The sequence below is a fragment of the Equus caballus genome, chromosome 1 (assembly GCF_041296265.1).
Source record: "Equus caballus isolate H_3958 breed thoroughbred chromosome 1, TB-T2T, whole genome shotgun sequence".
NCBI lineage: Eukaryota > Metazoa > Chordata > Mammalia > Perissodactyla > Equidae > Equus > Equus caballus.
The window spans coordinates 48,983,787-49,037,396 of NC_091684.1; the positions used below are offsets into that span (position 1 = coordinate 48,983,787).

At 36.7% G+C, this 53,610-nt stretch overlaps 1 protein-coding gene across 2 annotated transcripts; it reads left to right on the forward strand.

Annotated features, from left to right (window-relative positions):
- The first annotated feature begins 2,612 nt into the window (after positions 1-2,612).
- UBE2D1 (ubiquitin conjugating enzyme E2 D1) lies at positions 2,613-33,409 on the forward strand. 2 transcript variants are annotated; one of them, NM_001242449.2, is given in 7 exon segments: positions 2,659-2,920; positions 24,106-24,169; positions 24,263-24,294; positions 26,365-26,442; positions 27,505-27,610; positions 30,581-30,674; positions 31,385-33,409. In NM_001242449.2, coding segments are annotated over 7 exon segments (444 nt in total). In that variant the 5' UTR covers positions 2,659-2,896; the 3' UTR covers positions 31,431-33,409.
- Positions 33,410-53,610: the final 20,201 nt, after the last annotated feature.

The window sequence follows — 53,610 nt, forward strand, 5'->3', positions numbered from 1 at the left end:
AATATAAATATTAATAAATCCACCTCAGTGAATAGGTAGAGGAGGATCTCAAATCATGTATCATTTGAGTTGGGTTTTGAAGGATGTGTAGGAGTTTATCAGGTGAATGGTAGGAGGTCATTCTATGCAGAGAGAATGCATTGTGCAAAGGCACATGACATTAACTATAGTATGTTGGCTAAAGATGGAAAGGAGGAGTTTAGGGACGAATAGTGATGAGTGTTTTGCAGCAAGCTGAGGGATTTGGCTTCCAGGATGCAAACCTAGAGGTTTTTAAGCAATAGAGTGACATGATTAGTGTCTCTTAGTAGTATGTAGGGTATTCTGGAATAGGGAGAAATTGATACCAGTGTCTTGGGCTCTCAATGCCTTCTGAATGAAACTTCCCTGATCAAAGCCTCCGCTTGAGCATTTATTTTGTTATCTACCGAGTGATAATCGGTACTGAATGACCCTGGAGGTTTTTTTCTGAGCTTCCTGGCAATGAGCCACCTGCAACTAGTGCTTCCCCAAAGTGGTAGCTGCTGAGCAAGGCCTCACTTCCGACATGATATCCAAATGCTATCAACTTGGTAATGCAACTCCCCAAGGCGGCTGATGCCCAAGCCCAGACTGCTTCTCCCCTATTTACAAGGACACTACCATACTTGCCTATAAGAAAGAAGAGCAATGTGTGGGTAGGGGTCCACTTTCTGGAGCACAAAAATGGTGCATCAAGCCACCCCAAATACACCTCTCTGCAGGAGGATATAACATTGCTGGCATGTTTCAGAAGCCTCTTCCATCAAAAGTCCTTCAAACTTCCCACAGCTGATTGGACCATGGGTGGCCACCTAACCCAAGGGTAGTCAATCCATACTTCGTTCACGAGCTGACAATTTATAGCCTGGAGTAAAAAGATGAGTTGCATCAATGATATTCTTCCTTTTAGGGAGATGAAATAGGAAGTGCCAAAAGGCTTGGCCATTTAGCAGCAGGAGCAATTGCTGGAAGAGTGTCAAAAACTGGAGTAAGGGCAGTGCAAACGCCAGCCATGTACTAGAGGAGCTAAGGGAAAGCTGGATAAAGGAGGGTGGGCCAATGCACAGAGAGAAGTGAGCCCTCAGGACAAGGAAAGTAAGAGAGCAGCCACACTCCAAACCTGTCTTAGTTTTTTGCAAGGGAGGGGGGATCAGGAGGGTCTCCAAATTAAGTTTCAGATCCCATTAATTATTTCTATTATTCTTCCCTAACTGTTCCCCTGGACATTGTCTTTTAAGTTATATGAGTAGATTTTTGTTCCTTGCTCTTGTTAAGCTTTGAGAATGCTATGGTGGCTATTGTTTTTGGCTTCCTGGAAAGCTTTCCTTCACCCTCAAGTTGTAGTAACAGACTCTGATTCCTGGCCACAGGGAAGGAAGGTGGACATGTCTATAGCCTTTTGGAAATATGAGGCTAAAACTGGGGTGAAAGTTTCGGTTGGAAAGAAAGATTTTTAAAGTCATCATCATACAGATAAAAACAAGGAAATAATTTTTATAGAGCACTTTCAACGTATTTGGTACTGTGTTTGGCATGTTATATATATATATATATATACCAGTTAATTCTTACAATGATACATCCAGAGATTATTATCTCTGTGGACAGATGAGGAAACTGAGGCTTAGAGAGTTGAAGTAGCTTAGCCAGGTCACACAGTGAGTGTAAACCAGGCTGGGATTCCATCTCACGACAGTGGTCAGTCTACAAGGCCTATGCTCCTCCAGCCAAGCTGGGCGGCCTCCCAGTTCATGGGAGGGCAGAGGGTCTATCTTGCAGGAAGATATTGACGGTGAGAGATTAAGGCTTGGAATTCCGGGGCACTCCAACTCTTGAGAAGAGGAGCTAGCGAAAGAAAACGGTAAGTTAGGGAAGACCCAGCTACCATGGTGCTGTGGAAGCCAGAGGCGGTGAGCGTTTTGAAAAGCAAAAGCATGGCCAGCAATCAACTGGTTCAAAAACATCGCGGAGGATAAGGAGTGAATTGGATTCGGTAATTAGAAGCTCAAGTGTGACCTTGGTGAAAACCGATTCTGTTTGTGCTGAAAGCAGAAGCCAAGTTTTCATGAGCACACAGATGATAAGAATTGAGAGAATGAGGAGTGCGGACGGACTACGTTGTGCAGGTACTGTCAGTGGATGGAAAGGGCCGATAGTGAGGATGGAGCTCAGAATTTGGAGTTCGAAGAAGAAGCAGACGAGCGGGATTAGCAGTTGGATAGAGGAGGCGCCTTTTGAAATAGGAAGTAAGGAGGTAAGGAGTCATAATAGGTCTGAGTCTGTCCACGTGTGAGAAATTGAGGCAATTCGTATATTTCAGAAGAGTAAAATCTGTAAAGGCAAAAATAACAAGAGCAGCTGTGGCACATACTAGAAATTCCTCTAAGTGCTTCACGAGCTAATCTGTTGTCCCCATTTTACAGACTGGGAACTCCAGGTTCAGTACTTTCATTAAAAACCAATCTGCAGAGACCAACTCCAGACCCTGGCAGCTCTAAGCGCAGGCAGCCGGGGCGAGGTCCGCGCCCGGGGGCCGGCGGCCGAGCAGAGGGCTGGAACTACACTTCCCAGCATGCCAGGCGGAGCGGGGCGGGGCAGGGAGGGCGCAGGCTCCTTCCCAGAAGCAAAAGCGGAAACAAAAGAGTCTCGCCGGCGTCCCCGCCCGCACACTCGCGCACACTCGCGCTCGGGCGCACACGGAACAGTCACCGGCACCCGGAGCGAGCCAGCGAGCGGCGAGCCGGGGACCCATCGGGCTGAGCCAGCCGAGCAGCCAGCGAGCTGAGCCACCAGCCGCCGAGCCCGCGACGACCGCACGCCCCAGAGCCCGCAGCCACCTCCCCCCGGCCGGTGTCCCCGCCGCCCTCCCTGACCCATGGCGCTGAAGCGGATTCAGAAAGTGAGTGCCGGAGCCAGGCCTGGGGCGGCGGGGCGAGCTTCGGCCCCCTGCCCACGCTGACCCGGGAGGAAGTCCCGAGAGACGCGCCAGGAGGACATGGGGTGGGAGGGTGGGCCGTGTGGGGACCAGGGCCAGAGATGCCGGCCGGGCCAGCGGGCACGGGACAGGTGAGGTGGGAGCAGGGGCAGGTCCCGGGGGGCTGGAGGTGCTGGGAGGCAGGGGGCCCGCTGCGCGCTCGCGCCGGAGCTGCGCCCGGAGCCGTCGGGTGGCGATCCTCCTCCGTCTCCAGACCTGCCCGAAATCTGTGCTTCACGGGTCACAGCTGGATTTTGCCCTACACCGGGCTAGTTTTGGCCCCTGTCATGCTGTGATTTCTCCACGCCGTGTCTTAAGCCATCTTCTTTTATGTTCTTGCTTCTCCGGGCTCCCGGGGAGGGCAGGGAAGGTGTGGTGGGCCTGCAGCCTTTCTCCTCGGAGCGGTCGGGTTTGTTCTTTCTCTCCTCTGCGGTTGGCTCTTGCTCAGATGCCCGAATGGGCTGGAGAAGCTCATTTGGGACCGAGAAGCCTCCTGCTCCTTCTATTTTGGTGCCTCTGCTGCTGCCACTTCAGGTCACATAGCTGTAGTGAAAACATAGTTGCTGATACACAACAAGATGACCTCCTGGCTGTGATTCATGGTGAGTCAAGCCAAACAGGTTTTTTTCCCCCTCGTAATAAACTTATATGTAAAGTTCGAGACAACAGAAACTGCCACAAATTAAAATGTTTGATGCTTTGACACATGGGTATAGAATGAGGAAGAAATGTATGCTATATTCATTCAACAAATATTTATCCATCCCAAGTCCGTGTAAGGAGTTGTCTTCTCTTGCGTGATATTTATTGCTACTGTTTCAAATGTGAACATCTTACAGTATTGAGGTTGGGGCCTTTTCGTTCTGTTCACTTTTATTTCTTGTTGGCTTTTGGTCTGTTCACTGACAGAAGTTTTAGGTTCTACAGTTTTACTTCACGTGGAGAACTTTAAGAATTTGTTTTTTAAGTGGGGAGTGTGTTCAGCAGGTTAAGCCAACAATGGGCAGCATGTTTTGGTAAATGATTTCAGAAGAAACCTATGCGTACCAAAAATTCTTAATCAGCTTTTTCCGGCGTGAATCAGTAGAGCAGTTATAGAGATGTATACATTGTATTCTCATCACCACTGGCGGTATCTTCTGGTACAGAGGACAGCAACTTTCAGACCCAGCCAATTTCTTTTTTTTTTATTTTTGGTTCAAAAATACTAAATCTGTGGGTCAGGGTTAACTTTCTTGCCCTTTAAGGGTTCTCTCACTATAAGATACATAGCTAATAATCAGCATTTACTGGTTAATATGTTTTCTGATTTGAAGACACTGCAACTTCACGTTCTTTTCATATGGATAATCCTAACGTTGAAGCCCTAGTCAGCATCTTTGCCGTGCCTTGGATGCTTATTAATGATGATGTAATACTGGCTCACACTTGAATTAAACCCCACACATTTTCCAAGGAAGTTTTAAAATTCCATTTCCTTCTTTCCTAGTTGTGATAATTTATCACGAGACTTTGCACATACAATAGCTTTTAAATAATGTAGAATTTGTCCACAGTAAGTAGATATTCAAAGAAAATGAACACTTTGTAAATACCATACTGGGCAATTGTCAATCACCATGCTGAGCCAATGTATTTGGCTTATATTTATAATTATAATGTGGCATATGCCTAAACCATATTTTTAGTAGCTATTAGTTATTATTAGTTTATAACAGAGTTGTCTGATTAAAAAAATCACCTGCATAGAATTTATGTCAGACTTGTAACAGATTGGTATTTGGGAGAAGAAGTTGGGGATCCCATAACATGACATCTCTGTGTGTCAATCTTTGTCTTTCCTTTTCTGTTATCAGAAAAGTTGACCTGCAAAAATCTTCTTTCTGTTAATCCCAGGTTCAAACCATTCCCTCAAACTTTAGAGAGTATCATTTGTTTGATTCCCCACTTTTCCTCCTTCTTTACCCACCTCCTTGATTAGAAGCCAGTTCCAGGTAAGGTGTGCTATTTGCTATATGAGTAGTTACAAAGCCCTCTTTGAAATCATCAGTATACAAATTCTTATTTGAGTCTTGCATGCTCTAACAAAAGAAAATGCATATTAACTTTTGGCCTGCCTTTTTAAGTGTGTTAACACTGTCAGATACCTTCCAGGTCATTGGGTTGTGACTTTCCTGTACCTAAAGTGGCAGGCTTTAGAACTGTGTGGAACCTCAAAGAACTCTGCAGTAGAGGAGTGGGAACAGGGCAGAGCTTCTGGGGTAGTGTCTCAGAATCTCCTGTGGGACATTTTCAGACTGTCCCCATAGCTGTAAATGGAGAGATGTTGAATCTCTCACATGGCCTGAAGTGAAAAGAAGGTTGAGACCACTGGTGTTCTGGTCTACTCTCCTTGTTATTCAAAGTAGGAATGTGAGGCCTGGAGTGGAGGAGTGCTTTGTCCAAGTTAATCTCTTAAGAAGTGATTTGGCATGTTTGAGAATGTTAAAAGTTCATGACTTCACGTTTCTTCATATGAAAAGATTAAAGATGTTTAAATTATAATTATGTATAATGTATATACAAGGCATGTGGATATCAATGCTTAAAATATATTTTTATACGAGAGTGTGCTAAATGATTTAATACTCAAATTTAGACATCCAGTGCCAGTTTTGCATTTCAGCTCATAAATTTACAGACCTGTGCCCTATTTTTAGATGCAGTGGAAGATGTTATCACAGTCACCTAAATCACTAAAGAAAGGGAAAAAGTTTGAAAAAAGATGACTAAAACATGTCTGAAAAAAGAGGGCAGGTTTTTAGCTGAGCATTTACTATCTGCTAGAATTAATTTCTGAGTGGTTCTCTTATCAATACTATTTTCAGCTCTCAAACTTTTTTTGGAAATCAATTTTAAAATTGTGAATGTTATATCACAATACTGAATGTTTTGAAAACCAGAAGGAAAAAAAAGGGAAATCCTAATACAGTCATTGTCATCTTCTTAGTATATTTCCTTCTAGATTTTTTTTACTTGATAAGGAAATTGAAGTAATGATCATCGTACTAACATGATGTGATATGATAGGTTTGTTGCCTTTTTGGTCTATCTTTTGAAAAGTGAAACAAGAGTTTTGTTTTGCAAGTATAGCAGCACAGCTGTTCCTTAGTGTACAGTTCTGTCCCCAAAGTGGAATATATTTTTTAAATAATTTAACCTAAAATGTATATATAAACATAGATTAAAATACAACTTTATAAGTGTTTTGAGCTGCTGAATGTTTTGATTTGTATCATTAAACAGTTTATGTCAGTCTGTAAAACCTTAGGATACTTAAAAACAGAAACAACCCAGCCCTCTGTGGATGGAGCATCAACTGGGAGAAGAAGATCTGGTTTCTATTCCTGGCTCTGTGACTTACTGGCTGGGTTCCCTGTCCATACAGTGATGCCGCTGCTAAGTACAACCAGCATGTTCTAAGTGCTTGACATGTATTAGTTGATTTCATCCTTGGTGGACCCATGAGGTAGAAATGATTATTATCCCCATTTTACAGATGATGAAACTGAGGCACAGAGATGCTAAGTAACGTACTCAGAATCACATACCTAGTAAGTGGCAGTACTAGGATCCCAAACTAGGCAGTTGCCTCCAGTTTCTGTGCTCTTAACCATTTCAGTATGTAGCTTCTCTTATCCAGATGGATGTAAATCCGTTTACATCTTATATCTATTGTACTTAAATTGAAGGACATAGAGAATTAAGTGAGTTTCTGGATGTAAGTGCTTTGCAAAGTGGAAATTCTATACAAATGTAAAGTGGTGTTATAGTTAAGACCTTGGCATATTTAATCATTTTCACTGATGCATCACTCTGTGTGTTAATTATGTGTTGTAAATCTCTGCTCTAAAGTAATGTACACCGGATCGTTTAACATGGTAAATGAATAATATAACTTTGTTCATCTTTGTTACATCACTTAAAATTTTTTTTCTCCTAAAGGATTTAGAAAACTTGATTGTAATTCATAAATATTTTGTCAAGAGTATCATTTCATTATGGAGTTTTCATTTGCAAAAACTGTTTATGAATTGAATAGATGTTTAGTTCCTATAGTGACTTTGAATAGTAGTCAGCTGTTCATATTGCACAGATATGTTAGAAAGACTTTCGGATTACAAGGTTAAATCTAAGACTCCAGGTTCTTTCAATAAAGAAGGATATAACTTTTAAAAAATAAAAAGAGCAACATAGTATTTATGCTTCTTGGTAGATAAATGGTTTGCTTTGAAATGAAAGGAAGACAGTGTTCTTTTTCTAAAAAGCCACCATGTGAATTTTTCTGCTTTTAAATCTTTGTAATTAAGCTCAGTCTTCCTTCTGCTCCCAGTATCATGTATTTTTCTTTCTTCATCACAACAAAGGCATAAAAAGACAAGATAACCTATTATAGTTAAAAAGTTCGAAGGTTCCTTCTCTGTGGAAATAAATGGCATAGATCTAAATAAGGCTGTTTATGCCTATTTTAGGAAGCCAGGCATATGTATAAACCAAACCTAGCAAGATGTGGGATTGTCTCCAGTAAAGCAGAGTAACATCCTTACTTGCTTTAGTTGCCTGAAATATACATAGAAAATATATTTAATGTGCTGCTAATCAAAATGATAAGCCTAATACTTTTCATCAAACTGAATTACAAGTTGTCTACAGTGTGTTAGCTCCCCACCCCTACCATTTTTTAACAGTGGACGAATTAATACTACATTTAATTAAAAACAGCTATTGAGGGCTGGCCCCTTGGCCCAGTGGTTAGGTTCATGCACTCCGCTTTGGCAGCCCAGGGTTTTGCCAGTTCCCATCCGGGGCGCAGACATGGCACTGCTCATTGGGCCATGCTGAGGCGGCATCCCACATGCCACAACTGAAAGGACCCACAACTAAAAATACACAACTGTGTACTGGGGAGCTTTGGGGAGAAAAAGGAAAAATAAAATCTTTAAAAAAAAAAAACGTCTATTGAGATACTTGTGCTGTCTCCTCTTACCCTTGTGAAATGCTGGAATAAAAGATAGTAGAATATAATAACCCAGATTTGCAGGGTTTGGGGATTGGAACCTCAGGCTGCCTCAGAACATCTGTCTGAAGGCAAAACAGGTTCTATTTCTGGCCTGTCTTGCTCTAGATGTCCTCTAAGAAGCTGAGGTTTTTCTGTATTTAATTTGGTTCTGGGATGTATCTGCGAAGGTTCCATTATACACATTAGACAGCAGTAAGAGGCACCTGTGTTGCAGAAGTTGTCCTTAGTGTGGGGAGGAAGCTGCTCTCCTGAAGCACGCAGTCTGGTGCTGTTCATCTTATCACCATCACGCTCTGCAGCTTCCTGTGTTGCGTCTTTCTGGATGTTTCCTCCGCTGCTCTCTATTCGTATTATCCTGTGTGTGGCTGTCCTCCTTCAGTGACACCACATTGCTTATTAGATTCCTAGCCTCCTTTCAGATTTCGGAAAGCCTTTCCAACTTTTCTAGGTGAGGTGGTTATTGCTTCTTTCACCTTTAACTTTCTTAGTAGTGAAAATAATCTGATGGTTCTCACTCCAGGCAGCCACCCTCCTTATGTGAGCAGAGTGTGGATTGCTCTAGAGGGAATCAAGCAGACCCAGTGAATGGCCTGGGCTCATTGTTCTTCTCTAAGCCAGTAAAGCTCTGGCCTGTGTTTTTGCTTCCCCACAATGTTTATGTGTTGTATTTTCATTTTCATTTAGTTGAACCTATTTTCTGATTTCCCTCTTGATTTCTTCTTGAGTTATTCTTTGTCCTTTGAGTTATTTAGAAGTATATTATTTATTTTCCAAATATTTGGGATTTAACAGATAACTTTCTGTTAGGGATTTCTAATTTAATTCCATTGTGATCAGAGACCATGTGTTATTTTTTTGACTCCTTTTAAATTTTTGAGACTGTTTTATGGCCCAGAATATGGGCTGTATTTTTTACTTGCACAATAATACCACCCTTCAGGTACTCAACATAGCTTTTGTGTGAACAGTGTTTCATGATTTCTAGACTTCACTTTGCCCATTTCTGGTGAGTGTCTGTTGAGCCTAGGTTATTTCTGTGGAATGAATGCCCAACTAAGGTTTTCACCTTCCCAGTGTCTTCTTGCACTTTTACTAGCTTCCAGAACAGGGGTGACAAAATTAGTTTAGTGGATCACAAATAGCATTTTTTAAAATGGAATAGAAAATATTGGTGCTTTGGGTGTTGTTTCATGAAACTTTTTGTTTAGGTTACGTCTGTGTGTTCCTGTGCGTGTGTGTACTAGGTTGTGATAGGTATAATGTTTTGCTTATTATGCATTGCTGTAAGGAAAGTTTAAAATCACTGTTCCATAGCATAAGGTCCTTAGGTAAAATCAATAAGGTGAAAAATACAAGCCGTATGTTCATACATATACATATATATGTGTATGTGTATACCGAGAGAGCAGACATACATACACACATACACATATATAGCTACACATACATATAATGTAAAATGTTCTAGCCTTGGAAACATTTCTATTTGATACAAACTGTCAATGCTGATTGTTTTCTACTACAAGTAGCAGCATTTTCTACTACGAGTAGCAGCATTTTGTAGTCAGTGATGTACAGCTACAGTATTCAGATACTAAGAGAGATTAATTTATTATGCAAATACTTATTAAGTGCCTGCTATATGCCAGTTGTTAGGGATAGAACTGTAAGGAATGATACTTAATAATAAATATTTGGTAAATACTGGTATGCTTGTGTTTTAAATAGGTTTTAAGAAATAGGCTGCTAGGTTTTTTTCTTTTGTCTTTTTTTTTTCTCCTCCCCCCCTTCCCTAGCACCATCTTTCTTGGTTACTCTGAAGTAAATAGTACCTTTTGATAACGTAGCATTCAAAATGCTCTATGTTGCATGTTCTATTATGTGTCAAAATGCTATTATGTATTTTGAAAAGTTGTATGTAATTTTCTATCCTGTTTTTCTTGCCTCTCAGAATGTCTTTGAACATGAACACTCTCCTCAAAGCTCATGAAGTAGGATTCATTCTCAACTTTTTGTAAGATATAAGGCTCCTGGGAAAAATAAAAAGAATTTCTTTTCATTCCTTCACTTGTCACACTTTTGTTTCTCTTGAGCATGGCTGCAAATGTGCAAATGGCCTTAATTCAGTACTGGAGCATTTTTGGGTCCAATGTTGATTGAGAATAATGTGCTCTAGTTTTTACAGCCTTGAGGTGAGTATTGTTTGGGGGTGGGAAGAGTGCTGGAGTGGAAGTCGGATAGTCTAAGCCTTTGTTGTACCTTTGGCTTTGCGACCTTGGCCAAGAAACTCAGTCTTTATTTTTTTTATCTAGAGATTTAATCGGTTGAACTAGATAATTTCTATGGTCCTTTATGATTTATAATTTTAGGCACACCTAAATGATATTATTAGTGTGTTCAGCAAACAGCAGAAATGGTCACAGAAATAGATGTTGAGCAGTGGCACTGTGCTCTGCTGCTGTGTGAAACTAGAGTTAAAATTCTGTTTGCTTTGAATTGTCAGAATTGACATAAATGTTAGCATCTTAATGTATAATATAAGATTAGTGAGTCTCTTAAGGTGTATTACTCTTTGATTAAAGAGCAACTGTTTGTGATGCAAATAAGGTATATTTCTGTTTTTGTACTGGTTAGCATAACATGCTTTTCTAATTCCATTTAGCTTCCATCTGTTTCACAGGTGTCTTTTGTACTTTGAAGATGGTTTTATTCACATATTTAGACAATTGCCTTACATGTAGTCGATTCTTTTAGATTTAAGTTAATGCATTTATGGAGCACCTTCTGTATATAAGGCATGTACGAAATGCAATAGGAGATATATAGAAAAGTAAGGTATAACCAGCGTTATCTAAGAAACTTAAAACTAGTAAGGATGAGAAAAGTACCATAACGATTGGATAGATTTAGCAAAGTGCCATAAGGAAAATAGAACGTATTTGAGCAGAAGGTCAGAGGTGGGAGAGGCCAAATTTATTTGGGGAAAGTCAGGAAAAATTCTGTGGAGAAGATGGAATTTGATATAGGTTTGGAAGAATGAGCAGGGTTTTTAAAGACAAGCCAGGTTCATAGAGGAAGCGACAGAAATGAAGGCACTAGAAAGTATGTGGCTTATTTGGGAAGGAACAGATAATCCTGCTTTTGGGAATCGTTCAGGGAATAGTAGACCATAAAAATTCACACTGTGGAGGGCCTTGAAGACCCATGCTGAGAAGTGTGTATTTAATGCAGAAGTTTGGGGAAGCCATCGAAGTAAGGAAGTAACATTCTTAATCCTAGTGCTAGGTGTGTATTCTATGCCCTCATAGAACACAAGATTCTTGACCACTTGTAGTTATAAATATGATCAATGTCATGAAAAGGAAAGGATAGAGTACTCTGGGAATATAGCAAGGATCCTTTGAAGGGTTCAAGGAAGACTTCCTTAAGGAAATGGTGTTTAAGATGAGGCATGAATGTAAAAGTAAAGTGGGTAAAGTGAATGAGTGAGAGTGTGTATGTGTGTGTGTGTGGTTGGGGGAGGTGATTAGGAGTCTTCTGTCTAAAAGGAAATAATGTTCGAAACTAGAAGCAAGATAGCATTTTGGGGAATTGAAAATCATTATGACTGTTGCAGAAAGCATTGGGGGAAAGTGGTTGCAGATATGAGGAGTCAGGTCCTGGAAGGTCTGGTAAGCCATTTTAAGAATTTATAAATCTTATATTAAAGCTAATGAAAAACATTGAAAAGGTTTGATATAGAACTTTAAGAAGATGATTTTGACAGCAGTGTGTCAGTAAAGAAATAGAAGGACAACCAGGTCAGTTAAGAGATCGTTGCACTTGTTCAAGTGAGATCTTGGGAGGGTCTGAGCTAAGTTAGTAGCAGAGGACATTTGGAAAGAGGAATATGTGAGAAAAATTTGTATTTGTACCACCCAACCTTTTTGGGTTGGTCTGACCCACCAAAGCCTACGCCTCTATGGCCCTTCAAGTCAGGTCTCAAAGGCTCAGTAGTCTAGGCAATCTCTTCAGTCTCCTCCTCCTGCTACCCAGTCTGTTCCAGTTCTTTGATAGTGTCTCCCTAGTTCAAACCTTTGGTTTCTTATCCTGAAATGTCTCTGCTCTAGCTTTTCTCACTCTTCCGCACTTTGGACCTCTGGTTTTCTATATGATGGGCCTACTTCTGGGATGCTTTCAGTGGGAGGGATCTGGACTGAAGGAGAATCTAAACAACTTGGTACTGATTAATGTGAGGGAGTGGGGGGTGGGGTGGGATATGAAGGGAAGAAGGAATCAGATGGTGATTCCAAGGTTTAGATTTTGGGTTACTGGAATAAGTTCATTTTTACCATAATACTACATAAAGTAGGCTTAAATACCATTTTTACTGGGAGTACCTTGGATTTGTATGAGATGCAATTTTATTTATATAATTCCTATGATGGAAATATTATATTAAAAAGGGAGGTAATGGAGAGTCTTCTTTTAAAAGGTAGCAATGTTTTAAACCAGAGGCAAGATAGTATCTTGGGAAATTGAAAGTCATTATGGCTGCTGTAGGATCACTGGGGGAAAGTGGTTGCAGATCTGAGGCATTAGGTAGATAATGTCCCTAATCCTGACCGCAAATGCTTATTCTAAATTGTACTCTTTTTGTTCCAATTCAGTAAATACTGCTTTGATGCGGCAAAGTCAATAGCATCATTGCTTTCTTCATCTTCTTCCTTTTGTGTGAAAATTACTATTATTTTTATTAGCCTTTGCCGGAGAAACCTGATCCAAAGAGACAGAAAAGCAGCCAGGACCAGTTTGTTGAAGGGAGTTTGGTTCTTATAACTTAATTAATTGAATGTCATCAGCATTTTGAAGTCTTCAGGAAGAATCTATGTGGTTTAAAATAAAGACGTTCTTTAATTCAAAGGCTTAAACAAGTTCTCTATTCAGAGACATTTCTGACAATTGTTTGACATCTCTCTGTTGAAATAGCTCTAGTCAACTGGATAAGGAGATCAGAGCCTGAACTGTAAGCCCATGAAATGTTTATTTACAGACAAACCAAATATAGCTCATATATCCCTTTAGAGACGACATCAAAAACGCAATCCAGTAAGAATCACTGTCTTGTTTTAGGAGTTTTGAGATAAAGATGGCTGTGTCACATTAATTAATTGCCTGTTGAGCCAGGATTTTTGAAATAATGCTTTCACATGCTTTGGATTCAGTAATTTAGATTTTGAACTGTAAATCAGTCCCTATGCACGAGCTGTTTAATGTCCTTTACACACACCCAGTGGGGTATATAGTATATCTATTATGGAGATTTAGACCTTCTGAATATTGAGGCTAGAGAACAACAAAGCATTTTCAGTCTGGTCAGCATAATTTTTTAGAGAATATTTACTGCATGGTGTCATATTAAGTCTGATGGTAAATAAGGCAGCTCTGACTTGTTAGCTTTCATTCTCCACTGTTCAGATTGGACTGTTACCCTTCTGGGAGCTGAGAGATTAATGCAGGCCTCTCTTCTCTTACATTCCCTTCTTTGTTTCCTTTTATTTGTTTACTCTCTTTGAATTAGGCTGCCTCATCTACTTTTAGATTTTAAGTCCCCTAGAGGCAGGGACTGTGTCTAGGTTGGTTTTATGGAGAACACTCAGCGTATTGTGGGGGTGTTATAAACATACCATCTGTGCCAATTTAAAATTCAGTTCAGACCTCTCAGTACTTTTCTTTGTGTCTGGTTGCTTATGGAAATCTGAACTAGAATAGAGGTGCTTAGCCACGTAAGGCTATATAAATCCATTAGGTACACATTTTTGTGGACTCCTACTGCTTTTATATCCAGTCATAATATAGGGACAATATCTTGTAATCTGCCTTTTATTACTATATTTTATATTTTTATTTTGAAATTTAGATACCCTAATTAGTTTTTATTTGAATGTTAATCACATCAGAATAGAAAATTGCTTCATTGGCACAGACTGCCTAAGTCTAGGGCATACTTTCACCAGTTTGATGGTATTTATTGCTTGATCTGTGTTTAGGTATAAGGTTGTTTATTTTAAGCTTACTTTGTCTCAAAGAAGAAGAAAATTGGATCAGCTATGTATTTCAATTTTTGATTTGGAAAGTCACTGGAAATTGAAAGATATACACACACATACGATATATATGTATACACATGGTGTTTACTATAATGAGTTCTTTTTATATATGGATTTATAACTAGTCTTATTATTTGACAGCTATCTTTTGCATTATATGATTTCTCTACATTTCTCTTGGTATATACCGGGCAGTAGGGTTGCTGGGTCGTTCAGTATTCCTGTGTTCACCTTTAGCGGTTACTGGTCAGTCTTTTTGTTTTCCACCAGCGGAGTAGGAGAGTTCCGGTTGCTTCACATCTTTGTCAACACTTGTGCTTTCTTCTGGCTTTTTCATTTTAACCATTCTGTTGGGCGTGTAGTGGCATCGCTTTTTGGGTTTAAGTTGCGCTTGCCTGATGACTAATGAAGCTGAAGCCCTTCCCATGTGTGTATTGGCTATTTGGATAGCCTCTCGTCTAGTACCTTTTCAAGTCTGCCTTTTGAAAATTGATCTGGAGGAGTATTTCTTACATATTCTGGATGTGAGTCTTTTGGCAGATATATGTATTACAAGTATCTTCTCCTATTTGATGGCTTGCCTTTCACACTTTTAATGTGGCTTTTGATCAACAGATGTTCTTGATTTTAATCGAGTCCAAATTTTCCGTTTTTTCCTCTTATGGTTAGTGCTCTTTGTGTCCTGTTTAAAAAATCTCTGCCTCCCCCAAGTGTCATGAAGACATTTTATGTTTTCTTTTAAGAGTGTTATTATTTTGCCTTTCACATTTAAACTATGATCGATTTAGCATTGATTTTTGTGTGTGGTTCAAAGTGGGAGAAGTCAAGTTTTATTTTTTTTCCATATGGATACCTACTTAACATCATCTATTGAAGAAATTTTTCCTTTCTCTACTAGAATGTTGCTGTCTTTACTTTTAATTTTTAAATTCCAAGTTTGCCATTGTTTGCTTTCAGCATATTGGTGGAAGAAAGTTAAAATAAGTGCTCATGGTTCCACTCAGATATCAAACACCATCGCTTTTGCTTCTACATCAGAAGTGTTATTTGTTTATCCAAAACAGCAATAATATCCTGAGTTTCAAGGATATGTTGTCCATTTCTTTTGCGTGCAGCTTTCTATAATGAAGCTTTGTAGAGCCTCAGGTGCGTACCGCTCACATTGAAGTCTGTGTGAATTGCACCCCTGGAGTTGGTGTGCCTGGAATGCATCACAAAATGCAGCAGCTGAATGCTATTTGTAATTACTGGCAAATAAAAATAAATTATTAACTTTTTTGTGCTCCAGAAGCCCACCTTTTAATAAATAAGGGTTATTTATATTTAAGTACAGTATTGTAGTGTGCCACAAGTTTAAAGAGGTGGAGTAGGAAGTAAACTCTGAGGCAGTCCATGTGGCTTTTCAGAATTTATTAGATCTTATAACCTTACTTTTTAAGGTTTCACATTTCAGTGTTTATTTTTGATTTAGAAGGTAGTTTGTGTCAATCAAGATATTTTATATGAGTTCCTTACTAGATCACACTTCTGGCCTAGGAGAAACTTACTTTCTAGGACTCCCTGGAGTGTTCTAAACTTTGACTAACACATTCAGAAGGTGACCCTTGAGACTTAGAGCTACTCTTATGTGTACTTTCTTGGAGTTTCAGCCACTTTTAAGTTTCTAAGAATCCAGAGGACCTTTTTCTATACCTTTTAAACAACATCTTGCGAAGTTATTTTTTTTTCCACAAATCAGTTCTCCTTGAATGTCATGCCCTAATTTAATCATCAGCAAATGTGCCTGACCAGTGACTTGTGAGGATTTTTATTAGCATCATAATCTGACACCATTAAAGTAAATCTTTAAAATGTTGGGAGAGTAGAGTTGGAATGAGAATATAAAATCAGAGTCATGAGCCCTGTTAGAAAAGATGTGGAAGTGCTTAATGAACTTCTGCTATAATTAGTCCAGCTGGTTAAATTGAGCATGGAACAAATAAAAAAAAACACCTCTGTCCATGCCGCAAACTGCAACTCTGTCTATGGGCAGCTCTGTCACCAAGCATTGCCAGTGGTTGGAAGATGACTTATTTCGAGACTGGGTCAGCTCAGCACAAAGCCCTGACTCCTCTTGGAAAAGCAACCGAAAGCTATATCCTGAAAGTAGGTCAGCAGCATCCTAAGTAAACAATAAGGATGGAATATTTAGAGTCTTGAGGTCTTCTAAACCAGGAAAACCAAAACAAAAATTTCTAACAAGAATTTTGTGTGGCCTTGGACACAGCTAGAATATCATACATTCTGTAAATTGAAAATAGTTGTGGCAGTGGCATGTGCTTTTAATGCCTTAATGATTAATATTCTTTTGAGATTCATTTTTAGGTGTTGTTATATGTTGTTTAAAAGGCCACTGCAGTGTTTTTAAGTGACCTGCATTATTTTCTCTGAACATCTGTTATTATGATATTCTTTTTATTGTATGTAATCTACATATCTACATAAGGGAGTCATTGATTCTGATTCTGTTGCCAAATCTAATCATTTGTGTTACTAAAAGATAATAGTATTTGAGATGTTTATGTTCTGCTGACACGTTATTCCTTAAATTTTATTGCTTCACTCAAATAATATCAAACACTTAATATGAAAGGTATTGTGCAAGTGTTGTGAAGGAATCCGTGAATAAAATGCATAAAGCCCTGGTTTTAAAAAATACATTCTGGTAGAAGAGGAAAGGGAGGGAGGAAATTAATATTTATTAAGCATCTGTTATATATACCAGCTATTAACCCAGGTACTTTACTTATGTGTTTTCATTTAATTCTCCATATAGGCCTTCAGTGTTAACTAGTGATATCCCTAAATGAAGAACTTCAGACTCAAAGAGGTTAAGTAAGTTGCCCAGGGTCACACAGCTGGTAAGGGTCAGTAGCAAGGCCAGATTTGATCCAGGTCTGACTCCAAAACTCATGTTTTTTTAAAGTGGCCATTAAAAAGACAGCCACTGTTAAGAAGAATGGGTAAAATTTGAGCATGGGGAGATAAAAGGAAGGTTATTTTAGGAGAAGGAAAATTAGGAAGGCCAGAAAATTTATCCATATACAGGGAATATCAGAGTAGTGAGGCTAGACCCATGATTCTCAAATTTGTTGGTCTCAGGATTGCTTTTTTTAAAATATTGAGGGCCCCAAAGAACTTTTGTTTATGTGGGTTTTATCTATTAATATTTACCATTTGAGAAACTAAAACGGGAAATTAAAAATTTAGTAAGTAATTCAAATTTAATAATTTTGAAATAACAATAATCCCATTGCATATTCACATAAATAACATTTTTTTGACATAACATTTTATTGGTTTCATGTGTGTATATGCTGTTTTTTTCTATTTTATTTTTTATTGAGATTATGATAGTTTACAGCCTTGTGAAATTTCAATTGTATGTTATTAGTGTCAGTCATATTGTAGGTGCACCACTTCACCCTTTGTGCTCACCCTGCACCACCCCCCCTTCCCCTGGTAACCACTAATCTGTTCTCTTTGTCCATGTGTTTATCTTCCACATATGAGTAGAGTCATACAGAGATTGTCTTTCTCTATCTGGCTTATTTCACTTAACATAATACCCTCAAGGTCCATCCATGTTATTGTGAATGGGGCGCTTTAATCCTTTTTTATGGCTAAGTAGTATTCCATTGTATATTTATACCATATCTTCTTTCTCCAATCATCAGTTGCTGGGCACTTAGGTTGCTTCCATGTCTTGGCTATTGTGAATAATGCTGCAATGAACATAGGACTGCACGGGTCTCTTTGAATTGCCGATTTCAAGTTCTTTGGATAGATACCCAGTAGTGGGATGGCTGGGTCATACGGTATTTCTGTTTTTAATTTTATGAGAAATCTCCATACTGTTTTCCACAGTGGCTGCACCAGTTTGCATTCCCCACATAAATAACATTTTTATTAAAAATAACTATATTTTCCAAAACAAAAAGTTCGAGTGGCTTTGTTTGTACATGTTCAGATCTCATGATAGTCAGGCTTATAGATGACAGTTGAATTCTCACATCTGCCTATGTGTTCAGTCTGTTAGACTATCACATGTCATTAAACTGGAAAACTGTACTGTATACTCATGAGATATTGAGAGTGAAAAAGGCAAATAACATCTGAGTTTTATTATGAAGTTAATTTTGACCTCACAGACCTGAAAGTGTTTTAGAAAACCCAAGGGTATTCTTTGGAGAATTACTAGGCAAGGTTATAAAGGGAAACTCAATTGAAAGTAGATAGTGAAAAGACCTTCATTGGTTGAGTTTGGTATTTAATAAGCGATGGGGAGCCACTGAAATTTTCTGAGGAGAAGAATGAAGTAAACATAGCTATGTTAGAAGATGATTATGCAAGTAATGCATAGAGTATTGGGAAGCAATTATAGTTGAACTGTAATTGATTGTTGAGGTAGCTGTGGTAAGCAATGTAATGGGCATTGAGGTAGAATATATTGTACTCTTCATCTGACGATATATGAAGGACGAGACAAAAACAGAAGCGTCAAAACACTGCTGAGAGTTTGAGCCTGGTGACTGGGAGACTAATATTACATTAACAGATAAAGGGAACACAGAAAAGAAGTAAGCTTGGGAAAGAAAATAGTGAATTAAGTTTTGGAATAAATAAAATAAAAAGGTTTATATTACTTTTTTATTTTGAAATAATTTTAGTTTTGCAGAAAAGTTGCAAAAGTAATACAGAAAGTTCACATATAACCTTCACCTAATTTCCCCTAATAGTTACAGCTTACATAACCATAGTACAGTTATCAAACTGAGGAAAGTAACATTGGTACAATACCATAAACTTAACAGACCTGATTCAGATTTCACCAGTTTTTCCACTGTCTTTTTCCTGTTCAGTCATCCAATCTGGGATCCCACACTGAGTTTAGTAGTTGTGTCTCCTCAGAATATTTATCCTCTAATCCGTGACAATTCCTCAGTCTTTCCTTGTCTTATGAAAATTTTTTAGTGAAAAGAAAAGATGCTTATAATATATGTAGTAGAAAAAAAGTCATTTCATTTATTTTAAAACACATAAAAACCTGAATAAAAATCATTATTTCCTCTTTAAAAGTTACAGAAGTACTGTGAAAAACTGAAACAATGTAAAAGCTAAAAATAAAAAGTGACAACCCACTCCCAGAGGTGACTACTGCTAATACTTTGTGTATTCTTTTATTTATTTTCTATGCATGTATATAGTATGTGTATATACTATAGAATCTAATAGGCATATTCTTCTGCAACTTCTATTTTTCACTTGAAAACTATATTATAGTCACACAACATCCTTTAGTATTGTGTTTATATGGATCTCTCATTCTTTTTAATGGATGCACAATATTTCATAATATGGCTGTGTCATGAAACCACATTCCGTTATTGATGGACCTTTAGGTTCTAAATTTTTTATAATTATACAGAATACTTCACTGAGCATCCTGGACATATTCGGACAATTATTACTATGAAGTGAAATTACTGGGTCAGAGACTATGCATTTTCCACTTTCACAGTTATTACCAAATTGCCTTCCAAAAGGTTCAGAGGGTTGTATCTCAGCTTACAGTCCCTCCCACAGCGAGCGACATGCTTATTTCCCACCAAAGCTGTGAATGGAAGTATTCTAATAGGTTGACGTTTTGGTTTGGGTATTGGTCTGTTGGGTATTTGACTATACATTGTTCTGTGTTTTCCCTACAAAGCACTGTTTTGCTTTTGTAACACACACACACACAGAGATATAATACTTAATTAAAAATGGGTTTAAATGCTTTGTCTTTGAGACCTTTTACTTTTAATCAGCATAGGATAAAAGCATGGCTGTGAAGAGGTCTAGGCAAGAGGCCTGAGGGGCTTATGAAACACTTTTGGAGGCTACCTATAGGGTGCAGCCGGATTTCAGGGTAGTGGTGGAGTAGGAAGAAGCGTTCAAGAAGTGAGAGGGTCATGAACTGTAGTACTTCAGAGGGCCTTCCATTTGCAGTGAGAAATGTGGAGTTAAGCCTTGGCTCTTAGAGGATTCTATGCACTTGAGCAATTTGTATAATTCAGTGTTAATTCTTACAGAGAGAGTAGAGAGAGGAGCAAAGGAAGAGATTGGTAATCCTAGCATTTCCTTTTCGAATGACATAAGAATCACGAAATTATTTTTAATGCTTCATATGTGGCTGTGATGCTAAGAGTAGATAAATAAGAATGCCAGTTATAGCAGAGAAAGCATAAATCAGATAATAAAGCGATTTCCAAAAAACTTGGAGTAAACTAAATCAAAAGGGATAATTTAATAAGTATAAGTGGCCCTTAATTTCTTGTATCTAAAAGTACACGGGCTGCTGAATAGACTAAGAGCAAAAAGGAGTTTTGGTTCCTTTGGTTGTAGTCTTCGTTTGTTTTGTATTTTCACCTCCTTAGCACATCTCAGAATTGTTCATTTTTCTTTTTTCAAATTTAAGATCTGTATTTTTGTGGGTGAGGGAAGCTGTACCTTTTGTTTTCTGTTGGCCATTCTGTCTGTACATATGCACCATAATTTTGTTTACATATTTCCAAACAAAGTAACAGAACATATTGCCAGACACATGGCTTGACAAAGGGATAGAATATTAGAAATTTAGACCCTCCTAAAAAGTCTAGGATGTGTAAGTCTCTTCACCAAAACATTAGTGTCATTATTAGTAGTAAGTAATGATCAACGTGACTGTTAAGAATGTTTGCACCGTCAGCTGCCTCTTTCCTATAATAAGTGAGCTTTAAATAGACAACTTAAGAACCTGGCCTTTGCGGGAGTTCACTTGTTAGATTTACTCTCTCTGCTCCTTAGCTCTAACTTCTCCTAACAGAGGAGGTAGAATCAGGGCACAAAAATATGAAAACAAGATAACCTCTATTTTTCTATAATATTTTAAAAGGATTTGAAGAACAGTCTCACATTTGAAATTTGAAGATGATCCAAGGCTATTCCAAGTAAAATATGGCTTCGGGTTTTTAAACAAAATAAATTTGTATGTGTTTATGTATATGTGTGATTTATTCACATACACATTATCTCTGTGTAAAATATATACATGTAAAAATCATTAACATTTTGTTTAACCACAGAGACTGTCATTTTCTAATTAACTAGTTTTCTAGCTATAATAAGGGCAAAGAAGTCCCATTTACACTAATGTTTAGAAAACTCAACATGTTGAATTTTTTCAGAAGCAGTCTCTTAAAAGCCCAAATTAGAAAACTGTTAAATAAAGCACAGTCCTAAAATGAGGCTGTGACTTGGGAACTGCTCTTCCCCCAGTCTCTCAAACTGTTTAAATAATTGTATTCTACTGCTAGAGAATTGGATGTTTGTTATGAATTCCATATTATCTTAACACTGGTGTGAATGCTTACAGTGTGCCGGAGACTGCTGTACACTTCACATGTATCATTTCACTTGTTCATCATAGAAGCTATGGATGAAAGTGGTAATACCTAAAGAAAACTAAGGAGGCCAGCCCCGTGGCCAAGTGGTTAAGTTTGTGCGCTCCACTTCGGTGGCCCAGGGTTTCACCGGTTTGGATCCTGGGCGCAGACATGGCACCGCTCATCAGGGCATGTTGAGGCGCATCCCACTGCCACAACGAGAAGGACCCACAACTAGAATATATACAACTATGCACTGGGGGGCTTTGGGAAGAAGAAGGAAAAATAAAAATTAAAAAAATCTTTAAAGTGCTTTACAAAAAAAAAAGAAAAGTAAGGTTTGGAGAGGAAAAAAAATGATTTGCCTAAGATCATGTGGCAAATGAGGGTGGCACGTGGACTTGAACTTCGAAGCTTTGCTTTTTAACCGCTGTCACTAAGTCTAAGACTGAAATCTCCCTCCTAATTGCTTAACTATCCCAGGAGCAAAGAAGCTGCTAACTCTCTTAATTCTCGTCAGGAAGAGAAGCACAGCACTAGCTGTGAAAAAAACAGCAGCGAAAACAAAAATGAAAGCACCAAGGTGTACTGGAAAAGACTGGAAGGCTTGGAAGAGGAGACCTGAGTTTGCACTTGGCTCAGTTACTAAGCTCATATATCATTTTCTTAGGGAGGCCTTTCCCTGGCGTGTCCTCTTCCTTGTTTGTCTCTTTTAGAACGCTGAACTCATTGCTATAATTACCGTACTGCAATGACGCTAAGGTGCACATCTTTGTCATTTTAACATTTCTAAAATCTGGATTCATCTTATAATTGATGGTGTCTTAAAATTAATTGGCAGCATTTCTCCTTAATTTTACCATTGATGGCATCTTAGATTCGATGAAATGCATTATTTGTTTACGTTTGTTCCCATGAAAATGTTTACATCGTTCCCACGCTTTTAAGTACCAGGTATATACACTGATTTTCCGATTTCTAGTCCTCTTTTAAGTTCTAAACCTGTTTGTTGAACTAAATTTTTCTTTGATATCACAGAGATCACAGATTCAATATGTATACTTTCCCAATCAATTTGTCTTCTGGTGTTCCGCCATTTCAGTAAATGGCATCCACATTTATACATTTAGCTGTGGAGCTAAAAAGCTAGGAGTTCGACTGCCAAGGTTTGAATCCCAGTTCCACCCGATACTAGTTATGTAAGCACACAGTGAAGCCTGTCACCTTTATTCTTTGTCTGTAATAGGGAGCATAAAAACACCTACCTCTGAGGATTATTAGGACCATAAAACATTGAGTAACTGTTAGCTGCCACTAATCTGCGCCATACTTATCTGTGACCTTTCTCCTTACTCTGTGCGTATAATTCCTCATCTAATCCTGTGATAGGGGCCGGCCCAGTGGCGCAGTGGTTAATTGTGCACGTTCCACTTCGGTGGCACAGGGTTCGCCAATTGGGATCCCGAGTGTGGGCATGGCACCGCTTGGCAAGCCATGCTGTGGTAGACGTCCCAGATATACAGTAGAGGAAGATGGGCACAGATGTTAGCTCAGGGCCAGTCTTCCTCAGCAAAAAGAGGAGGATTAGCAGCAGTTAGCTCAGGACTAATCTTCCTCAAAAGAAAAAAAAAATCCTGTGATAAGTTGGCCCTTCAAAGTATCTCAGATCCATCCACTTTTATCTCATTGCCATTTCTCCAGTCCAAGCCCCTGTTTTACTTGACTGTAGTAACTAATCTTGTAGCTTCTCCTCTTTCTCATCTCTAATCCATTCAATACATAGACCAGAGCCATCTTTTAAATCAGATCATGCCACTTCTTAAAACTTCTCCCAATGCACTTGCTATAAAACTCCAAATCCTTAATATGGTGTATATTGTTTTCATTTTTCTGCCTGGACTCCGCCTACTCATGCCAACCTCATCTTATGCCACTCTGCCTTACAGTGTCACTCATTTTTCCCAAACTGCCTTCCACTCATCCTTTAGATTTCAGCTTAAATGTCTCTTCCTCAAAGACAATCCCTGATCTTCCAAACTAAATTCGGTCCTTCAGTCCTAATATGTAGTCCTTTATATTGAGTTTATATACCTTTCATATTTGAGCTTCCTTCCCAGGTGAGAGTAAGGAAGCTAAGTAATTTCCCCAAGGTCCTAGAGCTAGATATGGTAGAGTTGGGCTGCCATGGCAGGACTAGCCAGCTCTAAAGCTGTGTCATTGCCATGATCCTTCCTTTGCTTCCTTGAGAGCAGAAAACAGTGTATGAATCAGTGTGCTGGGCTTCAAAATATGGCCTGACTGCTCTCCTTTCTTTCCATTTAACCTTCAGGTTGTTCCTTAAATATCCCGCTCTCCGTGACTTAATTCCGTATTCTTCTACCAATCAGTGATGAGTGCATTCTATGTCTTCATATTTTGAATAGAACTGTCTAAAGTGATTTTAAGGTGAAGTTACTAGTTTATGTCTTCATGGATTATCATAAAGAGTTAACCTGAAGTACTTTTGCTTTGCTTCAGGAGTTAAGTGACCTGCAGCGTGACCCGCCTGCTCACTGTTCAGCTGGACCTGTGGGAGATGACTGTAAGCTTTGCTCTGTTGCTAGGATTTTGCTGCCATTAATGATAGAGGTTTGAACATTTGTTAATGACTCCAAAACTCCTTTGTTTGTTTCAGTGTTCCACTGGCAAGCAACTATTATGGGGCCTGTAAGTATGATTCGTATATATGCAATTAATCCCCTCAGCCATGCTTCATTTTTGCCATTTCACCTTTGATCAGATGTTTGTAGCTAAGGTTGAATTTTCTTATACTCTGAATCACTCAGGAAGCAAAATATGATTAAAGGATTTATGATGATTTTCTAGAGCACTAGTGGCAAATACTTGCTAGGATCACCGTGATGTTTTCCTTTGCCAGATCCTTGATCATTACACACAGTAGTGGATCACCCACAATTTGCAGCCAGGCTGTGTGTTTAATTTTTTTTTAAACACAAAAAGTCAGTTGTTCAGAGCTAAGCATAGTGATTCTCACAGCAACAGTTTCAGTAGGTTAGAAATAAGTCTAATTAACCCAATAATGGAATTTCTACAAGTAACGAGCACCAATTTGCAGTAAGTTTCATTGCTGTTCCTGTGTGTGAGAGAGAGAACTGATAAAATACTGCAGTGGGTCTGTCTTTGCCACCTCATGAATTTGCTGCGTTTAGTTTTGTTGCATTGTCCTGAACTCAAAATTACCTGCTGTTTTATATCTGGCTTCTCTTAACACTTATTATTACCTTTGTTAAGATTATTTCTTTCTACACCTGAGAAGCACTTATGACTTGAAACAGGCTTTTCTTTCTATGAGCAAAAACCTAATTGCATAAGTGAGCACTGAGCTAAATCTACTTTCCGAGTGAGAGAATATACTGAACATCATTCTCTCCTTCCTCCCCTGAAAGAGCTTTATCTAGTAAGCCATAGAGTTTTTAATCATATTGCCTTGTGTTTAACTGAAAAAAAATAGCAGCAACAACAATTGTTGAATTTTCAGACCAGGGGTCCTGGGCAAGTGTCTCAAATTACTAAATTGTTATGTTAGTTTTTTAAAGGGTAAAATTCAACATATTTATTTGAATAACAGTTTTCAATAAGAATCTAATTATTTGTTTTTCATTGCTTACTAAAAACGTTCAAAATACTATCATTTAAAGGCTCATCCTTACCATTTGAATTATAGCTCTTCAGAAATATTTCTTCTGTGAATCACATGTAGCAAATGATTACAATTATGTTACTCATACCCCTTTTATTTTAGTAATGTAAACATGCCACTTATAATATCACTTGAATATCTAAGCAGACCATATCTGTTGATTGTAATTTACTTACATTTTCTACATTCCTTATAATTTTTGATGAACTAGACTTAAACAGTATATATAGTAAGAATAATTATACAGCACAGTCCTCTAATGTGTATGCAGAAACTTGAGGAAGTAATTACTTGACAGTCTTGTTGTTATTACCAAAATGTTAATATAACATGATAAATTTAATTATAAAGGAATTAAAGTAGAATTTTGGGTATTTTTGCTACTTTTTTCTCTTTTTTTATAGTTTTTTTTTTCCTTGCTTGTAACAGATATTTTCTAATTACCGTAAAGAAACATGGCCAAATTTAAATTCCTCTTGTCAAGTTGAATCCTAATTTGATAATTCTATGAATATTGAATTTATCTAGTTTTGTTTTGGGCCTTTTTGCATTTTCCACATTATTTTCTAAACCATTACTAAGTGAAGAATTGAGGTCTAAATTGTGTGACAGTGTCACTTAGCCTTTCTGTTTCATAGCTTGGTCTTTTCCATTCACCTCAGTCTTGACTCTTAAAGGGCCACCAGAACTTAAGTTTTATAGATAAGAAGGTAAATACTAGCCCCAACCCTTTTTTCTGTACTAATTACTGCTGTAGAAAATTGTTTTTTTCTCACAACAGTCTTGTGTGTGTACTGGTCTTTAAAAATCTATACTCCTAAACAGATTTGTTTGGGCAAGTCACACCACTGTGTATGTCCTATTTTTGTGTTATTTTAAATTTTGTGATGTTGACATGATTATTGGAAAGTCCTCCTTCATACCTGCGAAGGGAAACCTGTTTTCAAGGTAAATGGTTTGGGCTTATGACAAAATGATGACACTTTTTTCAAACTGATATATTTAGGGAGAAATCATTGTAGGTTACTAGGTAAATACAGTAATCAAACACTGATGCAAATGTTTTGTAATTTCAGCCTGATAGCGCGTATCAAGGTGGAGTCTTCTTTCTCACCGTGCATTTCCCAACAGACTATCCTTTTAAACCACCAAAGGTATTTTTGTTTTTATGATTGATGTGATTCCTTTGTCAGGGATTTTAGTCTCTATCCAGAGATATTTTCGTGATGTCAAAGACCGTGGGTATGTTAGTGTGTTCAGACTGTTCCGTAAAACCACTGAATTTGTAATATGCTTTCTTTCTCAAATATTTTTATGTTTGTAAAACAAAAGACAGTATCTGTTATGCTATAAATTAGTTTCCTTACCTTTCTTTCCCTCCTCATTAGATATGTGTAGTTTAGAAGGTTTTGTATGGTCAGGGATCAGACTTTTCAGTTCAGGGGATTATCTTTCCAAAGTTGACCCTTGTTTCTCAATTTTTAAGTATTCAGCAAACGTTTATTGAGCACCTGCTGTGTTCTGTTACACTGGGGAATACAAGCGTAAATATGACACAGTCCCTTCATTTAGTGTGGTAGGAACGATACAAGCATGTTCTTATTAAATTAAATTTAGATTAGCTCTAAAGAGGAGACCAACAAATGATGCGAATATCAAGGAGGGAGAAAATCGTTAACAAATTCTGTCACTCAAGAAATAATTATTTCAGATTTTGAAAAGCATCTGATTGTATATATGAAACAATACAACAACAAGTCTTGTGCAAGATTAGGATTCTTGGTGGATTTCTGAGGACAAATGACAAGCTGAGGCCCCTCAACTTTCCTCTGGAACAGGCTCAGCATCCCATTTTTAGATCCAAGTGTCACTTCCAGGTATCACTGATAATCAAATTAAGAAAAGGATTACGTTGAGGGATGATGAAAGCCGTGGTTAATTACTTCAGGTGCTACTCAACCAGTCATACCAGCTATTAAATTTATTACACTCTCCAAAATACTACTCAGTTCCTTAGGGGGGAAAGCAGGAAACAGACTTTATTTGCTTTCACATTCCCAGTAGCTAAAACTACATGTGCACAAAGTGGAAGTTCATTCAATTTCTGTTGAATATATTTCTAAGGTCACATGAAATTGAGTGCATTTTACCCTAAAGCAAGTCTGTTCTGTTTTGTTCATAGTTCATGGACTGTCTTATTTTTGTTTTGTGTTTAGATTGCTTTCACAACAAAAATTTACCATCCAAACATAAACAGTAATGGAAGTATTTGTCTTGATATCCTGAGGTCACAGTGGTCGCCAGCTCTGACTGTATCAAAAGGTAACTCATTTATCGGATTTATAACAGTTGGTAGCAGTGAGATAGGAAAAATACAACAGAAATATCTAGGGACCAAAGTTTTAAAAAACCAGTCTACTGTGTTTTCTTCTGCTTTGATTTTGCTTTGCTTTCATAGCTCTTACATTATTTTTTCGCTTTTAGCAGTTAGCTTGTGGGGTTGATGGGCAAATCTAAATGATGAAATGAGAGGAATTTTAAATGTTAGAGCTAGAAATTTGGGGATAAGCCTGTTGATGTTTTACCCCTTTGATTTTGTCTTTGTCTTTAAAGAGAGAGAAAGAACTAAAAATAAGATTTTAGGACCAGTTGTCCTATTCATTGTATGGAATTACTGACATAATGAGTAAAGTTTTACGTCTCTCTTAGTTCAGCTAAGAAGAAATACCAGATTAGGCTGATAAAGTAAATGACTTCAAGTGAAAGGCATGTTTCACACTTTAGAATAATGCAGTACATATAGCATGTTAGTCTAAACTTTGAGTGATAATAGCATCGTTGTAATGATTGATACATAATCCATGTGGATTCTCAACTTTCACAGGTGTACAGCATTGTTCTTTCTAAATTATCAGATGTGTACATAGGCCACCTGAAGCCATTTTTGTTTCATTAGCCAGTACTTTTTGCTCTGCCAGCCCTCTTAACTCATGTCCTGCTTCTCTGACAGAAGAGAACTTGACAGTTGGAAAATGCTCTTTTGAGTTAGAAGCATCTGCCCCTGAAGTAACTTGGTAGTTTTCTCGTTTTATAAAATTTAAGAAAATTGTTTCTCTTTAAGGATTCAGGGGAGGAATCCATGGTCATTTAAAAGAAAATTAAATAAATGTTACCTGAATATATAACTTGTTTCTAAAGTGATAAGATTTGTAGGAAGCAGGGTCCACAGCCATAATTATTTCAAGTGTTAGATAAGTAATAGCCCCTCAGTTCAGTTAGTTAGTTATGAATGGCAGTTTTTCTGATCTAAAATGTTTGTATAAAACGTTCATGGAGATTCTAGTGTCTTTTTAAAAATCTTTCACATATTATACCTGTTATGCCCTAGATGCAGCAAATATGCTGTGTCAAAGGGTTATACAAATTAATACACTCTTTCCTGGAATGGTATCACAAAATGAAATTCATTTGGCATAAGCAGTTAAGCACTTACATATGCTATAAAAGCAACGGCAGACTGCCAGATGTTGAGCACTCATCTTCTGACATTGGTAACTGTTTATAAAGAATAATTAGTATCATTGGCTTCTGGAAACTGTCCTTTAAGAGCAGTTTCAAACAGCCTCAGTTTCCCCATATGTAAAATGAGGATTATAACAGTATTACCATATAGGATCACTGTGCACCTGGCACATAGTAAGCACTCGAATGTTAACTATTATTACCTTTTTCCAGTCTTAAAATGTTTGATTTTTGTGCGTAATAGTGAGATCCGGGCCCATGGCTCTTGGCAGCAGGAGTGGGGAGATGAGGAACTTCATTCTCACTTATTTTATAGATAGCTTATACTTTGCTCATTTGTTTGTACATTTTTCACTTTTCTGTACTTTAAATGTCTTATTTTGATTTTTATCGTAAGTTTAGTCTGGAAACCTCCTGGAGAGATTAGCTCAGATAGTCTACCCTGTTGGTTTAATATACAAGGCTTGAAATTTCTTTGGGCAGATGGAAGATGAAGAAAATGTTAGTTTCTTCATTAGCTCTTAGCACCCCCTTCCCATGTCATTTAAGAATAAACTCTGCTTTATAAGTTCATCTTTGATTTGTAAGAGTAGGAAAAGAGAAAGGAACATAGTAGAGGAGGGTGGAGGTGAAATGTAATTTCAAAGACTCCACGTACCCCTGTAGAAGTGGTGGCATGCATTTGAAGCAGACATAAGGAACCAGAGTCCTTGTTCCCTCCTCTTTCAGATACTTAGATTTTTTTTTTTAAGCATAACTGTTTGCATTAGTATTTTGATGAAATTTGGCAAGAAACAACTACGTTTTCACTTATATTTTAAAATATACAGGTTATGTAATGCTAACTGTTCACATTATTTTATCTTAAAATGCGTAAGATACAAATAATGTACTTGGAATAAAAGATTCATTGGAGGGGCTGGCCCCGTGGCCGAGTGGTTAAGTCTGTGCACTCCGCTGCAGGCGGCCCAGTGTTTCGTTGGTTCGGATCCTGGGTGCGGACATGGCACTGCTCATCGAACCACACTGAGGCAGCGTCCCACATGCTACAGCTAGAAGGACCCACAGCGAAGAATATACAACTATGTACTGGGGGGCTTTGGGAAGAAAAAGGAAAAAATAAAATCTTTAAAAAAAATTAAAAAAAAAGATTCATTGGAAAAATCTCAGAAATCTTCCTTCTTTGTAGACAATCTGTAGCACTAAGCCAAAGTGAAAAAGTGCGTAAACATGATGTCCAAAATGGTTGGGACTGTTAACTGTAATTTGATTGCCTTACCTTGAATTGATTCAAGCATAGATTTTCTGCATTAAAATAGAATACAAAATGGACAGTTTTCTCATTAAAGTAGAAAATTATGTCTAAGAGACATCTAAAGTTAGGACGCTATTCTAAACATTTTTGGTTATGTACCATTTGGGGTGTGTATATTTTACCTAAAGATATTTTTCTAGAAAACTCTTGAGTTTAAAGGTTGTTAATAGCTGCTTTGGAAGTTCACATTTTTTAAATACATAGAAATTCAAATAGAATTTAAAACTTCAAAAGGTATATTAATTTTGTATTATATATATTGTATGGTAATTTCATGATTTTAAAAATTAAAAATATTCGCTATCAACCAAAGTTAGTCTCAAAGGTAATTTAATGTGTTCCTTTTATTTTGTTTTCCTTATAAGTTCCTTGTTTTCAGTAAAATCATTTTCACATATGTAATTGTATAAAGTAGAAAGACCATTATCTAATATGATGTTCTCTTTTAAATCTAGTTTTATTGTCCATATGTTCTCTACTTTGTGATCCTAATCCAGATGACCCCTTAGTACCAGATATTGCACAAATCTATAAATCAGACAAAGAAAAGTAAGTTTTTACTTATATTAGTTTCTGTTTGAGTGCATTTCTATGTAGTCTGCCAAAACAGAAGTATTATCAATATATTTAAGTACAATTATATTAAGTTTATGTTTCCAGTGGAGTAAACCTTTCTACCTAAACTCTTATTAGTCTTTTTGCAAAAAATCTTGGTCCTTCCCGTATACTGTTTAATCCTTTACTATCCAATAGTACGTCTTCTGCATTTGGACAGTATGTCGTGTTTTTTGATAGGAAAGAACTATATATAATTCTAAGTAGTAAAGATAGTTAATTTGATAATTGTAAAGTATTGAATCTTCTCCCAGGAAGTGGTTAGCCCTAAACTGCCCCCCCACCCCCCCTAAACTGACCTAATTTTAAAGCTGCTTCATCTTGCTTGCACCATCGATTCATTTGCAATTTGTGGATAATGCCCATTCAGGGTTGGCTTTTAGAGATTTCTATTAGAAATTGCTTTCTTCATTTTGTTGTTTATAATTTAGGTTTTCATATAGGTTATAGAGAAATCCATCAGTTAAAAAATCACTTAGGTTTTCTGTTTTATTTATGCATGACCCTCAGTCACATTTACCCAATAATTGGTATATGTATGATTATTGCAGTTAAGCATAAGAAGTTATAGCATTTTATATAGATAGATCTTCTGAAAGATTCAATTTGTATGTTTTTACTATCTCCCTTTTGTATGCCTACAGATACAACAGACACGCAAGAGAATGGACTCAGAAATATGCAATGTAGAATCAAAAAGTTTTCGTATATACCAGAGTACTGTAAAATCTAGGTTTTTTCCAACATTAGCAGTAAATTGAGCACTGTTTACTGTTTCATTGTACCATGAAATCCTTTGATTTTTACCCATTTTAAATGTATTTCTGAAGCAAGACAAAACAAACTTCCAAAAATATCCTTAAGACTGTGATGAGAGCATTTATCATTTTGTATGCATTGAGAAAGACATTTATTATGGTTTTTAAGATACTTGGACATCTGCATCTTCAGCTTACAAGATCTACAGTGCATCTGAAAAGCAACCAAATTATTTTTTGCTGAAACTAGATGTTTTTACATGAGAAATACTGTATGTGTTGTCTAAGATGTTGTCAGTTTTATAAATCTGTATTCAGATTTCATTCTTTGTTAGCTCACTTTATAATTTGTATTTTTTTACTGTATAGACTAAATATATTCTATTTACATGTATGTCAACTCATTACTTTTTCCTGTGAACAGTATTGAAAAAACCCCCAACACCTGATAATTAAATGAATTAACTGTCTGTCTGCCTTGTCTTAGGGTGTTCTGTAGATCGATTGCCGATTTCTTAAACCTGAAATGATCTTTACACTGTAATTCTCAGTATACTGATTATGAAGAAACACTTGTTTTGATTTTGTTATACTTGACTTAACTTTATTGCAATGTGAATTAATTGCACTGCTAAGTAGGAAGATGTGTAACTTTTATTTGTTGCTATTCACATTTGAATTTTTTTCTGTATAGGCAATATTATATTGACACCTTTTACAGATCTTAATGTAGCTTTTTCCATATAAATAAAATGCTTTTTCTACTATTTGTCTTGATTACTTAAAAAGATAAAAATTTACTTTACCTATAAGTAAGGATGAAAACTCGATGTAAAAGTTTGCATGAAAATTAATTCCAAATTGTGAGAATGAGATCTGTTATATTTGACATTAATCACCATTAATTTTACAGATTTTATTGCTTTAGGTTTGTGTCTGTTTACTAAATTGTCAATCTAAAGGATGATAAACATTGGTCCCTTGTTATAGAAAATAATTTAGAGTAAGTTGGGGTTTGTATTGTGTCTAAAATAAATTATTTACTAAAGTACCAAGATAAGTATAAGGCAGTTGTCACCCACACTGAAGAAGTCTTTATAGATCTGAAGAATAATTAGGTTAATTCATTAAAATGCCCCTCTAAATGTAACTCACATTGTATTTCTTAACATTTTAAAATCTAGAATTTCTAAAATAGAATTTTAGTGCCATCACAGTGTAAAAGAAGACATCCATTTTTTACTATGGAAGTTATTAAGAAAATTCTAAAGTGATCCTTTCCTCTGTTTTTATAAATTACCAGTTAAAAGTGATTTAAATACCAGGTTACTTTGCAGATTTTAAAGAAAGCTAGGAAGTTTTAATGTTTTAAGTTGGAAAAAATACATCTCTAATTATTAGCATGCTTACCAAATGAGTGAGTGTCATTTTTAAGAAGAGTTGTAGCTCTTCTGATTATCACAGTAGCTGTATAAGTGTGCAAGAATCTGTGATGGGTGTAGTCATTAGCAAAGCATTTAAATCACTTAAGTATTTTGCCATGGTTCATTATTATTAAAGCACAAAATAACCCATTGTTAGAAAACGTGTTTTTATTAATGAATGTAAAATAATTAAATGAATTGTGAAATGGATGTTTAAGAAGATATAGTTTTAAAAACTAACTATATTAAGTGATGTCTTGAAACAGCCATATCATGAAAAACACTACTTCACTAGCTATATTATTATGAGCTGCTTTCGCCCAGAATTGAACACTCAACATCGTTAGATTTAAGTATTTAGTATATTTTGATACTAAAGGGTTTTGTTTCATTAATATCTTTCACTTTTTTAAACTTTCATTTGTGTGGCATTTATTTTTGGAAGTGTCTTTTTTTTTTGTTTATTAAAGTTTTTGAAACTTGCCTACTTCTTGTTTTCCTTTGCTTACATCTGAATTGTACAACCAGACTCCTGAGGAGTGAGCACAAGTTCTCGTAATTAATTAAAAAATCTTAAGAGTTCAACAGTGGCGTAATAATCAGTCAGATCACCATTTGGGGTATTTTTTTTTTTTTTTTTTTTGCTTAATTCTAACAAAGGGTACCTCAGTTACCTTTTATAACTGTAAGTCTGAAGCCAGGGGTCTTCCTCTGTAGATTAACATTTAATGTGAGGACCTCCTTGGAGTGAGGTGAATGGGTCTTTTGGAGATTTAGATCCTGCCTCTTGGAATCCTGGATGCTTTGAGACGTAGCTGGAAATCGTGCTCAAATTGGATTCTGGACACTTGTAACTTCCCTTACAATAAATTAGTAGTACAGGTTTTAAAGGCAAGCTGGCCCTCATCCCCCAACTATCTTGAAAGCATATGATTCCTGAACTGCAGGCTTTACGCTTGCCTCAGTAAACCATGTGTAATTATTCATTTTTGCTTTAGGTTATTCCCCCCACCTGTGAACTCTGTCAGGGAAAATTAAAAATTTACTTTGTGAATCAACTACTTATCAATTTCAAAGAATCAAAAAGTACTAGGTGAGAAACAAACACAGAGCATAAGGGCAACTCTAAGAGTTAATATTCAAAAGTAACTTTTTGACCTAATAAAAACAGTAGCACATATAGTTTTTCATTTCTCTTATTTAATCACAATGATCAGTTTATCTTTGTACATACTCAGTCATTGATGTTCCACAGGATCCTGCTCTCTTACAGTTCTGTATTTTTAAGATGGAAAGATTGGGGAAATTAATTTTCCTCTTGGATTAAAAGAGGTTCTTGGTCATGAAGCTATTTATATCATGTCTATTTATTGGTAGTCATTTTGAACTGGGCTCAAAGTCTAGCCCAGGCAATGATGTTTTAAAATTTGACTTTTGCAGTAGAGTTATTAGTTCTGTTGCTCATTCTTATTAGGACCAGGCATGGAAAATGTGATTAATGCTTTAGCCATGGCCATATAAATAGAGCTTCAGTGTATTCAAATTGTTGAATTTGCTCTGGTAAGATACAACAGAGTACTGCTTATCTTTCCAGTCTGTTTAAATCTTTTGAGTGATTATTAATATAATAACAAAAAGTTCCATTCTATCACTCTATCAACTGTAAACAAAGACTTCCAAAAAGTTTTTCCTTAAACCAGAGGTTTAATTGCAATTTAATAGCTCTAAAATATAATGCAGGTTATTTGTAAAAGTTCTCATTTTTTATAGTGCCTCCCTTTTACTGTTCTAACAGTTGTACAAATAAGGCAGCAGGTGGGGATTCATCTAATGTCACTTGTAAAAATTGCCATGTAAAGAAAACTAGTCACTTCTACTCTTTTTTTGTTTTTTGGTGTTTTTTTGTACTGAGTGATGTCTGCAAACTCTTCTTAAACTGTGTGATTGATATGTTTTCACCAGGAGTTTTTTCAGTAGTGGTGATAACTGAAAATTTGTGGGCAGCTGATGTTTTTGGTGGTAGAAGTAATTTGTAATGCAGTTGTATCTTGGTGTCAACCTGATAGTGTTATCTCACTTACTGGTATTATATTACATTTAAATCTCCGCTCCCATTATCCTATTATATATAAGAATGTGGTTTTAAATTATAAATGAACTAATAGGAAGAGGTTAATATTCACCTAAAAGTATTAGCTTTTGGGGTCATTTTTGTAAAATATACAGTTCTTTAAAAATTTATTTTAACACTCTCGGGTTCTACTCTTGTAGAGAGAAGGATGTGCCTTTTTTACCTCAGGAGGAAGTTGCTTTTGTTACACTGGCACATATATAAGTTCTGAGCTATGCTTTCCCTAGATAATTTACTTGATTGTGTTAAGATCTCTTTAGTGCAAAAGATCACTATGAATTGTGTATGAAATATTTAATTGTAAACTCAATATACTTATTGTGGGGCGAGGTTGTGACACCACTTATGTTAGCATTGCTGATACACTCATTTTAGCAGGGCCACGACCACCCACGCATTCAATATGTCAATAGAAGAATTCACAAGACAGCATATGCTCATACAGCTGAGATTTATTATAGCAAAACAACAAAGATATGCAGCTGGATGAGAAAGGGGAAAAGACAGATCAGGCAGAATCTGGAGGAATCCACGTGCGGGTTTCCTATGCTCTCCGTGAAGGGGTCACGCAGAGTGCACTCTCCAACAGTGAAATGCAATGACTTGGGCACCAGTGTTTCTGCCCAGAGAAGCCTGTTTGAAACTCAAAGTCTAGGGTTTTAATTAGAGGCTAAATCACGTAGGCACCCTTTGCCCACCAAAATTCTAGTCTCTCAGAAGAAAAGCAGATGTTCATCACAAATCACACCATATATTTAAAAATTCTAGTCAGGCTAACATAGCAGACACAAGCTTATCACACTGGGCAAGTTTCAAAAGCCAAATTCCTAGATGCCAGCCGAGGGCCAAGCTGGTAAGCAAGACCTTCTAAAGAGCAGGCCTGCACCATTTGTTGCAAAGACTGTTCTTTCCCCTTGAATGGTCTTGGTACCCTTGTTGAAAACCAACTGACCATAAAGGTTTATTTCTGGACTCTCAATTCTATTCTGCTGATCTATATGCCTTATGCCAGTACCACACTATATTGATTACTGTAGGTTTGTAGTGATTTTTGAAATTGGGAAGTGTGGGTCTTCCCACTTTGTTCTCTTACAATATTGTTTTGACTATTCACGTCGCTTGTGATTCCAAATGCATTTTAGGATCACCTTTTCCATTTTTCCAGCTGAGGCATGAATTGGGATTGTATTGAACCATAGAGCAATTTTGGTAAAGTTGCTAACCTTTGTTCTGGTCATCACTGAATGACAAACGACTCTAAACTAAGTGGTGTAAAAGAACAGCCATTTTATTATGCTCATGGATCCTGTTGGGTCAGGAATTGGGATGGGGCACAGTAGAGATGGCTTGTCTATTCCGTGACACTTAGAGCCTCAGCGGGGGGGTGACTCAAATGGCTGGGAGCTGAAATCATTAGGAGGCTTCTTCACTCAGATATGGGCAGCTGTACAAATACTGTCTCCTAAAGCACTTACTAAAAGCCTTTCTATGTGGCTTGTCCTTGTAACATGGCAGCTCAGTTCCAAAAGTGAGCATCTGGAGAGGAAGTGTTCCAAGAGAACACTGGAGGAGAAAGCTTTGTGACCTTTTATGACCTAGCCTTTGAAATCATATGGTGTCAATTCTGCTGTAGTTTATTGGTTAAAGCAGTCACAAGCCCTCTCAAACTCAAGGGAAGGCAACGTAGAACCCCGCCTTTCCATGAGAAAGAAGTGGGGCTCGCCACCACATCTTCTTCCATTCCCTGAGTATGTATATCACTCAATCTATTTAGGTTGTCTTTAATTTCTGATTCTTTAATCGTTTTGTAGTTTTCTGTGTAGAGATCTTGCATAGTATTCATTGGATTTATTCCTAAGTATTTAACTTTTTAAACCTGTTATGCAAGTTCTTTTTTATCTGATTTTCTATTTGCATGTTCTTACTGTATAGAAAAACAATTTGTAGTATTCGCCTGTATCCTGCAGCCTTGTTAAATTCACTTTTGAAAAGTTTGTAGAATTTTAAGGTTTTTTGCACTTAGGTTACCTGCAAAGTGATAATTTCCTCATTTCCAATCTGTATGCTTCTTATTTCTTTGTCCTTCTTGCGTTAGCTATGACCTCCAGGATCATGTTGAATAAAAATAGTGTTAGCAAGCATCCTTTCTTAATTTCTGAGGGAAAGCTTTCATTATTTTAATATTAAATACGGTGTTTGCTTTGTACTACTAAGTTCCCTTCTATTCCTAGTTTATTTAGCATGTTTACCAACTAAGTTATATGTTGAATTTTATTGAATGCTTTTGCTATATCTATCAAGATTATTGTTGTGATTTTTATCCCTTTTCCCTGTTAATGTAGTATGAATTACATTAACTGACGTTCATGTGGGGAAATTGTCCTTACATTTCTGGACTAAAACCCACTTGAGATATATTATCCTCTTTAAAAATCATTGGAATCTATTTGATAATATTTTGTTGAGAATTTTTGCATGTATGATCATGAGAGAAGTTGGTCCATAATTTCCTTTCTTGAATATCTTTGTTAAATTTGATACTTCACATTATGCTGGCCTTATGAAAAGAGTTGGACAGTATTCCCTCTTTATCTTCTGGAAGGATTTGTGTGGTTTATGCTATTTTTTCCTTAGATATTTTAAAGAATATTCTGAAGCCATCTGGGCCTAAAGTTTTCTTTGTGGGAAGATTTTAATAACAGATTCTATCTGTTTAATGTGTGTAGGACTAGACACGTTTTCTGTTTGTTATTCTCAATTTTAAGTTGTGTTTTTCAATGAGTTTGTGCATTCTATCTAAATTGTCAGTCTAGTTGGTATAAAGTTCATGATATCCTCTTATGTAATCATATCTCTTAATTTTATATTTTCTTTTTTCTTGATTATTGTTAGGGGATTATCAATTTTATTAATCTTTCAAAGAATCAATGTTTGATTTTTAAATTTTTCTCTCATACATTTCTTTGTCATTTCATTGATTTCTACTTATTACTTCCTTTATTTCCTTAGTTTTGATTATTTTCATTTGATTTTTTTTAGCTTCTTGAGATTAAAATATAATTTAATCCTGTCTTCTTTTCTAATATATGCATTTAAGACTATATATTTCCCCCTACCACTTTTGCTGCATCCTACAAGTTTTGAAATAGTGTGCTTTCATTATCATTCAGTTAAAAATATTTTCTAAGTCATGTTTTGATTTTTCTACTTACCCTTGAGTTATAGAAATGTAATGTCTAATTTCCAGGCAATTGGGTGTTTTTAGTTATATTTTTGCTACTGATTTCTAGTTTAATTTCTCCATGGCCAGAAAATATAATCTGGATTATTTCAATTCTTTGAAATTTGTCGAAGCTTGCTTTAAATTTTGATAAATGCTCTGATTGCATTTGAAAAGAGTGTGAATCTGTTATGATTAGGTGCAGTGTTTATATATGTGCCAATTAGATCAAGTTTCTTAATTGTGTTCACAATATTTATTTGCTTGTTCTCACAGCCATTTGGGTGATGTGTTAGTTTACCCTTTATGATTGTGAAATTGTCTATTAGTTTATTTTTCTTAAAGATTATGAAGTCAAATTATTGGATACACACACACAATACACTCACATAAAATCGTGATGTCTTACTGGCAGAGCAACCCCTTTCACATTAAGAAATGGCTCTCTATCTCTATCAATGCTTTTGCCTTAAAGTCTACTTTAATGTTAATATAGCTTTCTTTTTGGCTAGTATTTGCAGTGTATGTCTTTTTCTTTCTTTAACTTTGGATCTTTCTGTGTCTTTTTTATAAATGTGTGTCTCCTGTACTCATCATATAGTTGGGTTTTATTTGATTTGGTTTGTCCAATATGACAATTCTAGTCTTTTAACTGGAGTATTTAGTCCTTTGCATTTAATAGAATTACTGATGTAGTTGGGTTTCTACATACTATGTTTCCGGGGTTTTTTTAAAACCATGTTTTACTTTTTTCCTCTATTCTTGCCTTCTTTGGGATGAATCTATTTTTGTAATAGTCCTATTTTTTTCCCTGTGATAATTTGTTAGTGAAGACATTCTTTTATGTGTGTATGATTACCCTAAATTAAAAGATCCATCTTTGTCTTATTGCAGTGTAATATAAATTATTACTTTTACCATTTTCCCGGTAATGTAAGAATCTTACACTACTTGGACTCCGTTACCCCTTTCCCACCTTTTGCATTATTATTGTCATATATTTTAATTCTAGATATATGTTAAATTCCACGAGACATTAATATTCTTATTGATATGTCATTGCCAGTATACCTACCTCCATATTTACTTTTTCCAGTGCTGTTCATTGCTTCTTGCATTTCATCCTTCCATCTGAGATCATTTGCCTTCTGACTAAAGAACGCCTTTTAGTATTCCTTTTAGCACAAATTTGCTGGTGAAAAATACTCCTTTTTTTCTGAAATGTTTTTATTTTGCTATCATTTTTATAGAATATTTTCACCAGGGATAGAATTCAGCCGTTAGCTTTATTGTTGCTGCTTTAAAAATAATACGCCTATTTTCTCTGACTGCTTTTAAGATTATCCTTTTATTTGTAGCAGTTTTACTGTGATGTTTCAAGGTGTAGTTTTCTTTGTCTTTATTCTGCTTGGGCTTCACAGAGCTTCTTGAATCTGTGGGTTGCTACATTTTCATCAGTTTTGGAAAATCTCAGCCATTGTCTCATCACATATGCATCTGTTCCATTCTATTTCTCTCCTTTAGGACTCCCATATAAAATATATTAGAACTTTTGACTGTATCTCCCATAGTTCCTAATCTATTTTCTCTGTTTTCCTTTTTTTCTTTCTTCCTTTGTGCTTCAGTTTGGAAATTTTGTATTGACCTTTTTCCCAGTTCACTAACCCCATCTTCTATGTTCAATCTGCTCTTAAACCCTTCCACTCAATTTCAGATATTGTAGTTAATTTCAGATGTATTTTTCAGTTCTAGAACTACCATTCGATTTTTTTTTCACATTTTTCAGTTTTCTGTTGAGTTCCTACGTTGTTTATTTTCTCCATGTTTTTCTATTTTTTGAAGTCCTTAATCATGGTTATTTTAAAGTCTTTCTCTGCTGACTTCAATAAACTGAATCACCTGTGGGTGTGCTTTTACTGAAAGGCAGAGATTGTGTATAAAAACTGTAGAGACTCTAGGTGATATTATCTTCCACTAGAGAGGGCTCGCCCTCCCCTCAGCTAGACAGAATAATGTGTGAAGATTATCGCTGTAAGGCAATCAGGATCTACGCTTAGTTGGGGCTTATTTGCAGTTTTATCACATTCAGTCCGTGTCTGGTTCACCCTTGTTCATAGTGCACAATCCTCTCAGTCCATCTTTGTTTGCTCAGTACAGAGAGACTGCAGGAAATTCCACTCTGCTTTTCAATATTTTTGATTCACAGTTTTAGTTTCTTGCTTCTTGGAGCTGCAGAATTTGGCAAATATCTTGAAGGGGAACTAAACACTTGTTTGAAGCCTTTTAGATCTGCCGTTTTGTCACTTTTGATCTGTGCAACCACCAACTACTGGTTTTTCTGTTGTGAACAGTCACGCTCTGGCGGAGATCAAGCCAGAATTCTCAGGCTTTCGCCACAACCAAATCAACAAGTGCCCCAGGGAAAGGAGGACTGTAGATCATCAGGGTCAGTTCCCCACTTCAGTCTTCTAACTCCTAGTGGGTTCATTGGGGTCTCTTTCCTCGGTAGGCCTTTGTCTTCTCAACACTGTGAGACTGCAGGAAATGACACTATGTTTTCAAAAGTCGAGTTCTTTAACTTTCTGACCAGCATAGCTTAAGACTCTGGCACATATCTTGAGGAGACAACTAATTGCATGTTGAGGCCCCTTACGTCTCCACTGTGCACTCCAGCACTGTGCAATCACAAAAGGCTCTGCTAGTTTCTCTGCCCCCAGCAGTAGCCTACTGCCTGTGCTAAGCCCAAATTCTCAGCCTCCAGCCTGTACTCGAGGAGAATGACTGCAAATACTGAGCGTACCTCTGAGAATCTCATGGCTTCTACAGCAATCTCATACCTCTTCAATTATAATTTTTATATTTCATACAGTTCTGAGTCTCAGTAGGACCATCTATCTGGAAACAGAAATCCCTACCTCTTCACTTTTTGAACGCACCACTACTACAACCTCCTATCTTTTCCGCTACCCTCGGACTGCCCTCAAATTCATTCATCATCATAATGTCAAAGAATTCCATCTAACCCAAATCTGATTTTGTGGGTTATCAGCTTTAACATTTTTAAATAGCTCCCCACAGCCGCAGCAGTGGTTTTTCAGAGGGACCTGGGAAAGAAAGAAGGGAAATGCTAAGGAGTTAGCCTTAGAATCCTACACTTCTACTTCAAACAGTGAAGTTCATTTTCATCTAATTTATATATTGGGGTCCTGTGAGTTCTCAGGTTTGTTCCTTTTGTTTAAATCATCAACCAGCAGAATAAGGAACTAAGTAGTTAAGACTCTCGTGATCTGACCTGGCTTGCTTCTCAAGACTTAGCTTCCACTCCCTGCCTCCCACCAAACTTCCGCAGTCCATCTTGGCTCCCGACCTCTCCCACTTCCAGTACAGAATGGTGCTTCTCGTTCTCAGACTTCGGTCAAACTGTTCATCCTTCCTAAACGGCCCTGTTCTCCAATCCTTTGAATCTCTAATTCCATGTTACTTCTTCCTTCCTTACCTGTTGAGGAAGTGTGTAGTCCTCATTGGTGCTGCCATAATACTCAGTGTGCATCTTTTTTTTCCTTCAGCTTTATTGAGATACAAGTAACATATAACATACGTAAGTCTCAGGCATGCAACACATTGATTTATATACTTACATATTGTGAAATGATTACCACAGTAGGGTTAGTTAACACTTTGTTACCTCACACGATTACTATTTCTTTTTTGTGGTGAGAACATTTAAGATCTATTTTCTTAGCAACTTCGAATACATTATACAGTATTGTTAACTGTGATCACCATGCTGTACATTGGATCCACAGAACTTATTCATCTTATAGCTGGAAGTTTGTAACCTTTGACCAACGTCTCCCCATTTCCCACCCAGCACCCCTCCCCCAACACACATCCCCTCTGGAAACCACCATTCTATTCTCTGTTTCTATGAGTTTGACTTTTTAAAATTCCACATAGAAGTGACATACAGTATTTGTCTTTCTCTGTCGGACTTATCTCATTTAGCATAATGCCCTCAAGGTCCATCCATCTTGTTGCAAATGGCAGGATTTCCTTCCTTCTTTCTCAAGGCTGAATAATATCTCCTTGTGTGTGTGTGTGTGTGTGTGTGTGTATACACACCACACCTTCTTTATTATATGTATTATATATACGCATATATATTCTATATGTATTATATATGTGTGTATATATATATATATATACAAACCACACCTTCCTTATTAATTCTTCCCTCAGTAGACACTTGGGCTGTTTCCATATCATTGCTGTTATGAATAACGCTGCAATGAATATGGGAGTGCAGATTCTCTTTGATATCCTGTTTCATTTCCTTTGGATGTGCATTCAGAAGCAGGACTGCTGGATTATATGGTAGCTCTATTTTTCTTTTTTTTTCTTTTTTTTTATGATTTTATTTTTTCCTTTTTCTCCCCAAAGCCTTCCGGTACATAGTTGTATGTTCTTAGTTGTGGGTCCTTCTAGTTGTGGCATGTGGGACGCCACCTCAGCATGGCTCGATGAGCAGTGCCATGTCTGTGCCCAGGATTCGAACCAACAAAACACTGGGCCGCCTGCAGCGGAGCGCATGAACTTAACCACTCGGCCACGGGGCCAGCCCCCACTATTTTTAAATTTTTGAGGAACCTCCATGCTGTTTTCCTTTGTGGCTGCACCAACTTACATTCTCATCAACAATGGACAAGAGTTCCCTTTTTTCCGCATCTTCACCAACATTTGTTATCTCATGTTTTTTTGATGACAGCCATTCTAATAGGTGTGAGGTGATATCTCATTATAGTTTTGATTTTCATTTTCCTAATGATGAGCGATGTTGAGCATCTCTTCATATACCTTTTGGCCATTTGTCTGTCTTCTTTGGAAAAATGTCTATTCAGATCCTCTGCCCATTTTTTAATTGGATTGTTTGGGTTTTTTTGCTATTGAGTTGTATAAGTTCCTTATATATTTTAGATATTAACTCTTTATTAGATATATGAGTTGCAAATACTTCTTCCCATTCTATAGATTCCCTTTTTCACTTTGTTGATTGTTTCTTTTGCTGTGTGGAAGCTTTTTAGTTTGATGTAGTCCCACTTATTTATTTTTGCTTTCATTGCTTGTGCTTTTGGTGTCATATCCAAAAAACCATTTCTAAGACCAAACTCGAGGAGCTTTTTTCTGTGTTTTTCTGGGAGTTTTATGCTTCAAGTTTAAGACTTTAATCCATTTTGAGTTAATTTCTGTGAGTGGTGTAAGATAGGGGTCCAATTTCATTCTTCTGTATATGATTTTCCATTTTTCCCAGTACCATTTATTGAAGAGACTCTCCTTTCCCCACTGAGTATTCTTGGCTCCCTTGCCAAATATTAGTTGATTATATATGCAAATATTCATTTCTGGGCTCTTGATTCTGTTCCATTGGTTTATGTATCTATTTTTATGCCAGAACCATACTGTTTTGATTAATATTGCTTTGCAGTATAGTTTGAAATCAGAAAGTATGATGCCTCCAGCTTTGTTTTTTCTCAGGATTACTTTGCCTATTCAGGGTCTTTTGTGGTTCCATAGGAATTTTAGGATTACTTTTTCTATTTCTATGAAAAATGACATTGGAATTTTGATAGAGATTGCATTCAATGTATATAGATGTCTTAGGGTAGTATGAACATTTTAACAGTATTAATTCTTCCAATCCATAAACACAGGATATCTTTCTACTTATTTGTGTCTTCAATTTCTTTCATCAGTCTATAGTTTTAGGTTTACAGAACTTTTACCTCCTTGATTAAATTTGTTCCTAAATATTTTATTGTTTTTGATGCTATTGTGAATGAGATTGTTTCCTTTATTTCTTTTTCAGATATTTTGTTTTAGTGTATAGAAATGCAACGATTTCTATATTTGATTTTGTATCCTGCAACTTTACGGTATTTGTTGATTGGTCTAACAGTTTTTTGGTGGCGTCTGTAGGATTTTCTATGTATAAGATCATATTGTCTGCAAACAAAGACAGTTTTACTTCTTTTCTGATTTGGAAGTCTTTTATTTCTTTTTCTTGCCTAATTTCTCTGAGTGGGACTTCCAGAAGTGTGTCGAATAGGAGGGGTGAGAGTGGATATCCTTGTCTTGTTCCTGATCTTAGAGGAAAAGATTTCAACCTTTCGCTGTTGAGTATGATGTTAGCTGAGGGTTTGTCATATATGGCCTTTCTTATGTTGAGATATATTCCTTCTATACTCAATATTTTGATAGCTTTTATCTTGAAAGGATATTGTATTTTGTTAGGTGCTTTTTCTGCATCAGTTGGGAAGATCATAGGATTTTCATCTTTTGTTCTATTAATTTGGTGTTTCACATTTATTGACTTGCATATGTTGAACCATTCTTGCATCCCAGGGATAAATCTCACTTGATCATGGTGTATAATCCTTTTAACATGCTGTTGAATTCAGTTTGCTAATATTTTGTTCAGGATTTTTGCATCTATATTCATCAGGGATATTGGCCTGTAGTTTTCTTTTCTTGTAGTTTCCTTATTTGGATTTGGTATCAGGGTACAGCTGGCCTCATAAAATGAGTTTTGGGGTAGTCCATCTTCAAGTTTTTGGAAGACTTTAAAAAGGATTGCTAATAATTCTTCTTTAAATGCTTGGTAGAATTCACCAGGGAAACCATCTGGTCCTGGGCATTTCTTTGATGGGGAATTTTGGGTTACTGATTCAATCTCCTTATTATTAGTATGTTCTAATTTTCTGTTTCTTTATGATTCAGTCTTGGCAGGTTGTATGTTTCTAGAAATTTGTCTGTTTCTTCAAGGTTATCCAATTTGTTGTTGTATAATTGTTCATAGTAGTCTTTCATGATCCTTTGTATTTCTGTGGTTTCAGTTATAATGTCTCCTCTTCCATATCTGATTTTATTTACTTGAGTCTTCCCTCTGTTTTTTTAGTCTGGGCAGAAGTTCATCAATCTTGTTTTTCTTTTCAAAAAGTCAGCTCTTAGGGGCTGGCCCCGTGGCCGAGTGGTTAAGTTCGTGCGCTCCGCTGCGGGCGGCCCAATGTTTCGTTGGTTCGAATCCTGGGCGCGGACATGGCACTGCTCGTCAGACCACGCTGAGGCAGCGTCCCACATACCACAACTAGAAGAACCCACAACGAGAAATATACAACTATGTACTGGGGGGCTTTGGGGAGAAAAAGGAAAAAATAAAATCTTTAAAAAAAAAAAAAGTCAGCTCTTAGTTTCATTCATCTTTTATTTATTTATTTTTTTTGTGGTCTCTATTTATTTCTGGTCTGATGTTTGTTATTTTCTTCCATCTGCTAACTTTGAGCTTAGTTTGTTCCTCTTTTTGCAGTTCCTTGAGGTGTAAAGTTAGGTTGTTTATTTGAAAATCTGTCTATTTTCTTAATGTAAATGTTTATCACTAGAAACTTCTCCCTCAGAACTGCTCTTGCTGCATCCAATAAGTTTTAGTATGTTGTTTCCATTTTTCATTTGCTTCAAGATACTTTTTTATTTCCTTTTTGTTTTCTTCTTTGGCCCATTGGTTATTCAAGAGTGTGTTGTTTAATTTCCACATATTTTTGAATTTTCCAGCTTTCCTCCTGTTATTGATTTCTAGTTTCATACTGTGGGATAAAAAGATTGTTGGTATGATTTTAGTCTTCTTAAATTTGCTAAGATTTGTTTTGTGACCTATTATCAAATCCATCCTGGAGAATGTTGTGAGTGCTGTTAAGAAGATTGTGGGTGCTGGCCCCGTGGCCAAGTGGTTAAGTTCATGAGCTCCACTGCAGCGGCCCAGGGTTTCGCCGGTTCAGATCCTGGGCGCAGACATGGCACCGCTCATCAGGCCACATTGAGGTGGCATCCCACATGCCACAACTAGAAGGACCTGCAACTAACATATACAACTATGTACAGGGCGGGGTGGGCAGGGCTTGGGGAGATAAAGCAGAAAAAAAAATACAAAAAAAAAAGAAGATCGTGTACTCTGGTGCTGTTGGACAGAATGTTTTGTATTTGTCCATTAGGTCCATTTGGTCATAAAGTATAGTTGAAGTCCAACATTTTCTTATGAATTTTCTGTCTGGATGATCTATCCATTGTTGAAAGTGGTGTTTTGAAGTCCCCTACCATATTGTGTTATTGTGTATCTCTCCCTTCAGATCTGTTAGAATTTGTTTAGTTTGCTCCAATGTTGAGTGCATATATATTTAAGATTGTTATACCATCTTGATAAATTGATCCCTTTATCACTATGTAACAACCTTCTTTGTCTCTTGTTACAGTTTTTGGCTTCAGGTCTATTCTGTATGATATAAGTACAGCTACCCCTGCTCTCTTTTGCTTTCCACTTGCATGGACTATCTTCCTCCATTCCTTCACTTTGAGCCTAATCTATGTGTGTTCTTAAGCCTGAAGTGAGTCTCTTATAGGCAGCATATAGTTAAGTGTTGTTTTTGTGTGTGTGTGTGTTTTTATGCATCCAGACACTCTTTGCCTTTTGATTGGATAATTTAATCCATTTATATTTAATTATTGATAGGTAGTGACTTACTAATGCCATCTTCTTTATTCTTTTCTGGCTGTTTTGTAGTTCCCTTGTTCTTTTCTTTCTCACTTGCTGCCTTCCTTTGTGAACTGCTGATTTTCCATAGTGGTATGCTTTGGTTCCCTTCTCTTTATCTTTTCTGAATCTATTGTAAATTTTTGCTTGTGGTTGCCATGAGGCTTACATGAAACATCTTACAGGTATAGCCATCTATTTTATGCTGATAACATCTTAACTTTGATTACTTACAAAAAGTCTACCCTTTTACTCCCCCCACCCTTTATGTTTTTGATATTACCATTTATGTCTTTTTATATTGTGTATTCATTAACAAATTATTGTCACTATAGTTATTTTTAGTACTCTTGTCCTTTACCATTTATACTAGAGTTAAATGGTTAACACACCACCATATAACAGTATAAGGGTATTTGACTATATATTTACCTTACCAGTGTATTGTATATTTTCATATGTTGTTGTGTTACTAATTAGTGTCTTATATGTTTCAGCTTGAAGAACTCCTTTCAGCATTTCTTGTAAGGCAGGTCTACTGGAGATGAACCCGCTCAGCTTTTGTTTGTCTAGGAAAGTCTATTTCTCCTTCATTTCTGAAGGACAGCTTTGCTGGATAGAGTATTTTTGGTAGGTATTTTTTTTCTTTCAGAACTTTGACAATATCATCTTACTTTCTCCTGTTCTGTATGGTTTCCCTGAAAAATCTGCTGGTAGTTTTATTGGGGCTCTCTTTTTAGTAACAAGATTCTTTTCTCTTTCTGCTTTTAAGATTCTCTCTCTTTGATATTTGACAGTTTTATTATAATATGCCTGGGACATATCTTTTTAAGTTGAGTTTGTTTGGTGATCTATGAGATTGATGAACTTGGATATCCAAATGTTTCCCCAGATGTAGAAAATTCTCAGCAATTATTTCTTTAAATATGTTTTCTGTCCCCTTCTCCTTCTCTTCTCCTCTGGAACTTCAATAAATTGCAAATTTTTTTCTTTTTATGGTATCCCACATGTCACATAGGCTTTCTTCACTCTTGCATTCTTTTGTTGTTTTTGTTTTCTTCTGACTGGATAATATCAAAGTTCTTGTCTTCTAGCTCACATTCTTTCTTCTTGTTCCATTGTGCTGTTGATGCTTTCTATTGCATTTTCATTTCATTCATTGAATTCTTCAGCTCCAGAATTTGTTTTAGGCTTTTTTATGATTTGTATCTCTTTGTTAAACTTCTCACTTTTTTCATGTATTGTTTTCCTGATTTCATTGAATTGTCTTTCTGTGTTTTCTTGTAGCTCATTGATTTTCTTAAAACAGCTCTTTTGAATTTTTTATCAGGTAAATAGCAAATGTCAATGTTTGAAGGATCAGTTCCTGGAAGATCATTGTGATCCTTTGATGGCATCATGTTTCCTTGATTTTTCATGTTCCTTGCAGTTATGCATTGCCATCTTCACATTTCAAGTAGCACCTCCTCCAGTCTTTACTAAATGCCTTCAGGAGAGAAATAACTTCCATCAGCCCTGCTAGGGATTCTGAGGCTTTCTCAGACCTTCTACAGATACATCTGCTACATATTTCTTGCTCCCTTTTGTGGCAGAATTCTTAAGCTTGTATGCCTTCTCTTGATCCTATAACATACCAGGTTGAGTGCTGACAGCTTCTCTTTTGTTTACCCAAGTGGCATTAAAGCTCAAGTTTGTGGTTTCTCTCTGGCCTGCAGATTCTTGCTGGCTTTCTGTGCATGCTCACTAGCCATAAGCCAAAGCTGGCTCTCACTGCTGTTATCAGAAGTGTGCACGAGAAGTTGTACACAGGGTGGCTTTGTGTGTATGTGTGTGTGAGGTGCAGTGAGCACTGAAGGTGCCTGTGGGCCAGTTGGGTAGATCCATAAAGCATCCCCAGCACCTCGTGGGCTGGCTTCTTGATGGAGTCCACAACAGTTAGTATGATTTATCTCCCTGTACTGCTCTTGGAGAATCCTAGCTGGTGCTTTCCCAGCTTCTTCCCAGTCCCCAGTCCTAAAGTTCATGATTCAGTATTCTGGATGGGCTGAAAGAGAAATGAGCTCCTTTCACAATGTTCACCACAGTTGGGGGAGCCAGGTGTTCACGTGCTGTCACTTTCCCTCACTGGAGAAATCACAGGCTCAGAAGATCTCTCTTGACCCTAAGCTGTGCAGTCTTGGGAGGGGGGTGATGAAGATAAAGTCAAACTGATCCTCCTACCTTCTCCACTGTGTCCAAGTCCATATTTTTTTACTTTATCATTGTCCTGGAAGTTCTCTGCTGGAAACCTGGACTTCCACAATGGCTCTTTCATCCATAAGTGATTGTCTAAGAAAGTGTTTTGCAAAGGGGCTTCGGGACTGTAGCTGAGAGAGGCTGGAGCCAGCTCATGGGCTGCTGCAGGGTCCACAGCTGGGACTAAGGTCTATTTGCATATTGCCCAATGCACAGGTTGGTGGGACTCCTTTCAGGTCCCTTGGCATATGGTGCTGGATCCCACAGCTCTTACAAGGCACTTTTGTCCATGGATGGATGCCAAATTATTGTTGGTGGGGAGCACGAACAAGGGACGTCTTATTCAGCCAGAATGCTGACATCACTCTACTCCCAATGTGTATCTTTATAATCGCCCTTATCATGCTGTAGTATGGGTATCATTAACTGTGAGATCCTTGGTGTTTCCCATTATTAACTCGCTGGGACTTAGCACAGTATCTGGCACACAAGAACTCAAATATTTATTGACTAAATAAATTAATAAACTAGGCCTCAGAAGATATGTAGGATTTTAAATGTCATATTTAACTGAGGAAGCCATTAATTAAAATAAGAGAAACCAAACAAAGATAAAGTGAAAATGGCCCTGGTAGGTCTGCGTGCATTAATGAGAAAAAAAAAATTAGATGGAGAAGGCAGATCTACAGGATGTGAAACCTTGATTAGAAAGCCTGGAAGAAGTCAGTTTAACTTTTTAACCAGCAAAGTGATGTAATAAAAGCATTTGTTTAGGGATATGTATTTACCAGAGTATAGAATTTGAAATGGAATAGTCTGTCATACTAGAATCCTCAAAGTCATTCTTGGCTTCCATATGCTTAACTGGTCAATGAAGTCCCACTGATTGTACCTAGAAATGCCTTTGGAGTGTGAACCACAGCTGTACCTTAGTTCAGAATCTCAACCTCTCTTTCCTGGATTATAGCGATAGCCTCCTAACTCATCTCCTTCTTTACAGTCTCCTCACTTCCAACACTCTCTGTGCTCCTACCAAAGAGATTTTTCTAAAAACAAGTTTAACCTGCCTAAAAAGTTATTTGTCTATCTTTTGCTAGCAAGCTCCTTAGCATATTATACACAGCCCTTCACAACCTAATGCCACCCAACCTCTTTGGATTTCTCTCATACCACTCCTTTTTACATATATTTTGGTTTTTTTAAGTACACCATGCTCTCATGTATATATGTGGCTTACACATACTGTTTCCTTTTTCTGGAAAGCACCTCCACCCTTCCCCACTTGAAAAAACAGTTCAAGTGTCACCTACTCTATGAAGCCATAACCTACTCTCCCAGGCAGATTTAAACAGATGGATCATGACTTAGTCATCTTTGTATTTTTAGAACTTACTGCAGTATCTGGCATAGCACTGACTTCTACTAGGAACTGAGCTTAAAAACAATCATTACAAAAGATGAATATTACTGTTTATTTTGGGTAAAAATATAAAAATACAGACCTATATAAACTAAAAAGTGAGTACCATCTACTCACTCCTGCAATACTCAGGTATAATCACTATTAAACCCAATTTTGTGTGTACTATTTCGCACACTTATTATGCATGCACATTCATGCATATGTGTGTGTAATTTTTTTAAACTCAAGCTTTTTTTTGAATGACTGACTGAATGAATAAAGGAACTTAAGATGTTATTTTAACAATCCACTCATTAGTTAAAGAAGTCAAGAAAGAGTCTTTATGGGTTGGAAAAGAAACAGTAGAATGTGAGGGAATGTTGGGGAAAAAACTACTGCAACTTCATGACTAATTTGCCCATATTGTGCTTACATAGAGTCAAATATAAATTCAAAGCTGCAAACTGTGGATTCATAGGTGGAAATTTTTAATAGGACGAAACAAGGAAGGTAATCCTTCCTATATATCTCTCTCTCTGAATACCAGTTTTCATACCTGTACAACGGAAATAATTCCATCTTGCAGGATTTAAGAAAGGATTAGAGATAACATATTAAAATGCTTGCATGTAGTTAAGCAATAAATTACAATTATCATTTGTATTGATCAGATGTTTTACAAGAATGTGAGGGCAAACACTGTAGGTTATCCTGTTTATTAATAGCATTATTCCACCAATGCAATCATTCTGGATTTCTTCCACCCTTTAAATCAGCTTGCATGGATATCCAGCAATATGAATTTGGATTTCAAGAATTTGCATAAAATTATAGCTATCCTTTTTTGCTTGTCCTACCTCCTGCTGACTCATAAAATCAGCTTTAAAATAGAAAAGCTATATTTATTATGCATAATGCTGCTACAGCAATGGCTAAAAATAACTCCAATATGCTCTTAATAATTAAGGATGCATGAAGATTTTGTTCTAATTGTGAAATAATTCATAAACTAATTTGGATATCTGGGAACTATTAACATGCAATAGATCTTTCTTATTTTTTTCTCCTTCCATCCTTTTGTATACTGAGTTTAAAGGCAAACTCCAGTGAAGTGATAACAGACCCTAAGTGAATGAAAACAGTTTGAAGGAAAAAATTATACATGTAGTTTCCTACATGTATAATTTATTAAAATCTTGATTTATGAGAAAGCTATACTAGGAGATTTTCAGATTATAAATTTTTTCTCATATTGTTGCAATTAATTGTTATACATTTTTTAATACTTTGTTTCCCCAGTCAGTTGTAACCTCTTTGGGACAGGAACAATGTCTCACCCTTTTTGTGCCACTTCCAATGCCTATCACAGAGCTATTTAATTGCTGATGAGTAAATTATCTTTAAATGTGGTGTTTATAGTATAATCTTATTTCTAGAAATATATTTTACTTATGAGTTCAGAATCACATCTATTCCTTGTGCTAAACTTATTAGGTGATTGCTCCTATTATAGCTGAATTATTTATCCATTATAACTACAAAACAAGACTGCTTTCTCTTAGGAATATTTTTTCTTCGAGGGATATCTATGTATCTCACTCCAATATTCAGCAGGGAATTATCTTGGTCTCTGACTACTGCTGCTATTTATTGATGCTACCTTTAGCTTTACCAATGTGCAAGTATCAATAAACCATGATCATTACTTTCATATGTACATTCTAAAATTTTACATTGTTCCCATCTCCACACAAAACTGTCCTCTCTATCAGCAAATGACATTTCTAACAGGTAGTTGCTGTCTTCTATAGGGCCAAATTTGTATATAAATAATTTGTGCAGATACTAATTTTTTCACATTTTCTTTCTCTTTCTCTCTCTCTTTCTGTCTCTCTCTCTCTCTCCTTCCCTCCATCCATCTGTCATGATCAATGTACTATGCTAGGTACTATAAGGGATAGAAAGAAGTATAAGACTTAGTCTTGTCCCCAAGCAGCTTACCATCTATTGAGGAAAAAAATACGTACACACACAAAAAGATTAAAAACCAGAGTGGTATATGATATGTCACAGGTAAATAATACAAGCTCACACACTATAGAAGATCCCAGAAAGACATTTTGGGCTAGAATGATGTGGTATCTTGACAGAGTCTCAGGGATGGTTTGCTATAACAGGAAAAGCACAAGACAATGAATTGGAAGACCAGATTTTTATCTCCACAACTTACTATTGTAACCTTATGAGTTGGGCTTTCTGAACTTAATTTTTCTTGCCTGTAAATTGGGAACCATGATCATGATAATACCTTCTCTGTCTACTTCTTCAATTTGTGAATCATACAATCAAATAGAACTACATAAAAATGTTCTGAAAACATTAAAGTATGGTTCTAACCCAAGGGTGTGTTGTTTTAATTTTTCATCACCTACCATAGTGTTTATGCTCAAACATCTCTAATTTAAGAAATATTAAAAGTTCAATAGGAAGAGAGGAGCAATGCTGGTATATAATATGTATACATGTTATTTAATAGTAAATAACAGGGATAATAATAATTAGCCTAATAACAATAATCTAGATGCTAATAATAATTGTTATGAATAACATAAAGACAATTATAGCTACTATTTATTGAGTCTTTACTATGTGCCAGGGACTCTATTAAGAACTTTTGATACATTTTCTAATTTAATTTTTCCAACAATCCTAAGAATCAACCATCATTGTCCCCATTTCACAGATGGAAAAACTCTGGGTCAGAGAGGTTGTCATTTGTCAAGGTCACACAGCTAGTAAGTAACAAGAACAGGATTTGAATCTAGATCTAACTTCCAAGCCTTTCTTATCCAGTAATTTCCATAACTTTGACATATAACACAAAATGCAATGGTAAACTCAGAGCCAAATGAAGTGGTTTGATGTATTTATTAACTCAGAAGAAGAAATAGGTATTTAAGTAATAAATTAATTCAAGCAAAGGTGAAGTGAGGAATGAAGCTATAGAGGAAACAGGCCAGTTCATGGACAACTTGTATGCCATGTATAAGAATCTAAACTTGATTCTGTGGGTTATCAGGAGCCACTGAAGGCTCCAAGTACAGAAATGTGATCACTGCCTGCCT

Bases quoted from the DNA above. Each gene is read 5' to 3' on its own strand.
- UBE2D1 (XM_070270326.1), top strand. The intron at 26,443-27,504 runs GTATTTTTGTTT...TTTTGTGTTTAG, and splicing joins ATCCTTTTAAACCACCAAAG to ATTGCTTTCACAACAAAAAT. The intron at 30,675-31,384 runs GTAAGTTTTTAC...GTATGCCTACAG, and splicing joins TATAAATCAGACAAAGAAAA to ATACAACAGACACGCAAGAG.